The sequence below is a fragment of the Macaca nemestrina genome, chromosome 5 (assembly GCF_043159975.1).
Source record: "Macaca nemestrina isolate mMacNem1 chromosome 5, mMacNem.hap1, whole genome shotgun sequence".
Lineage (NCBI taxonomy): Eukaryota > Metazoa > Chordata > Mammalia > Primates > Cercopithecidae > Macaca > Macaca nemestrina.
The window spans coordinates 1,588,326-1,659,289 of NC_092129.1; the positions used below are offsets into that span (position 1 = coordinate 1,588,326).

At 51.7% G+C, this 70,964-nt stretch overlaps 1 protein-coding gene and 1 pseudogene across 1 annotated transcript; one reads left to right on the plus strand and one right to left on the minus strand.

Moving 5' to 3' along the window:
- The first annotated feature begins 9,234 nt into the window (after positions 1–9,234).
- On the plus strand, positions 9,235–19,843 carry LOC105487641 (uncharacterized). Its single transcript, XM_071096057.1, has 9 exons — positions 9,235–9,548; positions 9,881–10,014; positions 11,029–11,148; positions 11,644–11,769; positions 11,975–12,240; positions 12,353–12,493; positions 13,557–15,288; positions 16,232–17,963; positions 18,673–19,843. Exons 1-7 carry the CDS (start codon positions 9,235–9,237, stop codon positions 13,788–13,790), a joined length of 1,335 nt encoding a protein of 444 aa, XP_070952158.1. The 3' UTR covers positions 13,791–15,288; positions 16,232–17,963; positions 18,673–19,843.
- Positions 19,844–31,520: 11,677 nt separating this feature from the next.
- LOC105487640 (uncharacterized) lies at positions 31,521–32,660 on the minus strand (annotated as a pseudogene).
- Between the last annotated feature and the right edge of the window lie 38,304 nt (positions 32,661–70,964).

The following is a 70,964-nucleotide window of genomic DNA, read 5'->3' on the forward strand; positions in this document are numbered from 1 at the left end:
TGACAAACCCACGCTTTTTCCATTTTAAACAGCGCTGTCAGGATCGGGGTGGCCTTCAAAATGTATTTCACCGGCATGTGGCCCAGCCCAGGGCTGCAACCTGGTCAGGCTGGGCTGTGGGGCTCACAGGAAAGAGAGAAAACCAGGGGGTGCAGGGCCAGAGTGAGGGAGTGGCTGTGGGACTCAGGTTCTCGGCCTCCAGGGGTCCGTTTCTGAGACAGCCAAATCCTTGGGTGGTGAAGTCTCAGATGCCTGCTTTCATTTTACTTAAGAAGACCTTGATGGGGGAGCCGGGCACGGTGGCTCACGCCTGCAATCCCAGCACTTTGGGAGGCAGAGGTGGGCGGATCACGAGGTCAGGAGTTCGAGACCAGCCTGACCAACATGGTGAAACCCCATCTCTACTAAAAATACAAAAATTAGCCGGGCATGGTGGCGGGTGCCTGTAGTCCCAGCTACTTGGGAGGCTGAGGCAGGAGAATCGGCTTAAACCCAGGAGGTGGAGGTTGCAGTGAGCCGAGATCATACCAATGCACTCCAGCCTGGGCAACAGGGCAAGACTCTGTCTCAAAAAAAAAAAAGAACTTGAGGGAAGGTGCAGAGCTCTTGGCCCGGGATTGCGCAATCGACCTGGGTCATGCTGGGCCCACTCAGTGTTCTCAGGCACAGCAGCTCCCGCCCGTCCCCTGGTCCAAGGCTCCAGAACCTAGGAGCAACCCTGACCTCTGACCTCAGGCATGCGACAGGTTGTCTAGGACTGCGCCCTGGCAACGGGGCTGCAGACAAGCCTGGCAGGGACGGCCTGGAGGCAGCAGCCTCGAATGAGCCGCACTCTCTGCAGCTCAGAAGGAGCGGAGGCCTCTCCCACACCACCCAGCACACCCGGAACACCCGCGCCAGAGGACCCACCTGCCTGACCCACGGTCCGCGCGGGCCGGGTGCTGGAGGGAGCCGCTGTCCTTCACCTTGGCCTCTGCATCTCTTCCACGGGGAGAGGCCATCAGGACAGCAAATCACCAGAGGGAAAGTAGGTCATTTCCGCTTCCCCACCCTGGCTGCGGCCTGGCAGAGAAAACGCCCTGAGCGGTCCTGTGGAGGGGCGCCTGTCCCACAGTTCTGCCGGCCGTGCCTGCGGGGCTGCCCCCGAGATCTGGGACGGGCACCTCAGCCTGGGACAGGAAGCCGCCGGCCCACCGCAGGCTCCGCAGAAGCCTTTCCTCGTACTTCCTGTCCTGGACAGGCTGCAGGGAGCATCCTGAGGGTGTGCGCCTCGCTGAGGTGCTCAACTGTATGCCCTTCACGTCTGAGGATGCCTTCACTCTAGGGTGATAAATTATGCATTCCGCGTTCTGCGTGAATTCACAGAGCTCATTCCCCCATCCCCCCTGCATTTCCTGGATCCCTGGTGACTTGGGGCCTGATCAGTGTTCTGAGAGGTGTGCGGGGCACAGAGCAGTGCTAGGCGCGGGACGTCGGTGCTCTCCTTGCGCCCCCCGGGCACCCCCGACACTAGGCACCTCCTGATCAGCGTGTGGCTCACACAGCCTAGTGTTCGCCCGTGTGGCACCTGCAAAGCAACATCTGGAGGCAACATCATCCGGCAGCATGGACGTCACGGCGAAAAACAGAAAGCACCAAGGGATACACAAGGCCCTGGAAAATTACTTACAGCGGAGGCAAGGAGGAGTCTCCACCCTCGGAAATCGGCGTGGTCCCCGTGCGTGGGTCCTGGGCCGCGTCTCCTCGGAAATCGGCGTGTTCCCCGTGTGTCTGTGGGGCCTGGGCTGCTTCCCCACAGGGCCCTCCAGCCTCTCTGGGGGAAGCAGGACTGGCCAGGTGTGCTCGTAGAACCCGGGGCCCCGAGGTGTCCAGTCCTGATCCCGGAGCCTGCAAATGGCTCAGCTCTCACAGCAAAGGGACCCCACAGGTCAGATCCAGTGAAGGCCCTGAGATGGAGGGATTGTTCTAGATGATTCCAGTGGGCTGCAGGTACTCAGAGGGCCCTCGAAAGCAGAAGAGGGAGTCGGGAGGGAGGATGTGGGGGATGTGCATGGGAAGGACTGAGCCCTGTGGCCGCTCTGCAGGTGGAGGAGGTGGCCTTGAGCCACAGAACACAGCGGCCTCTGGAGGCAGGAAGAGACCCAGGCGGGCGAGGATTCTCTCTGGAGCCCCGAGAAGGAACCAGCCCTGAGGTCACCGTGACCTTCACGCCGTAGGGTCCTTTTGGGACGTTTAAGGTCCAAAACTGTAAAATAAAAAGTAATTTGTGTGGTTTGAGGCCACTAAGTTTGAAGGACTTGTTATAGTGGCGAGAGGAGACTCACTTGGGGAGAGCCCAGGGCTCCCTGAGTCACGGAGGCAGAGATAATCCCGCCTCTCCCACAGTGGGGACCTTGGGGGCTGCAGGCCGGGACTCTCAGGGTAAAGTCTCCCCTGCCACCCATGAACCCGGGAATCTTGGGAGGCCCCATGGACCCCACAGGTCTATCATAACAGTAAGAGCTGACATCCCCGAGAGGCACAGGCCAAAGGCCTTGCTGGGTCACCCCACGGGCGTTCAGCATGGCCCTCGACTGGGCACCGTGATGACTCCCGTTTTGTGGATGAAACCAAGGCTGGGGGATGTGGTTTGGGGCTATGTCCCTGCCCAAATCTCCTGTGGAATTGTAATCCCCAATGTTGCAGGCGGGGCCTGGCAGGTGACTGGGTTTTGGGGCAGTTTCTAATTTGCTAGTGGTTTAGCACCTCCCCCCTAGAGCTATCTCCTGAGAGATCTCTCACCAGATCTGGTTGTTTAAAGTGTGGCACAGCCCCCACCCCCTTCTGCTGGCTCCAGTCATGTGAAGGGCTGAGCAGATGCAGGCACCATGCTTTTTGACAGAACTGTGAGCCAATCAAACTTCTTCTCTTTGGAAATCACCCAGCCTCAGGGATTTCTTTACAGCAGGGCAAGAGTGGACTGATACACCGAGAAAGGCTAAACTGACTCTCCAACATTTACATCATGAATAGGAAAACAGAGACAGAGCCCAAGGAGGCAGACGGCAGACCCCAGGCATTCACAGTGGAGCCTCCTGTCTCCTTGGGGAGGGCTGGCCCAGGGCTTACTTCAGACAGAGTGCAAGGTGGAACGTGTGGGGTGGTGCCTCAGAAACCTGCAGAAACTGGAACACTGGATTAGTCTGGGTTCTCCAGAGAAACAGAATGGAGTGGGCATATACATAGACAATAAGGAGCTGGTTCACTGAGTCGTGGGGGCAAAGTCCAAGATATGCCGGGGGGCAACCCAGAGAGCTGCCGGCATCAGTTCCCATCCCAGTTCCGTCTCTCAACCCTTTTGTTGTATTCAGGTCATCAACTGCTCGGACAAGGCCCACCACACCTTACTCATGCTCAGGTTCAAACATCAGTCTCCCCCGGCAACACCCTCACAGACACACCGAGGCCCACTCCTTTCTCATGCTCAGGTTCAAACATCAGTCTCCCCCAGCAACACCCTCACAGACACACCGGAATAATGCTTGACCAGGTATCTGGGCACCTCATGGGCCGGTCAAGTTGACACAAAAATTTCACCCCCCTAAACACCACAGCAAGGAGTGTGGGCTTTCCCTGGATCCCTCTTTCCTCACACTTGGAGAATCAGCTCATTGAGCTCCATAGAAAACTCTGTTGGGACTTCGATTTGAATTGGACTGAGTCTATAGATTCAAACTGGCTAAAACTGTCATTTCCTATCCATGAACATGATTTATCTCTCCATTAATTTACACCCTTTGTACACCATACAGGTGAGTATCTTTTACTCCTTGGAATAGGAAAGCTTATCTTAAAGAAAACCAAATATAAAATGGTTGTAATTTGACCATATTTAAATTATAAACGTTTCCTCCTCAAAAAACATCTTAAACCTTTCAGACTGGGAGATTTTGCAATACACGCAACTAAAAATGATAAATACCAAAGATCTTTTTTACAAACCTCTTCTGCAATGCATTCCTTTCTTCTTGCTGCTGCAATAAATTTCCATGAACTTAGTGGCTTTGAAGAACACAAATTTATTTCCTGACAGTTCTCAAGGTCAGAAATCCCGCCCAAGTCTTTGTGAGCTGAAATGCAGATGTGGGCAGGGCTGGCTCTCACCGGAGGCTCCTGGGAGAAAACCTGTCTGTGCTGTTTCCAGCTCCACCCCAGCCTCTGTCTGGTCTGTGCCTGGCCTTCTGGCCAACCTGACCCTCCACCTCCCTCTTTTCCTTTTTATGGATTCCCGTGAGGACGTCAGGTCCCCTGGATCATGTAGCATCACCTCCCTGCTCAGTGTCCTCGATTTGGTCGCATTTGCACGGCCCCTCCTGCCACACAGGCGACGCATTTTAGGTTCTGAGGATGGGCGTGGGCACCATGTGGGCCGCTGTCCTGCCGACTGCACACCCATGAGGACCCTGGATGGCCCTGCAGGGTGATTGCAGAGGACATGAAAGGTGTTTCACAAATGAACTGGGCACCCACATGCACTGCTCAGCCTGAGGCCCCATCTGACACCCATGGGACCTGAAGGAACAGAAAGTCCTGACGTCCCAGTGTCAGGAGGGATGTGGGGCCATGTGCCTCCAAACACTGAGGTCCACGGTGGACTGGGCAGCCGCACTGGAAAGGACTTGGCACTCCTGCCTGGAGCGGGGCCACCCCTCACCCCTAACCCCGTGACCTCACCCAAAACCCCAGGGAGAGTGGGCAGGGCTACGTGGGCCTGTGGGGGAGGCTCTGAGTGGAGACAGCCGCGCAGACTCAGGCACATTCCCATGGCAGGGCCAATGCCCGGGTGGACCAGGAGTCATAGATGGGCGGACTTCAGGGACTCAGCCTCCATCCAGAGCAGCAAGTCCCAGGAGATTATGGGCAACTGCCATTTCACACAATGGCAAACGGCTATAAGGAGGGTTAAATACAATGTGAGAGCTACAGCCACATAAAAGGGAAAGTGAGGAAATAAAAGAGGCCAACATCTCGGCTGCAGCTCCTGAGCTCGCCCGGTGCTTCCCGTGCTCTTGGTGCGCCTCCCCGTGTGTGGGCTGAGACCATCAAATGTGCAGTTGTGTGATGAAAACTCTCATGAATGTGCGGCTGTGACCCAGTGGTGCCCTCTCAGTCGATGTGAGCAGAAAGCACACTGGTCCACAGACCTCTCTGGCGTTAACAAGAGGTCACTGCCACAGTCCACACGAACGGGAAGCTCCGAGGGGTAACCAGCGTGCGAGACGGGAGCCCGTCACGTGAAGGGGCCTCCTCGTTTATTTCCTGTAAAGCACCCTCAGAACCCGACAATGCAAATCGTCTTCCTGACAGGCCACACATGACATGCAGACACGTGTTTATATTTTAAGGTAAGAAATGACCATTTTTACTTTATTTATTCTAATAAGAGTTTCAGTTTTCCCTTTTAATCATGCAGATAGCAAACTATTCAGAGCAGGTGATAGGGGATTTCCACTCCATCCAATCGTCCGTTTACTTAGATCTGCTTGACTGGAGTCTCATACTTGCAAGTGTGTTATGTGTATGAGTGTGCATGTGAGTTTTATTGTGTGTGCCTGTGTGTACGTGTATGCATGTGTGTTGTGTATGCCTGTGTGTAATGTATATGAATATGTGTGTGTGCGCTTGTGTGTGTTGTGTGTATGTGTGTAATGTATATGTGTGCATGTGTGTACTTGTGTGTTGTATGTGTGTGTGTACATGGGTTTTGTTGTGTGTTTATACGTTTTTGTAAGTATACTGTGTTGTGTGTGTGCACACACACAGTATACCTGTGTGTACTATATATGCATACGTGTGTGATTTTGAGTGTGTGTTGTATGTAGGTGTGCGTATGTGCGTTTTATTGTGTGTGCCTGTGTGTACTGTATAGGCATATGTGTGTATGTGCAGCTTGTGAGTGTGTATTATTGGAGCACATGCATTTGTGTGAACATACAGGGGTGCATTTGTGGACCGTGGGGACCGCTGTGTGCAGACCATTTCTGGGTGCTGAGGCAGAGCAGCAGAGGTTGGGGCCTGAGGCTGGACACTCACAGAGGGGCCGAAGGGCTGGCTGGCCTAAGCAGGTGCCAGGGGCCTGGTTTGGGGCTGGCCTGTTGGAGGCTAGAACTCGGCAGTAGCAGCAGAGGAAAGGACGGGGAGACATCTGCTGTTTGTGTGGCACTTCGAGTGGTGAGACAGAGCGCAGCGTGCTGGCCCTCGGAGCTATGAGAAAGGAACCACTGCGCACCTGCAGGTCCTGTGGAGGCTGCAGAGGTCCACGGGGCAGGTCCTCCTCTCAATTAATGTGTAATTTAACTGTGCCACAGACACACACAAGGGTGGCCACAGGTCTGTGGGGAGCAGAGAAAGGATGGGCTGCAGCACCAGCTGAGGACACGGCCAGGCCAGGAGGGCCGAGCACAGTCCGTCGGATTCAGGAACCTCTGGGTTAGCATCTCCAGACCAGCCTGGTGCTGGTTCTTTTGCTGACATGCACATCCCAGCCCCACAGGACTCATCCTGCCCAGCCAGACGGTGGCCCGATGTGAACCCAAGAGTGTCGATGTGAACCCAAGAGTGTCGATGTGAACCCAAGAGTGTGATAGTGCCCGGCTGAGGGGGCCCTGGGAGCAGGGAGGCCACTGGGCTTGGGGGAGGCTGAGCCTTGGGGAGCAGGATGGAGGCTGGCATGGGTTCAATCCGCAGGTGGGGAAGCCCTGCCACCGGTCTGGTGCAAACCGGGGACCAGGGAGGCTGAGGCCACGAAGGAGGTGCCAAGTAAATGCTGGAATGAATGAGGGAAGATGTGCCAGCCATCAGTGCCAGTCAAACACTTGTTTTTCAGTGTAAATGTTCGCAGAGTTATGACGATGTGGCCTTGGAAGATCACATCCCTTCAGACCCACCCTGTCGCTGGACATCATGGCTACTGTCCCCTCGGACCCACCCTGTCACTGGACATCACGGCCACTGTCCCCTCGGATCCACCCTGTTGCTGGACATCACAGCCACTGTCCCCTCGGGCCCATCCTGTCGCTGGGCACCCTGTCACTGGACACTGTGGCTACTGTCCCCTTGGGCCCATCCTGTCACTGGACACTCTGTCGCTGGACACCCAGTCACTGGACACCGTGGCCACTGTCCCAGAGCTCGCTGTGCTCAGGCTGCCCCTCAGCAGCTTCTCTGAGCCTTTGTCCATGGGTCCCTGAGCCTTCCTTTCCCTCCAAGGCCCTGGGTGACCGGCTCTTCTCTCTGGCCAGCCCTGTGTTGACGTCTGTCTGTTGACCTCACCTCACAGAGGTGGCTCTCACGCCTGTTCCCCAGGGCATCCCCTGTGCAGAGCCCTGGCTCTGCATCTCCCCAGCCGGGAACCTCGCCCTGGTGGTTAAGGGGCTCCCCAGACCCTCGGCATCACTTATCCTCCCCCGACTGCCCATCCCCCAGGTGTGGGCCTTGGCAGATGTGGGCCTCAGTGATGGGGGTGGGTGGCCCTGGCCCAGGGGGTGTGGCTCAGAGACAGCATCAGAGACGGCATCTCTGTCAGACGTGCCCTGTGATGTCCTGTGCGTGTTTCCCTGTGGCTGGCGCCTTGGGTACATATCATGGGAAGCCGGTTCCTTCTTCATCTCTTGCTGACTGCGGTCACAGTCCTTGCTGGAAAACCTCTCCAGATTCTGTGGCAGGTGCAGGCCGAGAGGGTGGCAGGAGGGACAGGGCCTCGGGATGGGCAGGGGCCCTGGCTCCCTGCAGCTGAAGGAGCCCCCAGAGAGCAGCACTGGGCGGTGGCCCTGGGCCTCACCAAGGCTGGGTGTCCTTGGACATAGGCAGGTGCCTGAGCATTGTGTGGCCGCCATGGTGCAGGGGCTGTGGCAGCCTCAGGATCTGGACTCGCCACCCGTGGACGCCACCACTGCGAGGCTGAGAGGGAGCTGAAACGTTCACTCTCTTTTTTCCAGAGTGATCAGATCTGAAGTTTGAAATTCTTTCCTGCAGGTGTGGCCCTGACAGAGGCAGGTGGCGTCAGTCTGTTCTGCCTGAGACAGAGGTGGCCATTCCTGCCGGGGGCCCCGCCGCACACCTGTAGTGTCTGCCTCTTAAGGGGCACATGTCCTGTCTGAAAAGCTCGACAATGATGACCACCTGGCTCGCCCCTCCTCAGAATCTGTTGTTGTGGACTTGGGTCTTTGGTTTCCACCAAATGGCTGTGATGGTGCTGCTGGCCACGGCGTTATAGGCCATGTGTGTCCTGCCGTGTCCCAGCACATGCAGATTTGTGCTGTCCCGTAGGCCACGCTGTTTGAGGCTGAACTGAGAGCTTAGAGGCCCCCCACCCACCCTCCCTGCCTCCGTCTTCTGCTCACACCCTGACCCCAGCCTCCATCAACAACGCCAAAGTTTCTACGTGGAAAACACAGCCAGGGGCTGAGTGCTTCTCCCCACACATCACTGCCGTCTGCCCGGGGTCTCTCACCAGGCTACTGCAAGCCCCACTGCCCTGTGCACTGGCCGGCACTGCTTCCAGCACAATCAGATTTGTGGGTCTGCAGCACCAAGCTGTCCATGGCATCTCCTCTCACTCAGAGTGGAAGCACGCAGGGAAACGTGCGCGTGGGAAGGAAGAGACACGCTTGGCTGGTGGTGGGAGCCACGGTTTGAGTCAGGGTCAGGACTGCTCAGGAACAGCCAGGCACAGGTCTGGGTTTGGGGAGAGGCACAGGCTGTGGTCTCTCTGATGCGTGGCTGGGTTGCACAGTGGAGGCTGCATGGGGACCCCTGGGTGAAGAAGGACGGAAAGGCTGCCGTCTGCATCACATCCATTCGCTGCCATTGTGTCCTGGAGGGATCGTGGAGCTGTTCCTGAGCTGCTGTTCAGTCCCTTGTGTGTCAGGGATTTGCTGACGCCCACTCAGGCCAGGACCATGTCAGGTGCACATGGCCACAGCCTGACAGGATGGACCGGCTGGCATGGCTGGGATGGAGCCCCTGCCCCAGGCTGAGAAGCAAGTGGAAGCCTCCAGCAGAGCTGGCACCAAGCCCTAACCCTGGCCTCTCCACAGGTCCCGCACAGGCACAGCCAGCCAGCCAGGCACAAGCCTCGTTCTCTGAAAAAGCTCAAAGCGTATAGCCTCTTTAAATCTGAAATAACATAGACATAAGGGTGCTTATCTCTACTTGATTCAAATGGAGTAAGAGTCAGGAAATGTCCTCTCAGAAATGTGCAGCTCCTATGCCTGCCATTTAGCGGTGACCCCGGGGCCGAGAGCCTTGAATCCCGTCCTGCTGGGGAGGCCCCGCCCTAAGCTGCATGTCAGGACGGGTCAGCAGCTGTCCCAGGCCCTGCGACGAGGGGCGGCAGGTCCTGAGTCCTGGTCCGTGTACCAGAGCCGTCTCGGCCGGGCCACACACCTCTCTAAGGAGAAAGCCTCCCAGAGAGGCGGCGAGGGTCTCCCACCGCCCAGGGGCCTACAGCACACAGGACACGTAGGAGCAGACAGGCGGCTCAGTGACTCCATTCAGGGCTTAGGGGAGTGAGGCCGTGGCCACCTGCCGGGCCAAGCTGCCTTCTCCCTCAGCCTGAGAGAGCCCTGGGCAGACACTGCTCCCAGCCTCAGGGGACCCAGCAAGACAGCACCCGAAAGTCACCCCGAAAGGCAGGGAAACAGGTGCCATTTTAGGTGAGGCGGCCGAGGCTCAGAGAGGGTGCAGGAACTGCCTGAGGCCAACCAGCAACAGCAGCTGGTCCCCAGGGCTGGGACCCCGCCCCCGCCGCCCTGCCCACTGTCTGCCTGTGGCCTGCAGGAGGGAGGGGCTTCCCTCGTTCCCACGGGTGGGGGCAGTGGCCGCCCCACACTCTTTCTAGGGGCTGTAAAGGCGTGAAGCCTTTTCCTCTAGAGACAAACCTTCGCGGAGTGTCCGCTAAAAGCTCAGACGTACGGGGCCACTCGGCCACGGCCCGAGGAACCCAGGGGCCCTGGTCACCCTGCAGCTGCTCAGGTCTGGACTAGGAGGGCACCGCGGGGCACTTCCCAAAACCTGGGGATGGCTCTTCCTAAGAATGAAAATGAAAATATCACACAAGGACCTGAAGTCCCAAACTTCAGCCCAGTACATTCAAATCAAAGGTCTGACCAGGTGGGCCAAACACAGAGCTCATCTTGGGAGATGGGTCTGAATTCATCACCATGGTCCTCCCAGACAAGGGACAAAAGGAGGCAGAAGGAGCTGAGGCCAACACAGAGCGGTCCTGAAAGACGAAGTGCTCTGGCTGGCATGGGCCTCCTGCCTTGGCCATCTGGAAAGCCAGGGGAGCCTTCTAAGACTCAGCAAGTGGGTAAACTGAGGCCTGGACTCTCAGACCAGGAGCGTCTTCCCTTGTGGTCTCCCCTGGAGTGACCTTGCAGTGTCCTCTTGCGATCTCCTCTACAGTGACCTTGGGGTCTCCCCTGGAGTGACCTTGCAGCCCTTCCTCAGGTGCCCTTGTGGTTTTTCCTTGTGGTCTTCCATCATTGCACGTGCTCTGCGTGACGGGCCATTCGTGTGCCTGCATTCAGCTTCCACCAGGGCTGTCTGCAAGTCTGATTCTATGGCGTCTGCCTCTAACCCTGGGTCAGCATTGTTCTGCTTGCTGTGGTCCCATCAGCTCAGGCACTGTCTCCAGAGAGTGGCCTCCAGGGCACTGAGTTTGGAACATCCCAGGAGTTCCCCCACCCTGTCCTATTAACTGGGCCCTCAGGAGAGATTTTCAAAGATCCTGAATGACAGGATTCTTACTGCTAGGGGCCAGTCAGCTGGACTCCGCTCCCCTGAGCCCTCCATAGCAAACCACAGCTCCGGTGTCCTTCCCGGAGGAGACCCATGGCGGCAACAGCTCAACGTGCCTATCCCGGCTGACCTGACCTGACTCTGTCCTGAGTAGCATGGGCCACGCCGGCCACTCGAAAGCACTTTATGTTCCAACAGGTGACCACGTCCAGAACCCAGCCAAAGCCAAAGCCATTTCTTGCTGAGTTCCCACCTCGGGGCCACAGAGCACAGCTGTGGAGGCCATTCCTGCCTTGCTGAGGGCACCTGAGGCCCTTCCAGCAGGGCCACAGGCTGCAGGGTTCCTGAGGCTTTGGGGGGATGCAGGTCAGTAGCTGCGTCCCCCAGTTCTGCCAATGTGAGTGGGGACTTGAAGTCCACGGGGAGGGAGCCTCAAGGTCTCATCTCTGGGACCACAGGGCAGGGGTCTCTCCTGGCCTCTCCGCCTGTGGCTGTGAGTGACCCTGGCATGGCTGAGCACGTCCCCCAAGCCCAGAGTTCCCTGAGCACGAGGGCCCTGCCTGGAACCCCACCCACCTCACCTCGCCTCACTTGGCCCCCACGGGCTGCTTCCACCTCGACGTGTCACGACGTGCCCCACACACTGTCTCTGGGGCCCAGACATCGTGACCTCAACAGCCTCAGCTGCTGCCACCCTGGAACCCAGCTGGGGCCTGGTGCAGGCACAGGCCTCACATACATGGGACTTCTTGAATTTCCACACGGTCTTGCAGGCCCACTAGAGACAAGGGACTTGGAGGAATCCCTGCAGGTCCAAGGGACAGAACTGGGGAGATCCTTTCCCATTGGCTGATTTCACAGGGACTGGAGCCGAGCCTGGAGTGAGGAGACCCATCCTCCACCCTGACGCTCCCTCAGGGCTCCAGAGCCCTGCAAAGGCCTGGAAGGCTCCAGGGGTTCCTGGCTGCTCCGAAAACGCTTTTCCAGGTTTGCATGTCTCAGTCCTCCCCAAAACGAAAGCATGACCTGGCTGTGAGGAGGGCCCGGAACTCCAAACGCATTCTCAGCGTGGCTGGGGCTGCTTGGGAGACGTGGGGTCCTCTCCACCTCACAGCTCAGGGTCCCTGTATAGGGAGAGCAAGGGTTTCTGGGGAAATGTGGGTGACACAGAAACCCCATGTGCCACACACAGGATCACAGAGACAGCAAGGCTCAAGGGGACTCTGGAGGAAGGCCTTTGCGAGGGGCTTTCTGAAGGCTGTCCTCGGACTGCGTCCCCCAGCAGCCCCGAACCTCTGTCCTGCCCGCTGGCTTCTGCAGGGCTGGCCCTCCCCACTGCACCGGTGCAGCTGCGGCCTGTCACCCAAGTTCCTCCTAGGCTCGGAGGCCACTGGTCGGGCTCCATCCGGTGGAGGCGCTCCCCTGGGCCGGTCAGGCTGGCCATCTGCACCAGGGCCTGTGTGTGATGACTGTGTGGTGGGGAGGGCTCCCTTTCCAAGGGAGAGGACAGCAGAACCCTGAGCACACGTGGCTGCGACCTCGCGGATCACGGATTCACCTCCCGCCACAGCTGATGGCTGTAGCAGAGACGGACACGACTCATCAGCTGTGGCCTCCATCCAGGCACAGCTCATGCTCAGAGACCAGAGAGTCTCCCAGTCTCCAGGGGCAGAGCAGGGTCCTGAGTCCCCATATTCCAAGTGGGAACACAGTGAGTGTGCGTGTGTGTGTGTGTGTGTGATGGGGTAGCTTCTCTGTGTGTGTGATGGGCTGTCCGTGTACGGTGGGACTGTGTGTGGCGAGACTGTCTGTGTGTGGTGGAACTGTCTGTGTGGTGGGACTGTCTGTGTGTGTGTCTATCTGTGTGTGCATCTGTCTATCTGTGTGTGTGTCTATCTGTGTGTGTAATGGACTGCCTGTGTACAGTGGGACTGTCTGTGTATGGTGGGACTATCTGTGTATGGTGGGACTGGTCAGACTGTGTGGTCAGACTGTGCGTGTGTCTATCTGTGTGTGTCTGTCTATCTGTGTGTGTCTGTCTATCTGTGTGTGTGATGGACTGTCTGTGTATGGTCGGACTGTCTGTGTACAGTGGGACTGTCTGTGTATGGTAGGACTGTCTGTGTGGTCAGACTGTCTGTGTGTGTGTCTGTCTATGTGTGTGTGTCTGTCTATCTGTGTGTGTGATGGACTGTCTGTGTACGGTGGGACTGTCTGTGTACGGTGGGACTGTCTGTGTGTGTGTCTATCTGTGTGTGTGTCTGTCTATCTGTGTGAGTGATGGGCTGTCTATCTGTGTGAGTGATGGGCTGTCTGTCTATCTGTGTGTGTGATGGGCTGTCTGTGTGTGATGGGTTGTCTGTATGTGGTGGGGCTGTGTCTGTGTGTCTTGGACTTCCTGCACGTGTGGGAAGATTGTCTGTGCCACTGCCTCTGGCCCTGGGGCACTCGCTGCCCCTAGAATTCTGTGTGCCCTCATGTGCTACTCTGTGCCCTCATGTGCTACTCTGTGCACTGTCCACTCTGAGTGAATTTGGGGTAACTGAGGCTTTAAAGAGCAGCTGGGACTGTGTCAGAGGGAGGCCACTCTCACAGCCATCTGAGAAAGGTGAGTTGCCAACCCTTGGTCATCACCATCACACACAGCACATTCTAGACACACAGAAAACCCCGTGTGTGCCCGGGATGAGGGGAGAACGTCCCAATGTTTCTCTCTCTCTCTGTCTCTCCCCCCTCCCTCCTTTCCTTCCCATGTCCTTCCCTGTGTCTCACAGGAATCTCGCCAGGAGCCTCCATCTGCCCTGCCCATCACTAGTGGGGGCTCTGCCTTGGGCCTGAGCATGGACCCCATGGAGGTGGGAGGCACCACAGCCCCCGCAGACACCTGTGTGTGGGGTGTCAATGGCTGCACCCCTGAGTACATGAGGTTATTCCTATGTGGGAGTTTGGCCCCAACGTGGCCAAACTTTTCCAAGAGAAGCAAGAAATCCAGGTTTGATCTGAAATGAACCCGTGTTTCAGTGCTGGCCAGTGACTCAAATGAGAACGTCTACAGCTCAGACTAAAGCACCCCAGTGCTAGATTCCCAGGTGAGTATCTCTTCTAAGCCAGCAGGCTCTCCATGAGGAAACTCACACCTTCTTCTCATCGGACACAAGGATGGAACAGGCTTGCACATCCACCTTCAAGGGCAATATTAGAGAAGTTCACCTGTTCTGAAGCAGAGCCTGAGAAACAGGCTGGAGGCCAGCAGGGCCCGTGCCCAGAAGGAATGCAAGGCAAAGCAGGCAGTGAGGACCCTGAGCCCTCTCCAGGTTCAGTAACATGGGACCTGCAGGAAGCCTCCGCAGTGAGGACCCTGAGCCCCTCCAGCCTCAGTGAACAGTGAGGACCCTGAGCCCCTCCAGATTCAGTGAGCAGTGAGGACGCTGAGCCCCTCCAGCCTCAGTGAGCAGTGAGGACGCTGAGCCCCTCCAGCCTCAGTGAGCAGTGAGGACGCTGAGCCCCTCCAGGCTCAGTGACATGGGTCCTGCGGGAAGCCCCCGTGGCTGCTGGCTGAGGGTCCTGTGGGGACTGTCCTGCTGCCCACCGCAGCGGGGCAAGTGTGTTTGCGGGAGCTGCTTGCTTTGGGTGTGTGGGGGCTGCCTCACTTCTGCTTCCCAATCTCCTCAAATGTTAAACGTCTTGTGTGGCTCCCACTGCTCAGAACAAGGCAGGGAAGAGCATTTGGGGAAATCCAGTTCCGAGTGAGCAAAGCTGATGCAGCTCCAAACACCACAAATGGAAACCGCAGAGTACCGAGCTTGCACAATATGAAGCTGTCAGTGGGCAAGAGGCTTTTAGAGCTGATTCCTGGGAACTGAATTGTTCAGTTAGAATGAGTGCATTTCCACGTGAATCAATGTGGCTGTGTTTTCTTCTGAAAGACGTTACCAGCTTCTGCTTCACCATCAGAGTGCCAGCACCCCGTCCACCCTGCTCCCTTCCGCCAGTCTCATGGGTGAGATGCATTCTACTGCCTTTCTAACTGGGCGTTTCCCAGGACAAGTGAGGCTGGCCATTTGAGTTGTTGTATTCGTATTTCCCCTGAGTCCCAAGTCTCCTCGTCTTTCCATTTTGTGGGCTTCCATGCCGTGTGGGCGGCTATCTTGGGTTGTATGCTGTGAATATCTTCTTCCAGGCTCCCCTTCCCTTTTCTTTATGGCAGATCTTGTCATAGAGAAGTTTTGTTATTTGGGGGCTTCAGAGTTTCTTGCATTGCTAAGGAAGTTTGTCCACCTCCCAGTTACAAACATATTCTCCTTTTTTTTTCTATTGCATTTCAGAACTTTTAAATAGGAAGCATAGTATAGTGAACCCATCTGGTTCCAGCAAGCACCAATCCAGGAAAGGGGCTCAGAATGTATGTAGAATATCGCCTGCCGGACTAAAGACACAGCCTTTCTGAGGACACCCGGAAAGTAAGGCTCAGCGAAGAGAAAGTCCCCAGCTCTCCCGTTACACTAGGTAAGTCCCACACCTCACATTAGTTTTTCCATAGATAACCCCCTACATGTCTAAAAAGATACGCTCTGTTTAGCAAACCATAGCCACAATCCCATTGACATGTTTAAAAAGTTATCAATCATTTCATCCAATCAATCAAACCGTCAAATTCACAGTGAGGTTTCACAGGCCATTGTTACTTGTGAGCACCCACCATTAACTGCAGCGTGTTGGAATCACAGTCCGTGTGCGTCTGGACCCCGCGGTGGGATGCTGGGGTTCTTCCGTCTCCCCCTTTCCGTGTGATTTACCTGCCGAGGAAACAGCCGTCTGTCCTGCAGAACCTCCCACCCCGGGGACTGTGCTGGCTGGGTCTGGGCGTCATTCCGTCCAGCACTCTGCGGCCGGTTCTTCCTGTAGCTGGTAGCTGCCTCTGGACGCTGTGTCAGATCCAGGTTTGATCATTCACCCTGGCTTGCGGGTCTACCTTTTTGTGGGGTATAATCTGCCACTGATGACATTGCTTTGATTCATTGATTAGGAGCTGCAAAAGGGCAGTATTCTCATGCCATCGTTCCCTGCTAAAGAGATGCTTTCCCTCATTTGTACCTTATTACTGGTACAGTTCATCTAAAACAGACCAGATTAGTGTTAGATCCTGTTTCTTTATTTACCTGTTTTTTAAAAAAATTTGATTCACTGTCATCCTGCAAGAATAACCATATATATGTGTGTGTATGTGATTTGAAGATTTCTTTTATAGGATAAATTACTTACAGAAGTCCCTTCTAACACATTTATGTTTTACAATCACCTATTTGCATTAATTATATTTATTAATGGTGCTTTGTCAATATTGACTTGTTCAGATTATCACATAGCAGTGATCAAAAGGTATCAATTATAATTTTAGTATATTGTGAACCCACCAATCTCAACATTTCCGCATGTTTAATCCTGGTAGCTACCGTCCTTGCTGGTGTTTAAATTATCCCAGAAGCCTGCCATGGCATCTGTAAAGGTGACACTTATCCTCTGCCTGGATCCCAGGAGTCTTTGTGCACCTGCGTGCCCTCCGGCTGAGAACGCATCTAGGCTCTGCTTGTACCCAGAGATCGCCGCCTCCCCAAGGGGCTTCTTTACTAGGTTGACAGTTTGGCAGTTTGTGCGTTTGGCAGTTTAAGATGATTAAACTCTAGTTCCATGTGTAGTGTGAGCCAGAGTCTATGCAGTCACGTCTTGGAGCCCAGCGTGGTGCTGAGCGTTCCCACGGAGGCCCTGACTCGGAGGCTGATGGTGTGACACCAGTGACCTCAGAACCCTGGCAGGGCAGCCCCGGGCCCACAGGAAACAGCGGAGGAGCCAACACGCGGGACATTCCCATCCAGAGCCACTTGCTCCCACAGCCCACGCTGCAGCACAGAGCTGCCGTCCAAGCCCAGCTGCCTTCCGCATGCTGCACACATGAAGACGCGGGGAAGCACGTGCATCATTTGCGATCTGGAAAGTATGTCAGTCACTTCCTTGTGAGTAAGAGGCAGCCAGGAGGCCTTGTTTTGACATGTTTAGATCTGATGAACAACGAGAATAGTGGAAGGCTCAGGGCAGGCTGCCCAGCTGTGTGTTCTGCAATCCCGACTCGCAGGGGCCACTTTCTGGGCCAACGGGCCACACGCCACACAACCACCCTCCCTTCATTCCCACGGGGATCCCAGGGGCTAAGAGTGGGAGTGGCGGTCCCACTGCCACCCACCTGCTCAGAGATGCTCTGGGGTCGCCGCCCACCGGGAGCTCAGGGGCACAGAGTGGGAGTGGCGGGTCCCGCTGCCACACACCTGCTCAGAGGTGCTCGGGGCCGCCTGACCTGTGAGGTTTCATAGGGTTTTCTTTCACATGGTTTTTCCTAAAGACCCACCTGCCAAGGCGATCTAGCAGTAGTTCGATGGAAATACTATTTCACAAAGAAGTTTACTTATTCTTCCTAAATTTAAGTTTCCATTAATTAACCGAAACTTGATACCTCTCAAAAAAGTACTTTTAATAAGTAGGAGTGGATTAATCCTTTAATAGTAAGAGTAAGGCAAGGGAGTTCCTGGAGGGAAAGCTACTTTGTGTATTCAACTATAATTACTCTATGCCAGGTTTTTCCTCTGCCATCTCAGCTCTAATGAACGTGAAGAACAGGGTTATGTCAGACACACAGTTATTTATTGAGTGACTATTCACTGAGTTCCCACTTCTGTTAGGGCGCTCTGGGTGCAGCTGGGCCAGGGCCGGGCACTCGGGACTCTCATGGACTCTGCTGTGGAGGCCGGATCTCCACGGGGGGCGGGGGATGTGTTACAGGTTCAAAGAAGGTGCCTTCATGCTGCAGGCACCGGGAAGCCCCAAATGCCCCTGCTTATAACACCCAAGTCCCATCCACAACGAGCTCCATTTGGGGTGCCCTGTGGCAGGTATGGCTGGGGCGTAGCTGTGACAGGTAAGGCACTGCTCCCTGTGTTGGCTGCCCCTTCTGATTGGGTCCTGTTCCACATTAAGCTCGCTAAAATGCAGACTCTCATGTTTCACCTCTGCTGAAACTGCCCTGTGGTTTCCCAAGCCAGGAAGTCCAGACACTCAGGTCTCCCAACCCTGGCCGCCTCCTCTGCCAACCTCCATCAGCCGCCTGAACAGAATGACTCCTACAAGGAAAGGTGCGAGTCCACATCTCTAACTCCAGTATTTCATTCACCCCATTCCTTGCACATTGCACATCCTTCTAGTCTTCTTTCTGAAACCCTCTGGCCCTTCTTCTCTCGGCCCCAGGCTCTTCAGAGCACACCGTGGTGTCACCTCCCGCCTGGTGTGTACAGTCTGTCACTCAGTCTGGCTGGAATCACCGGGCACGTGCCTGCCTCCCTGCACCCAGGGAGCCTGAGAGGCCGGGCACACCTTCCAGTTCATCTTTCTTGCTGATCACTGAGCCCTGCAACAAAGCCTGTCACATAGTATGGATTTTTTTTTTTTTTGGACACAGAGTCTCGCTCTGTTGCCCAGAGTGCAGTGGCGCAATCTCTGCTCACTGCAAGCTCCACCTCCCAGGTTCACACCATTCTCCTGCCTCAGCCTCTCGAGTAGCTGGGTCTACAGGGGCCTGCCACCATACCTGGCTAATTTTTTGTATATTTAGAAGAGAAGGGGTTTCACCATGTTAGCCAGGATGGTCTCGATCTCCTGACCTTATGATCTACCTCGGCCTCCCAAAGTGCTGGGATTAAAGGCGTCAGCCACCGTGCCGGACCCATAGTATGAATTTTTAAAACGTTGACTGAATGAAAGAAAAGAGGAGGGAGAGAGGGAGGAGACCTGGGAGGTCCTAGTCACACTCGTGTTAATCGGATGCTTCTTATCTGCATGCTGGAGGACGTGGCAGCCGATTTACCGTAACCACCACCCGAAGGCACCTCGCTCCTGACTCCTGAGCCCTGAGTCCACGGCAGGGATGAGCTGAGATGAAGTCATTGGCCGATTCAGAAGCTGACATGTTCCCTGCCTGGCACCACCACACCCCGAACACCACAGCCGGTGTCTTCCTTTTCTGAAGGAAACATTTGCTCATGCAATCAGCACAGTGAAAGGAAAAGGATAAAGTCCCCTAGGGAAGAAGCATGACCAGGGAGAAGGAGGGAAGAGACCACTGAGACTGCCTCCCGACCCCTGTGCCCACCGGTTCTTCCTCCCGTTTCCATAGCACCTGGTTCAGGCATCGCTGTGGGCACTTTCTCACTTGGCACCATAATTCACACTTGCTTATTCACTTCCTCCGCTAGATAAAAATCACGCTGGGGCACGGCTGGCTTCCCGGCACCATGCCCTATTTTTCAGAGCATGGGGTTGTGCAGGGCAAAGTGGATATTCCCCTTGTCAGTGGAGCCAGTGGAGAAGCAGGGAGGCCCCCCTGAGTCGAGGTGCTGCTGTCTTCAGCTGGGGACCTGTCCTCCCTCTGTGGCAGCAGGGCCTCCCGGGGACAGGTTTTGGGTACTGAAGCCGCACTGAGCATGGACTCCTGGAAGGCTCCGGTCTCTGGGCCCTGCAGGAAGGTCTTTCACTGCGGAGCTTCTGATGACATCGGATGGGCTCTGAGATCCCCCTGAAGACCACACGGCCCTCTCGCTGTCGACTGAGCTGTGGAGGGTGCACGGGCACAACTCACTGTTCTCTTTTAGCTTCAAATTATTTACATGCACATCCAGGCTGGAATGAAGGGTGCCAAGCAGGAAGGAAGGGAAATGGCCCAGGGTTGATGGATAGGCTCTGCTAGTCCTAGGAAAAGGTGTTTATGAAAGTGACCCAGAAAAGGATCCCAGCATGAAGATGCTCAAAAATATGTGTTGGGTGCAGAACGTCACTGCAATCTGGAGTGTGCACCCTTCTGTGTGCATGTGTGAACCTGGGGGCAGAGTGTACACCCTCCTGTGTCCATGCGACAACCCAGGGGCAGAGTGTGTACCCTCCTGTGTGCATGTGAGAACCCGGGGTCCATGAGAGGGTATTTGCAGTAAAACCCAACTAGATAAAAGCGGCACGTGAGTGACAGCTGAGTCTACTGTGCTCTCTCTTCCCGTGGGCCTGGAAAGCAGTGCCTCTGCTCACGTACCCCGAAGGCTGGGGGCCGACCAGGCATCCACCCTGCCCTGAGGAGAAGCATGCTGTCTGGGCGGGCGCCGTGGGCACCAAAGGAGGCTGAAGAGTCTCTGAGCACATACCTCAGAAATGTCAGCTCCAGGACGACCACATGTTTAGGGCAATCCCATGGGAACTGAGACCGGCTTCTCCTAAGTGATAGGCACAGGTGCTGGGGAACTGCAGGCCCCAGGTCTGCAGAATGCTCGCAACCTCGACTGAGGGGCAGGCGTGGCCTTGGGTGCTGCCCCTCGGCTCTGGCTCCTTTCTGAGTCACCGGATGCTCCCCAGCTTGTCCTCCTTCCCCCACCCCAGGTCCAGAATCCTCGATGTGGGAGAGGAGTCAGGCAGAGACCTGGGCTCCTTCTGTCCTTCAAGAGCTACAGGGCCCTATCCACCACAGATTTTCCCAATAGCAAGCCTTTGGTTCCAGAGTCGTTTGTTTTTGTGCTTTGACAGCAGCCAAGGTTTCTGCCTGCTGGTGTTGAGCAAAGTTGCCAGATGGATGTCTTCAGATACCACCATGACTGTTCCTCTTGTCATCATCTTCTGTTTCGACTTCCTACTCCCCACCCTGGCACCCAGGGCCATAGCACTACAGGGGATGGTGACTGGTGACATCCCTCACATCCTCGAGAAGACCAAGAGAAGCCCCCTGTGCTGGCAGAGGCTTGCAGGGCAAGAGGTGGATGAAGGGAGTGGGTGGAACAGTGCGTCCTCAGAGACGGCCGAGCAGACCAGCCCAGACACCCGAGACTTGCAGGAATGCCTTGTCCACATGCAAACATGACGCCGTCACATCTGTCCCATCTGCTGTGAGATGATGTACATTCAGTTTTAATCTCACAGTACATTGTTATACACGAATAATGCACATAAAGCATTACCTTTATAGCATAACAAACAAGAAGGTTCAACAGACATTTTCACTAATAGAAAGTAAATCTATAAAAACAGTTGCAAATCATTAGTAGGATGTGATGGCCACAGTCATCCCTCTGTTAAACGCTGTGAAGCAGATAAACCACATCTCAACAGAGACAGATTTTCTCCTTGACCTGACCAATATGGAAAGGTAACTGGGAGGAGGAAGTGTTTCCTCGGCTGTGACTCAATATTTAACCATGGACAGTGAATTCGTTAAAGACAATTTAAGTAGCAGGCAAAACCATTTCAAAACAGCCAGGCGCCAGCGTTCCATGCCTTGAAAATAAGAACAAGACATACAGGTGCAATAGAACAAAGAAAAGTTGTCCAGAGAGCGCACAGATGTCGAGGAGAAACGGTGGGAGGTGTTGCACAACCACATAAGAGTCCACTTCACCCACTTGGCTGGCTAAGACCCCTTCAGTGTCCACACAGTGGGCGATCCCACACTCTGGGTAAACAGGCTGTGTAGATGTGGAGCACTCCACATAAACCTCCTGGGGTGAAAACACGGACAATAGTGATAAAAGGACAAGGGAAAATATGCATGCAAAAGAGGAGGGTGTGCACCCCACACAGTGACACTGTGCACACCCTCATGGTAGCACACCCACAACACACAGACACTGTGGACACCCTCATGGTAGCACACGACACACAGTGACACTGTGCGCATCCTCATGGTAGCACACCCACCACGCACAGTGACGTCATGCACACCCTCATGGTAGCACACCTACCACACAGCGACACTGTGCATGCCCTCATGGTAGTGCATCCACCACAGTGACACCGTGCACACCCTCATGGCAGCACACAGTGACACCACGCACACCCTCATGGTGGCACACACTGGCGCACACTGTGCGCACCCTCATGGTAGCACACCTACCACATGCAGTGGCACTGTGCACATCCTCATGGTAGTGCACCCACCAAACACAGTGACATTGTGCACACCCTCATGGCAGCACACAGCGACACCACGCGCACCATCATGGTAGCACACCCATCACAAGTGACACTGTGCACACCCTCGTGGTACCACACCCACTCCACACAGTGGTACTGTGCACACTCACACACCCACATGGGTGCACACCCATTCTATACAGGAACACTTGTTATGTGGTCATATCTACTACTCACAGTGACATGGGCACAGCCATCCTATACCTTCCTACTGGACGCAGTTACTCTGAACAGTAACATGGTCACACCCACTATACACAGGCACATGGGCACACATTCTTGGCAGTCACACCGGGTGCATCGACTCTCTGGAGTCTCATGGGCACACCCACCCTCCACAGTGACATGGGCACAGCCACCCTCCACAGTGACATGGGCACACACACCCTCCACAGTGACATGGGCACAGCCACCCTCCACAGTGACATGGGCACACACACCCTCCACAGTGACATGGGCACACACACCCTCCGCAGTGACATGGGCACACACACCCTCCACAGTGACATGGGCACACACACCCTCCACAGTGACATGGGCACACCCACCCTCCACAGTGACATGGGCACACACACCCTTCGCAGTGACATGGGCACACACACCCTCCGCAGTGACATGGGCGCAGCCACTCTCCACAATGACATGGGCGCAGCCACCCTCCACAGTGACGTGGGCGCAGCCACCCTCCGCAGTGACATGGGCACACCCACTCTCCACAATGACATGGGCGCACCCACCCTCCACAGTGACATGGGCACAGCCACTCTCCACAGTGACATGGGCACACCCACCCTCCACAGTGACATGGGCGCAGGCAGCCTGCCATGGGCCACAGCCGGAGCCCTGGTCTCTTGTGCTTGTGTCTGGCCCCCTGCTGCCTGAGATTGCTCTGATGTTTGGGAACAGTGACCTCACCTGCTGCACACACAGTTGTGTCCAGAACAGCACTGTCCCCCTGGCCCCAGCCTGGATGGGTGAGGCACCTGCTCCCGCTGTCCCAGGGTCACTGGTGAGTGCAGACCCCGAGTGTGCAGACTTGGATTGCTCACCTGTCTTCCCCACTGTGCTTCTCTAAGGCCTAAGATGCAAGTCCAGTGGTGGAGTGTTTTCCATGGGCCCAGAGGCTTGTGTGTGGTCACCAGAAGCTAATTATCCTCAGAAGGCCCCGGGCACTGTGTTCTTCTCCAAATGCACGTACTCATTGTCTCATAATTAAAAACAGCAATTTTTTTCCAGAGGGCAGGACACCCTGCATTAATCTTTCTTTCTTATTGAAATAAGCTTTGAGGACGGACGCCCACAGCCCAGGGTGGAGGCAGCCCTTTCCCGTGGTGCCCACTGACCTGCGGGCAGCACTTTCAGGTCATTCTCTCATTTCCACATAAAACAAGCTACGTGCCAAAGACAGTGGGGAGAAGGCCCAGAGCACCCCTTCTGCAGCTCAGGGTCTGGGAATGGAGTGGGGAGAGCTGGTTGTGTGTCGGTACAGTCTTCCCTGAGGATCTTAGCCTCCCCCCACTGCCTAGGTCAGACCGTGGGCCCCTGGACTAGGTGCTTATCTGTAAACCATGACAAGGGAGACCTCACTTCACAGCGGTGCTATGTGGAGTCTCTGAGATAAGCAGTTGCTTCGCAGAACGCCCCAGACCTAGGACATGGCCCAGCAATCGCTTGAAGAAAGTCTGTTTGGGGCAGGGAAGGCAGTGGGCAGGGGAGAGCACCCATTGGGTTCCTGGGTGACCCAGACCAAGGCTGAGGTACCTGGGGGCTCCAAGCAACACTAGGGCTATTACCCACCTACAAGGCCAGTGAATCCAAGGCACTTCCCTCCAGGCTGAGCTCTTCTGGGGGTAGATGAGGTGAGACGTGGTGTATGTGACATGGAGCCCTGAGTCCCGCAAACGTTGCCTTCGTCTTCATGGTTGTGTCCTTGTCTCATTCACTATCTGATCATCATTTTCCTCGGCGCTGACACATGGTTGCACTAAACCTCGAAAGAAATCATGACCTAGACAAGGGGTCTCAACCAAGGCCAGTGATAACCAGGACCCGGGTGCTGAGCTCTGCAGGAAGCCAGTGAGGTCTGTCATCCCTCAGGAGCAGGCAGGGGCTCCAGTGTCCCGGGAGACGTCAAGCTGCACCAAATCAATGATTCAAAGGTGCTGCGGGCACGATGGAAGCACAGCAGAGAGACAGTGGAAAGAGACACGGTGGAGAGACATGGCGGGGCCCAAGGAAAAGCCAAGGAGCCCTAGTCCAGGGAGGGCAAGGTCCCCGGTGCAGTGGGAATGTCGGGATCTGGGAGTGCCCTGAGCCCAGGCACAAAGGCTGGGTGGACAAGGCTGTCAGAGTGGACAGAGACCAGGATCCTGGCCTGGAGGTTGGGTCCTGAGGGGCAGGCAAGCAGTCTAGGTGACTCGTCCTGGGATGGCCCATTCTATTCAGACGCAGTCTGAAAATCAAGGAGGCTCAGCCCCTACAGCAACCCAGGGCATGTGCCGGGGTCAACGGCACCCTGCGGACACGTATGCAGGGCTCCCAGGGCTCCAGGCCCCAGGACGGATGTACCTCTGGGCAGGCAGGCACTCGCGAGATTACTTCCACGGGTGTGGGGAGCACAGGCCAGCCCTCGCCCCTCCGCTGCGCAAGCCCAGTTCGGAATTGGGGCCAAGGATGCATGCTCCTGGGGTTGCTGGGGCTCCGTGGTGAGCAGTGAGGCAAGTCCCCTGTCACCAGCCCCCAGGGTGTCTGGCGGTCCCTAAACGGCCCACTGCCACGGCCCTGTGCCCGAGGACTGCAGCCTGCAAGCTCCTGTGCCCCAGCGGCTGGCCAAGCAGGGATGACCTGGAATCAAAGTTGCTGCTACTTAGGAGCTGCTCTGAGTGCTTTCAGGCCCTACCACATGGGTTCCAGCGCCACCGCCCCAGGCCCTGCCTCAAGCCAGTGCTCGCACCCCCACGGCACAGACGTCAGGGCTGCTGGTGCCCCAGCAGCCATGCATGGGTGCCTACGCTTCAGACCTGAGCCTGCCCCCGTGCTGGCCGCTCCCTCCGCAGCCCAGCGAGCCTGCCCCTCACAGCTCCGTCCTGGCCCCAGGCCATGGCACTGCCTGGGAAACCCACTGACCACCCAGGCTCCGGATCAGAGGGACGGCCCCGGGCTGCGCCGCGCGCATCCTGGCAGCCATCTGGGTGAGGCTGCACATGGCTGGGAGCAATGAACTGGGCGCGGCTGTGGGAACTGGCCCTCCTGCCTCTGCAGGCACCAGGAGGCCCAGGACCCATGGAGCAGTATTTGCCAAAACTACCCTCTGATCCAGCAGCTAAGAACAGGCATTTTCTTCCTCGGGGGAGCCAGGGCTGTGACAGGCGTTTCTCACTGGGGGACCCAGGGGCCTGAGGTGTTTCTTCTTGGCTTTCAGGGCTCATGACAGACATTTCTTGTTCAGGGACTTAGGGCTATGTAGGTGTTTCTTGCTAGAAGACCTTGGGTTCCTTCTGGGATATCCAGGGCTAATGACGGTCTCTTGATGGATCCAGGGCTATGGGAGATGCTTCTTGTTGGAAGGTGCAGAGCTCATGACACTGTTTTCTGTTGAGTGATCCAGGGTCTAGACCAGGTGCTTCTTTTCGGAATGTATGTCTGTGACAGACAGGTTGTGTTGGGGGATCTGGGTTACCACAGAAGTGCTCACCAGGGAGATCTGGGGCTAATGACGTGTCTGTTTTTAGGTGTGCTCTTCCCTCCCCTAAATATCTTCCCATAAGGAGGGCAAGAGCCCGATGACTTGCCAAGCACTCCCCCTGGGCCCAGGAACCAACTGACCAGCACAGCCAGGCCACAGCCCAGCCTCCTTCTACCTCTCACTGATGGCATCTTCCGCCCTAGGAAAACCAGTCCCTTGAGACACAGTTCATCCTGACGAGGCTGTGTGGGACAGGGTCTGTGTGGGATGGGGACATGCTGGGGGAGCCTGCACCCAGGGGCACACACACTACCACAGCCACAGCCTTTCCGCCTCTGGAAGCCTCTCGCCTGGACTGGCCGTGGTTCCTGAGACCCATATGGTGGCCCCACACCGTTGACCTTGGGATGCTTGGAAGGGAGAAGAGGAAACGGGCAGGGAGGAGAGAGCGTGCAGCCCAGGTCCAGAGAAGGCTGTGAGAGCAGTGGGGAAGACAGAGGGGCTTCGACAGAAAGAGGTAGACAGAGGAATTGCCAGGGAGGGCAGCATTGCTGGGCCAGCTCCACCACTGACGCTGTGGCTGACGCCCTGGCCAGGTGCCCTTGGCTACTCTGCAGGTGCAGCGCCAGCTATGGTTTCTCATTTCAACTGCTCAGTAGCAGGGAAACATGATTTATGGGGAGAATTCCCCAGAGGCTAAAAAGAAAAAAAAAAAAAGAGAACAGACCAGCGGACAAGGTCTGCCTTTGACAGGCGAGCAAGGAGACTCATTTGGCACAGAAATCAGTAACTCAGAAACAGGCCTGAAACCCACCAAGGGACTGCAACACAATCTCCTCTTTCTGGCTCAACAGAAAACAGAACAAACTTGGGGCCTCTAAAACGGAGTGTGCCCCAGGATGCTCAGCCCTCTCCCTGCTGACTGTGCAGGTCCCAAGGTTACCTGTGTGAGCTGTGCTTTCTGGCTCTCAGCTGCAGGTTCCTGAGTCCCTGGGGCCACCTCAGGCTCCTCCACAGACTCCACTCTCCCTTTAGGACAGGGCCTGGCAGTCATTGATCATAAAGTCCCAGCTCTTCCTCGTCCAAACGGTTAACCTTGTGGTCCTGTATTAGGGTTCTTGGTTGTCCCCAAAGTGAGGGTTTTCCTGGTCATGCAATAGAGGGGAGGGCTGGGCAAGGGCGGACCCTGGAGCCGAGAGCCAGAGCTGATGCCCAGGGTGGGTCTCATGGTGACAGTCCCAGGGCGGTGCCCATGGGGGATGGGCATCTGCCAGGCACTCTGTCCTCATATGCTTGCTCGAAATTAAAAGAACAGGGACAGCACCTTGCTGCTGAACCTGGGCTGTGACCACCGAGACCATACAGGTGGTGACAAAAAGAATCTGCAGAATGAGCTCCTGGTGCCCGTGTTCTGTTGGAGGAGGGCAGGCACTGCAGCCACTGCCCTCCAAGCTACAGCAGGAGCAGGGCATTGCCATCCCGGACACACACTGCCATTTTAAGTTCCTCTTGACTAAAAAAACACCTAAATCTGCCCCCAAACATCAGCCTAACAGCTAATGTCAGCATAACCAGAAACATTGCAACACTAAGATAAACTCCCCTCTGACTAGAGGCATCCCAACCCCACAATAAACTTTTCCTCACACAGAAACATTCAAGCCTGTGATAAGCCCCCTGCTTCCTAAACCCTTAAGTATTCTTAGTCTGTAAGAGAGAACGCTCCTGACCGAGATCAGCCAGAAGGCCCTCTCAGGATTATTCTCCAAAATAAACTTGTCTTGGACTGTTGAGCCACTTTTTGTGATTCTTTCCTCTTTCTTTAATGCTTACACCAAGCTACAGCCAGGAGCAGGAGACCCTGGGAGGAAACTGACCAGACACAGTTCAGAAAGAAGGATGGATAGTAGGAGATTCATTTTATGACGATGGTGATTTTTTAGAGACAGGATCTTGCTCTGTGGTCCAGGCTGAAGTGCAGTGGCAGGATCATAGCTCACTGCAGCCTTGACCTCCTGGGCTCAAGCCATTCTCCCACTTCAGCCAGCCGAGTAGCTGGGACTACAGACACACGCCACCACACATGGTTAATTTTTAATTTTTTTGTAGAGATGGGGTCTTGCTATGTTGCCCAGGCTGGTCTTGAACCCCTGGCCTTAAGCAATCCTCCCACCTTGGCCTCTGAAAGTACTGGGATTGCAGACGCGAGTCACCTCACAGGCCCCAGAGATGAGTAAATGAAAAATGAATGCCCACCTATCCCCCAGCTACTTCTCTCCTGCATATGAAACCCTCTTCTGCACATTTCCCAACGCATTTGTGAGGTCGTCCCCTGTCACTGGGAGCTTTGCCAGCCGCAGGTGCTTATTCATCTTTGCACCATGACACTGACAAGGTAGTCACTCATCTTCTTTGAGGAAAAACCGATCTGTTTGTAACCAAAAAACTGCAAGAAGCCATCTGTGCCTCTTTCAAGATCCATTTTTAGTATGTCTGTCCCCAAACCCACCTGATGAAGAAACAGCTTTCGGCACAGCAGCCTAGCCCAGGGCAAAGGTGAGGCGTGAGCCTGGCCCAGGGCTAAGGTGAGGCATGGGCGTGAGCCTAGCCCAGGACGAAGGTGAGGCGTGAGCCTGGCCCAGGACTAAGGTGAGGTGTGAGCCTGGCCCGGAGCGAAGGTGAGGCGTGAGCCTGGCTGGGGCGAAGGTGAGGCGTGAGCCTGGCTGGGGCGAAGGTGAGGCGTGGTGCTTTCATTAGTCCCGCCAGAAGCTCTTGGCTCCTCTGTGACTGCATATCATTTGCACCCACCTGCGAGTTTCTCCTTCTCGCGACGCACCCTCATGCTGCATGGAGCAAACACAGTAAGCTCGGATCTTCTGGGGCTGCTTGGAAACGGGCTAAGGTAATGCACCCCAAGTCACAAGCTCGTGGAAAACGCAGGTGCCCATGACCCGGTGCCCGCATGCCCTGGTGGTGTGGGGACTTTGCATAACATAAGGTGAAGCTGTGAGCAGAAGAGGGGCCTGTTGGGTTCTCTGCATCTTTAAGGACTGGGCCCGGTCCACTGACTGCTTCACAGGAGAAGGGCAACATTTCCTGGGGACACAGTGGCTCTCACAAAGATGCTTCTCTCCCAGGGTTAAAGCAGCTGTACGGTGCTTCATACCACAGTCAAGCTCACGCTCCGTGGAGGGAGCAGGACACGCAGTGGGAATCACGCGGTCCCCTCCTGTGAGTCGATGTTCACTGTGAAGCCTCAGGGGTGAGAATAGCAGCCAGCTGTGAGTCTTCTCTGGGTGGGGAGCACACGCGGACAGACCAAAACCCAGCACCGGCCCACGGGGAGCTGCCTGCCACAGGGGAGCTGAGGGTGCATTCCACCGCAAAGAGAACATCTACTGAGGAAAGATGCTCACGATCCCACTCACACGGAAAAACGTGCCCCTTTGGCGCACGTGGGCAGTGGGTCTCGGGGGAGCAGGAACACGGTCCCATCCACATGGAGGAACCTGCCCCTTGGGAGCACACAGGCAGCAGATCACAGGGGAGGGGAACAGGAAGCAGGGGCTCCCTTTGAAGGCCCCTGGAGTCATCCAGGGCTGATGTGAGGAAGAGTCTGCAGAGCTCAGAGAAAGGTGGAGGCCACAGGGCCAGGAGTAGAAGCTTCCAGGCATTTTTTGGAAATAGGATTAACAGGACTTGGTGAGGCCTGAAATACAGGAGTGGTGGGGCCAACAGAAAGACCAACGGGAAAAGACAGGCCTCCCAGAACTCTCAGGCTGCTGCTTGAAAACTGGGGTGCAAGGCATTGCCCCTGCTGAGACGAGAACTCCACGCAGGAGTCGCCATGTGCCACTGCCACAGAGCACCACATGCACGCCCAGCTCAGTGGAGAGACTTACAGAGCGTGAGGGACTCACCCAAACATCACACGGCTCACTCACCGTGAAGATGGGACCCTGCCATGGATCTGCTGACTTCCTGTCTACCACCACTATGCACTCCAAAGGCGCTCTGCAGGGTCAGGGCTAGGAAAGGCCACTGTCCGTGATGACGGCCATTCCTCACCAGGCCCAGCCAGAGCAACTGCCGGGCTGGAAGAGGAGCATTTCCACAAACGGAGGCTCGGACAGTGCATCTCTCCACTGAGAACTGATGGGCAGGTGCACAGCAGCGCCGGCTCTCTCTTGGGTCCTCGTCCATCTTTGTGCGTGGCTGTTGCCCGCGATGCCGTTTCCATCCATGAACTCCCTGGCCTGTTTTCCTGTGCTCCTCATTCCTCTTCTCCCTGCTGACAGTGGGTGTGTCAAAGGTCATGTTCTACCCTTCAAAAAGGGCAAAACTTTCTACTCCCCAGAGTGACTCTACATTTTAACCTTTGCACTCAGCCAATTCTCAACAACACTGTCTCCAAGCCCTGCAGCCAGTGTGGCCATCCAAACACAGACGGAAGATCTTCAAACCCTGCCAGGTCTAACACATGCCAGCTTCTCCATCACCTAACAAATGCCGTCTATGGTCAGCATCTGCACGCCTGGGCTCACCTCCCCCAAACACCGTATCTTCCCACTGCCTGTTTAATCTGAGCGTTTTCTTGTCCACGAATAATGCCACCTCCCCAGTTTTTACAGCCTCATTAGCATATAACTAAACTGCAATAAACAGCATGCAATTGAAGTATAGAGTTTAATCAGCCTAACATATGTACACACCCAGGAAACCAGCATCGCAACTTAAATAGCAAACATTTTCCTCTCCCCCCAGATCTCTTTCCTGCCCCTGCAGGCTCCTGTGGGGTGGGAACACCTGCTTCTGAGCCCCTTCGCCAGGCTGCCCACAGGCCCTGGTCCTCCCCCGTGACCCTGTCCTAGGGCTGCCAAGTGTTCTCATGACGGGCAGAGGGCAAGGGACAGCATGAGCCTGGGGTGTCCCCAAAGCAAAAGCCACAGTCTTTTTAACCTAATTGCAGACTGGATGCCCCACACACTGTGCCCTGCTGTTGGTGAGAAGTGCATCATCAGCACAGACAATGCTCAAGCAAGGGGTGGGTCACGCCCCTCACTCTTTGGCTCAAGCTCTCATCTCTGCTACCCTCACTCCTGCTCATCCTCAGCCTTGCAGATGCAAGCTCAGATCATCGGCTTTTCCAAGTCCTCAGGTGGACGACTTGGAAGCTCCAGCCAGCTTAGAGTTTTTCCCTTCCTTATTAGGGCCGTTTCCTCTCTCCCTTCCATCAAACGTATCCTTCCATTGGCCACCCACAATGCTATCTCAGTGCCAGCACGCTGCAGGCACTTGCCGGACATGCAGAGCTGGCTTGGGTTCTGGAGACACCCTGATCCCTGGGGTCTCTTCCAAGTGTGGTAGGAGGCTTGGAAACCACCACCCAATTCATCTTACCGAGCCTCCTAATTTCTAGGCTTCTAAGCTGCCCTATTCAATCATATGTTGCATTAGAGCTTCATTGTTATGAATTCTTATTCATTCATTGCTTGTCTGTATTAGCGCCATCTGCCTTATATTTTTAAAATTCTTAGAAACCAAAATACCCTCCTGGTGTTGATTTAACCATGTACAGTGTCCACAGGGCACAGTTACAATTATATGCAAATAAATTCTTCTGATGATAATTATTCTTTGAACCCAGTAATGATTTATGGACCACCTGGTTTGGGATTACATCTGAAGCTTCTTTACTACTTTAAAATGACCCCAAAGGCCTAAGCTGTGGTAAACCCGAGCTGAGGACAAAAATTACAGAGCCACTGCACTCCTTCACAGGAACTGTGGGGCACTTGGTGCACGGCCCCGCACCTGTGCCCGGAGGAACCTGGATGTGCACGCACGCACACGACCCCCGCACCTGTGCCCAGAGACCAGGAAGGAAGGGTGTCCAGTGATGCAGGCTACGCGGGTCATCATGCTAGACTTCACCTTTTGTCCTGGCTAAGATCAGGGAAGATGCTGTGATGTTCCCTTTAGAAAACTTAGCTGAGGGCTGCACAGTGAGAATAGCAGGACTCACAGTTCTTCCTGATAATGAAGGAATGACAGAGCTAATCGCTGCAATTCCTAAGAAGTGAGGAATTAATTATGAAACACGCATCTTCGCCTGCTATTATTTCAAGAACAGAATTAAAGTAGGCTTCCTCTCCTGCACACTGGTGGGATTCTTCGTTCTGTCTCCCTGGCACCAGCGCGTGATGCTGGACAAGGTCGAGGGGTTGCAGCTGCTGAGGCTGCTCTGGGAGCTCCTGAGGTCCTGTGCCAGGCTCTCCTGAGTGCCCCTGTGCATGGCAGACAGAGGGAACTTCCTGCCCCAAGAGAGGGGCGCCAGGCTGGACCATGGCCCCATCTCCTAAGCCCACGCCAGCAGGCCACCCCCACCTGTCTTTGCCTGTGGTCTGGGGCAAGCTGGCCACGTTTCTTTCCCTCCCCTGTCACCAGTCACCAAGGGCCATGGGACAGAATTGGTGGTTTGGCTGTGGTTGGTGAGCTGGGTCCTTGTGTCCGGGCTCCCTCGCTGTGTCTGTCTTCCGCGAGAGCACAATGCATCTCCTTGGCCTCACACACCCAAACTTGGCCCCCAGGACAGCTGAGTTGCAGCAGAAAAGGCCACGTTGAAATGAGACCCTGGAGAGGAAGACTGCGGAGGCCGGGTGGGCTGCTGAAGCTGAAGCTTCCTGCGCCCCAGTGGATTCCGTCCACTGCCTGGAGCTTGGTGGCCCAGCCCAGACCAGCGGAGAGTGCAGCCCAGACCTGAGGAGGGACCGAAGTGTGGCGCCCCAGGCAGCTGCAGCAGGCTGGGGGCGCCTGGGGGCTCACTCTGGGCAGCACAGCCCCTTCCCGGCTGCCCTGGGGGCTGGCCCTCTGCATACCAGGTCACAGGCCCCAGCCCCACTGAGGCTGAGGACCAGGCACGCCCCAAGCTCTTCCCCCTTGGATTTAGTAATTTGTTTTCAGGGCAAACTGGAAACAGGACATGAGCCAGGTGAGGCCTGCTCCTCTCCACTGGCTTCCCCCCACTGTGGAACTTGCTTGCTCTTACATAGAAAAATGGTTTCCTGGTGAAAAATTGAAAGCACAAGGGATCTGGGCGTGGGCGTGGATTTTGCCGCTTTCTCCTGAAGGAAGCCACCGACATCTTGGCCTTTTTGAAACCTGTAAATAAAACTTTTATCCTGGGGCAGGGGCCCTCCGGAAGAGTCTTATTTCCCTCCAGCCCTTTCAGGGCTTTGGAATTGCCCCCAGCCCTGTCTTGCTGCGATCAGGGTTCTTTCTCATCCTTTCTTTCTCCTAGGGCAGCTTCCCCTCTGTTTCTGGGAGTTAATGTGAGAGGAGCCTACATGGAAAGAGAGGCTGGTTCCTGTGGGTCCAGGTGGCCACCTGGAGAAGCCTCTGAGGGCAGGTGGCGGAGAGGGGGTGGGGGGTGGTCTCGGGCAGGACAGGTGTCTGAGCCTGAGCCCATGATCTCTTTCTCAGCAACCCAGTTTTAGGTGGGCTCCACCGCCCCGGGTGCTATGGTGGGTCCTGAAGGCGAGACTAGGCCTCTTGTCCCGTGCCCTGGGCCAGGGTGGGTGCCCGGGGGCTTGGGGGGGGGGTGGCACTGTGCCACCTGCCTCCTCCAGCTTTGTTGGCCTCGGTGCCTGGGTGCTCAGGCGGGGTCCAGTGCCACCTGCCTCTTCTGGCTTTGCTGGCCTCGGTGCCCAGGGACCCGCAGACGCCGTCCCGAAGAGCGCGAAGAGACCCAGGCTTGTGTTCCGTGTCAGGGACCCCGGACTGAGGCTCTGGGCGCACCTTTGTGCTGTGGGCCGAGACCGCGGCCGGGAGGGACCCCCTAGTGCAGCCCCCCAGCAGCCCGGCCGCGCCCCGCTCACTCCCTCCTGCCGCCGCCCGGAGGCCCGGACTCCATCGTCTCTCCCGGCGGTCAGGGAGGCCCTGGGCACCTCCTAGGCCCTGGGCACCTCCTAGGCCCTGGGCACCTCCTAGGCCCGGCCCCAGCCCCGACGCTTCCGGAGCAGAAAGTCCCCGGCAGCGACCTCACTGCGTCCGCGGAGGAGGCGAAAGAGAACACCCGGGGCCAGCTCCTCCATCCTCGGGAAGTGGACGGAGAAAGGGGCGTTTCTTCGCCGCGGCCACCGAGATGGCTCCGGCGTCCGGGCACTGACGATGGGGGAGCCCTGAGGGGCGTCTCGCTGGGAAGAGGCCGCGGACCCAGCGAGAGGCGGACCCGACGTTCCCCATAAACCCAGGAGCCGCCGCCACATCACCGGGTGGAAAACGCCCCGCCGCCGGCGCAGGTTCAGACCCCGGGGAATGCCTGGCGGGAGCCGCGAACCTGTGCCAGGAGCCCCGAGACCAGCCCCGCCGCCCCAGCGCTCCTCCCGCCCAGGCCCCTGGCGGTGAGAATGGCCCGGGCGGGAACGTCCCCCGTCGGGGCGGCCGTGGGAGGCACTGGGGACCCAGCTCTGCAGCCGCCCCGCGAGGAGGCGCCCGGCCACCCCGACACCCGGGGGAGGCGATGCTGGCGGCGACACCGTCACCCACCCCGAGGCCCCGTCCCTCCTCCTGGGGCTGCGCCCGCGCCGGGAAGCTCCCCCCACTCCCCGTTCCGTGCTGCCCGGCTCGGGAGGGCGCCCTCGGGTGTCCGGGAGCCGCGTCCTCACCTCCAGGGCGATGGTGGTGGGACAAGCCCACGTCCTCGTTCGCCCGGGGGGCCTGGAGGGGAAGGCGCCCAAATGCTGAAATCCCCGGGAGCACACGCAGAACTCAGAAGAGGCGTCTGAGGGAAAATCTCAAATTCACCTCCTCGAAGAACCTTCTAGAACCGACTGTCCAGTATGGGCCTCTAGCCACATGTGGCTACTTAAATTTGAGTTAATTAAAAGTGAACGGAATTAAAACTCCGCTCCTCAGTTGCAGTGGTTTTGCCCCAAGCGCTCACGTGGCCGTGGTTGTGGCACCCACAGTGCTGAGCATGGTCTCCACACTCTGGAAAGTTCCATGGGACAGGGCAGGTCTAGGAGTCTCTGGGTGGTAATCACAGACACATGTGAGAGGCACATGCACACACAGACACACAAACACACATATAAACACATACACACATGCGCACACACACCCCCCTGGCAGTCATCATGGAGAAGGGGCTGGCTCCCTGTGGAGCTGAGCCTAGAACACAGTGTCTCCTGGAGGCAAGGCTTCAGCTCCAGAGAGGAGCCCGGTGTGTCTGCAGTGGAGGCCAGAGGAGTGGGCGGCCTCAGTACAGCGTTCCAAGGGTGGAGGGTTTGGGAGGGCCTGCTTCACTTGCACGGGGCTCAGCAGGGTCCACGGCTGGGGGTATAGGGGGCACCGAGGCAGAGAGAGTCACGGCCCAGCACCATGGAGCCCACATCCTCCAGAGGGACCCAGGATGGGGACTGAAATGACCAATCCCCATGAGGGGGCTCAGGGCCTCGTCTGCACCTCCCTTAGCCCCTGGACAGAGCTCCCGGGAAATGCATCAGTCAGAGCTGCACAGGCCTCATGAGCCGAGTGCTGGTGGAGAGGGGTGGCCTGCGGAAGGGAGACTGGGGGAGAGGGAGGTTTCTAAAAGGAATGCGGTGTCATTGCCAGAGAGAGCCCAGATGGACGTGACGCTGCCTCCCCACGGAGTCTGCTGCCTGGTCCAACAAGCCCCTGGTCTGCCCAGCGCTCCAGCCAGCCAGAAGGTTCCTCCCAGCTTAGCCGTGGGGATTCCAGCAGCCGGGAGAAGGTGCCTAGTATTTAAAACTAAAATGAATAATGGAGACATTTTTTACTCAGGCTTAAAAAAAATAAATTTCCAAAAGGTGTGGAGTTAAGCCCTGGTCCTTCTCTGAAGGGAGGTCGTCTGGCCTAGGCCCTCACCCAGTCGCCCTGGTGAGTCAGAGATCCAGCTTGGCCTCCCTGAAGGAAGGGCCCAGCAGCCGGCACAGCACCCAGGCTGGGGAACAGCACAGGGCTCCTCACGTGCTCAGGCAGGCGCCACTCTCGCGGGCACTGTGGGATTGCTAAGCCTCACAGAGAAAGCTGCTGTGGTTCTTTTTTAACTTCGCAGGAGTTAAATGTAACCGCATTTCTTGCCGTGGTTAATTATTTCTCCATGTTTCCTAATTACCAATGGACTCTGTTTGCCATCAACTCCTAAATTAATTCTGATTATTTGGATGAGTGATAACAGGATTTCTATTGCTCCTAATACTAAAACCAATCATTTGAAATTCAGAAGCACAGACAGTTTTTCAAGAGCCTTTTCAGAACCTTATTTGGAGTGGGCACTCAATAAATGTTTGCCAAATTGATTTAAACCCTAGACTGAACTCTGTTAATAGCATTTTAGGACATTCATCCCGCCATTGAGCAGATGCTCCTGCCAGCCCCTGGGAGGCCCCGAGGGCTCTGACTGGCCTGGGGCCTCCTGCAGCTTGGGCTCCCATGTGGCCTCAGGCCGCTGCGTCTGACCTTACCCCCGGGCTGTGGAAGCAGAGCTTCTTCCCTGGAGTAATGAGTCCAGGCTCTGCTGATGAGCCCAGAGCTGAGCATGTCTCAAGATTGGTGTCCAGAGGCTGCATCTTGGCTTTTTCCCTCAAGGTCAGAGGAGGGGAAAATGACTGGGCCCCAAGATTAGTGTCTGAGCACCCCCTCTCCTCCATGGGGTGGCAGGTGGACCTCCACAGTGCCCTCCAGCCGTGAAATGCCCTGGACCTCTGTGGCGAGCCTGGTCCCTGGAACTTGGCCAATCCAGGTGCAGGGCCCGTGGGTCCTGAGAGAGCCGCCCGAGGTCCCGTTGCCGGCATCTGCTGCAGGAGGCAAGAGCCCAACATTGCCACCTTCCACGGCACACCCAGCCCACTTGCTTAGCTCCCTGCTGCATTAAAACATTTTCACAGAAATTACTTCCTCCAAGCTTGGATGCAGCTCTTTCCCCCTTCCTGGAGGCTTTGCTGTTCTGTGCTCTTGAAACAGCTGCAGATCCTAGTGGCTTCGAGACATGGAGGCGGCCCGGCAGGTTTATCATTCACTGCTAGCTCGTTAGACATTGTCAGAAAGCATGATCTGGCCCAGCATGAATGTTTAACGGTGCCAGGGGGAGAGGAGAAAGGAGGGGGAGCCGAGGGCAGGGCTCGAAAATCAGGGGGAGAGGAGGGAAGAGGGGAAGCCGAGGACAGGGCTAGAAAACCCAGAAGAGCTGGGGTGGTGGGAGGGGGACCAGCCCGCAGGCAGGAGGTGTGTGCCACAGACATGATGGGGCTGCACGGCACCGTCCCGACCACACGTGCTGTTCTGGAGGGAAACGCTCCTTCCGCGTCTGACTGCCAAAGTGCCCTTGTTGCTGTTGATCTGCTTACTGAGTGGAGTTCGTAAACACCAAGTACCAGGTGCTTCTTTCAGCAGGAAACAGGCCATCTGCTAGTGACTCAGAGGACAGAGGAGAAAGTTCTTGAACGTCTTTCATGCTCAGATACCATGCAGGCACAGGGCAGGTACCCTGCTGACGTCTTCATGCTTTGACTTACACATCTGAACCATCCTTGGGGAAGAGTTTTTCTTCCAACTTGCAGAGGAGAGGACTCAGCACAGCCAAGTCTCAGTGGCTCCCAAAGCCACTGATGAATGATCAGCACACTGAGGTTTGGCTCAGGTATTTAAAATAACACTAATTTATTACAGTGAAATTCACAACTGTAACGGGGAGCATGTGGAAGTGAACAGTTCTGTATATCCCACCTCCATCTAGTCCAGAACGCTTCCCCGACTCCAGAGGAGGCTCTGAACTCCCTGCACAGTTCCTCCCCACTCCCGATCCTCCAGGCTGGCAAGCACCAACTTACTTTGTCTCCATAGATTTGCCTGTCCTGGGCATTTTGTATGAATGGAACCACACAACACATAGTCCTTTGTATCTGGCTTCTTCTACAAGCCTAATGTCTTCAAGGTTCATGCACGTCAGCGCGTTCTTCCGAGTAACATTCCATTGCATGGAGGGACCGCATTTTGCTCATCCATCTCTTGATGGACATTTGGGCTGTTGCCGCCGCCTGGTCACTGTAAAGAATGCTGGTATGGACATGTATGAACAAGTGTTTGCTGGAGTCTGTGTCTTCAGTTGTAGGAGTGGAGCTGCTGGATCATGTGCTGAGTCCATTTTCTGTAATGAACTCTTTCTGTAATGAACCCTCTATCATTTCCACAATGGTTCTCACCAGAAATGTGCAAGGGTCCCACATTTCTCTGGATCCTTTTGCCATAACGTGTTATTTTCTTTCCTTCTCTTTCTTTCTGTCTGTCTGCCATCTTAGTGGCTGTGAGTGACCCAGGGTTTTTTTGTTTTTTGTTTTTTTATGTCAGTCTGCCTGATTCTATGACTCAGAATTTCTGTTGATTTTGGTTCCTCCTTAAAATCAAAAGGGGCTATCATCGACTTCAATTTCTCTAGCGAAAGTAATAATAAAGATTACTGTGTTTATATTTCAAGTTCAAAGAACCAATTATCTGTGACATTTTTTCTTTCTGGAAAACTGTCTCAATGAATAATCTCAAGCCTCTCTCTGCCCCCAAGTTCCACCAAAAGCAAAACCACTTTCAACCACTGAGGAGCCATCCTAAGCCGGGCATTGCATCTGTGGTGACCTCCCTGGGGAGGTGCAGGGGTGCTGCGGGGATGTGCCGGCTCAGCCAGCCAAGGGCGAGGAAGCTCAGGGGGGTGAAAAGGAAGGAAGGAGGCCTCAGGCAGGGAGGCCTGTGTCTAGGTGCTCAGCCAGAACCCATTGCAGGCCCAGGCAGCAGAGGCTTGGCACCCTGAGGGCCACGGTGAGAGGAGTGGGCACTCAGACCCCACCACAAGGGACACGGGGCCCAGGAGGGCCGTGTATCATCCCCCAGCCACTGACCACAGTGCCTGGGTGCAGCCTCCAGCCCAGGCTGCCCTTCACTTTCTCCCAACAGTGCCACCTGCCCAGGCCTGCTTCTCCGGTGAGACACCAGGACCCATGACGGCTCAACGACTGCTCTGAGAAGCAGCAGAGCCCAGAGGCAAACCAGCAGCCACAAACCCAGGTCCCATGGCCCTCAGAGACAGGCCCGCAGACCCCCACCACACATCCCTCAGATACAAGGGTCCAGACTCCCACCACACCCCCCTCAGATATGGGGCCCCAGCCCCCCACCACACCCCCCTCAGATACAGAGCCCCAGTCCTCCACCACACACCCCTCAGATGCAGGACCCCAACTCCCCACCACACCCCGTCAGATGCTGGACCTCACCTCCCCACCACACCCCCTCAGATGCAGGACCCCAACTCCCCACTGCACCCCCCTCAGATATGGGGCCCCAGCTCCCCACCACACACACCTTAGATACAGGGCCCCAGTCCCCCACCACACACCCCTCAGATGCAGGACCCCAACTCCCCACCACACCCCTTCAGATGCAGGACCCCAACTCCCCACCACACCTCTCTCAGATACAGGGTCCTAGCCCCCCACCACACACCCCTTAGATATGGGGCCCCAACTCCCTGCCACACCCCTCTCAGATGCAGGGCCGCAGCCCCCTGTTTTACCCACCTCAGATGCAGGGCCCCAGACCCTTGCTGTACTCCCCTCTGATACAGGGCTGCAACCCCCATCACACCCCCCTCAAGTGCAGGACCCCAGCCCCTAACACACCTTCCTCTGTTGCAGGACCCCAGCCCCCACCATACCTCCTCAGATGCAGGGCTGCAGCCCCCCCACTATACCCCCTCAGATGCAGGGCCGCAGCCTCCCCCCTGCATCCCCCTCAGATGCAGGACTCCAGCCCCCAACACACCTTCCTCAGATGCAGGACCCCAGCCCCCACCATACCTCCTCAGATGCAGGGCTGCAGCCTCCCGACCATACCCCCTCAGTTGCAGGGCTGCAGGCCCCCACTATGCCCCCTCAGATGCAAGGTCCCATAACTCCCTCAGACATAGGCCGCAGCCCCCCATGCCCTGCTCAGACATGGGGGCCCCAGCCCCAGAAGGTGCCTGTTTAAAGGGAGCTGGGGGGTCCCGGTGGGCACCGGGGTGGGCTCCTAGACACTGCCTCTGGGCACCACAGGGAAGGCGCTGAGGGTGGAGAATGCATGGGGCCAGCGGTCCAAGAGGAAGGACTCATCCACTGGGGCCCAGGCCGGGCGCCAGGCTCAAGTGCAGGAGGCCTCTGACCCCAAGGGGCAGCACCGGCACTTTTGGAAACGGAGTGAATTTGGAATATGCTTTAGGACTTTCTGTCCAGTAGAATTTTAGAGAAGCTTTTAGTAAAATGAAAAGGAAGGCAGTGTTGTGAGGCGCTGCCTTGTAACTTCCCGGCCATCTGCCTGCTGAGTCTGTGTTCTTGTGTTCAGGATGAGGTTTTCTCAAAGGCGGCACATGCGGTTGTAGCTACTTAGCGTCCTGATTTCAGACAAAGAAAATGCAGGGACTGACCGAAAACACAAAACAGACACCACATTTGAATTCGGTGGCATGGCCTGCAAAAGCGGACCCCAGCGGCCCCTCCTGCCAGATGCACCTGAACACAGGTGAAGTGGGCGTGGCTCAGCAAGGCCTGGCTGGTGGGGTCCGTGGACACTGGAGGTGAGCAGCCCTGTTGGTTGCTGGCTGGGTATGGGTGCCTTGAGGAGGATGCCGTTAGCTCTGGGTGATGCTGGTGGGGTTTCAGAGACCCTGGTCCGCTGCCGAATGAGGTCCGGACCCTCAGGACCCTCAGGACAGCCAAATTTGTCTCCATCCTGCATCAACACGTGCCACCCAAAACTCTGTTCCTGTGTCCTCAGCCCCACCCCACCCAATCCTGAGAGCTGAGGTGGCCCTCCCCTCTGCCCCCGCTCACCTGAGCGCCTCCTTGGCGCCTTGGCAGCAGCAGCCAGCTCTGTGGGAGGGAAAAGGAGGCTTGTCCCCAGTGGAAGCCAAACACACAGCCACCCTCCTTCACCCAAGTTCCCTGTGAATTTGCATCTTTTTGCATAACTCTACCTCAATCATGTATGTGGAGCGAGATTGCTACCGGCCCCTCCCTCCCTCAGTCTGGAGGCTGCAGCTCACGTTAGCACAGTGAACACCCTTCCGTGATTGCACTAAAGAAACTGGTTTGTCATTTTTAACCCAGCGGTTCCCAAACTTACTCTCAGGGAGCTCTTTTCTTTTCTTGCAAAGCTCATATTGACATTTGGTGGAACACTTGCACTCCTGAAAGCACAGTAGTGGCAATTCTCGTCTATACAGTGGCAATTCTCGTCTATACAGTGGCAATTCTCGTCTATAAATGGTTTTGAATTTAACAAATGCCATTCAATGAGGTTTCTCTTAACAGCTTTATTGAGATATACTTTAAATGTCATACAACTCAGCCATTTAAGCATACAATTCTGTGTTTTTAGCATACTACAAGAAATCAAGCTGTCATTAGCAGTTACTTCCTGCTTCCTCTTCTCTTCTCCCCTGGCAACCCTAATTCACTTTGTATTTCTACAGGTTCTCACTTTCTGTACATTTCACAGAAGCAGAACAATGCAACGTCGGTCTTTTGTGGCTCTTATGTTTTCAGGTTAATGCATGTAGCATGTGTTCGTAATTCATTCTTTCTTTTCCTTTTTTAAATAATCCATAGATTCACACATCATTTCTTTTTAATGACTGAATATTCTTCCATTGCATGTGTTTGTGTGTGCATTTGTGTTTTTGTGTGTTTTGCGTCTTTGTATTTTTTTGTTGTTTTTTATTTTTTCTTTGTGTGTGTTTGTGTGTGTTGGTGTATGTTGGTGTGGGTGTGTTTGTGTGTTTGTGTGTGTTGGTGTGTATTGGTGTGGGTGTGTCTTTGTGTGTATGTTTGTGTGTATGTATGTGTTTTTGTATTTTTGTGTATGTTGGGTGTGTTTGTGTGTGTTTGTGTGTGTGTGTGTGTGTCTCCCAGCTTATGTCCTTTCATCAGTTGATGGGCATTTGGGTAGTTTCCATCTTAGGCTATTCTGAATAGTTCCCTAGGATATTCCTTGTTTTAATATGTGCTCTTCTTCGACGCAGAGCCAATAAGATGCATATACAGAGAGAAAGATGAGAAGGGATTTTTTAGTGGAATTAGCTCATGCAATTTTGGAGGCTGAGGAGTCCCATGACAGGTAATCTGCAAGCTGGAGAACCAGGTAAGCTGGTAGAGTGGTTCAGTCCAAGTCTGAAGTCTTCAGAATCAAGAAAGCTGATGGTGTAACTCTCAGTCTGACACCAAAGGCTCAAGAGCCCAGGGGGTCACTGGTGTTAAATCCCAGAGTCCAAAGCTAGAGATCCAGGGGTTCTGACATCCAGGGCAAAAGAAGAAGGGGCCCCAGTTCCCTGAGAAAACAAGAATCCTCTCTTCCTTTACCTTTGTTCCATCCAGGCCTTTAGCCCAGATCATTGAGGACAGATCAATGCAGGTGGACCTTCCCCACTCAGTCCAACAACTCCCACCTCAGTATCCCCCAGAAACACCCTCACAGACATAACTTGGACAGATCAATCATTCTAATCAAATGCCAGTCTTCCTAGGTTTCCCTTTCAGCAGAAGAGGGATGGGCTCAGTGCTTCCTGGAGCATTGAGGATGATCAATGGCCTCCCAGCTACCTGGGTATCTCTTGATCCAGTCAGGTTGACACTTAGAATCAACCATCACAAGTCCACCCCTTGTCAACTTGGCACCCACATGCATCTCCTTAAACCGTATTTAATCACTTAAAAAGATAATGACAAGGTTATAGTTCCACTTAGTATGATACAATTATCCTTCGTAAAATAAAAAAGGCACTAATTCCTTCCCCAGAGGAGGAGGTGAAGTCCTTGAGTGACATTTACTCCTCTCTTGTAACTTAAATACTATGTTGTAAAATTAACAGTGCTTAAATACTGATACAAACTCAATACATCTCATATGATAAAGGAATAAGATAGAAAAGAAAAATTTGCTTAATATATGTATATATACATGTAAACCTATTCACAGCAACATAGGGAGAAAACACTCAGCAGTGGCAGCCTTTGATTCTGTAACTGGTCCCGTGGGTGTAGCTGGTGCTCCTCATGACCTTCTACCACCTGCTCTGTTCTGTTTGCCTGCAGCAAGACCTCAGCTGGTTGCGATGCTGCACCTGGCGGAGTGACCCGAACCTTCAAGCCTGAAAGGCCTGGGACATTCATAGCCTGCCTGGATTGGGTTGTGGTCATTTCCCATTGACTTGAATCACAGGCATGGTAACACCAAGAAACGCCCTAAAGGGTCTCTCGTTTCTCCCTTGTGAAGGTGTAGGCCAATTTCTTCTTGGTATCAGGTCTCACATCCAACACTCTGACTCCCTTCTTAGTGTGACTCTGAGGCATGAGAAGCCCAAAGGGGCCAGATAGCATCTTAACTTCCAGTTCAGTTGAATTATTGTTGTAGCTCCTGATGGAAGCATTTCTCCCTATGGAAGGAAGACCTCTAGGCCAGCAGAGCATAAAGTTGGAAATAGGAAGCAATAACTCCTCTAGCGGGTCACTAGGGGTGATGGATGGCAAGTGGTGGTCAGAAGCAGTGCTGTGTGGAGTATCATGGTGGTGGACACTCTGAAGTCCAAAGGCCAGAGAACCTGGAGTTCTGATATCCAAGAGCAGAAGAGAGAGCAATAATTCGCCCTTCCTGGTTCAGTGCCTACCAAATCATTGACAATAACTCTTTGCCAACCATCTGGGTATTCCTAATCCATTAAAGTTGACACCCAAATCATCACATTCCTGTACATGTTTTTGTGTGGAAATATGTTTTCATTTCTCTTGGATATTCACTTAGAAGTAGAATTGCTGGGTCGTGTGATAACTATGTATTTAATATCTGAAGAACACACAGATATTTTCCAAAGTGACTGCACTGGTTGACATTTCCATCAGCAAGGAGGGCTCCAATTGCCCAGCATCCTCCCCAAGACTTGTTATTGTCTGTCTTTTTAAATGCAGCCATTCTCGTGTGTGTGAGATGGTATCTCATTGTGGCTTTGATGTACATTTCCCTAATGACTAATGATGTGGAGTATCTTTTCATGTACTTATTGTCCACTTCCATATCTTCTTTGGAGAAAGTGCCACTCGAATCCTTTGCCCATTTTGTAATTGGGGATTTTGTATTTTTTCTTATTGAATTGTAAGGGTTCTTTATATATTCTAGATACGTGTCTCTCATCAGATCTATAATTTGCAAATATTTTCTCCCATTGTGTATGTTGTCTTTTTACTTCTTTGATGCCATCTATCGAAGCAAAAAAGTTTTTCATTTTGGTGAAATCCAATTTACCTATTTTTTTTCTTTTGGTGTTTAAGAATGCATTGCCTAATCTAAGGTCTTGAATAGTTATTGCTATGTTTCCCTCAAGGGCTTTATGGTTTTAGCTCTCACATTAGAATGTTAATTAATTTTGAGTTAATGTTGGTGCATAGTGTTAGGTAAACATCCAACTTCATACTTTTGCATGCGGACATCCTGTTGTCACCAGCATCATTTATTGAAAGACTGTTCTTTTCCCTACTGAATTATATTGGTGTATCAAAGACCAATTGAACAAAGGGTTTGTATCTGGAATAACAGTTCTATTCTATTGATCTATATGTCTATCATTGTGCCAATACAAGTATTTAGAACTGCAGCTTTGCAGTTAAGTTGAAATCAGCACATGTGAGTGCCCTAATTTTGTTCTTTTTCAAGAGAGTTTTTGAGGACCCTCAGTCTCTAATTCTTTGGTCACCAAATGGCTGAGGTCTTGTTATGCCTCATGAGAGATTCAGAAACCTGTATTTTGTTTTCTTTTTTGTTATTATTCTGTCTTTCAGGGTGGTTCATAGTCTCTCTCTTCTTGCATATCTTGTGTTTCCCAAATCATGTTAGTGTTCATTGTGGAGGTTCTCACAGTACAATCTTCACTCTTACCCAGCAAGAGCTGTAGACATCAGGTGACTCCAAAGATGGTGAGTTCACCCAGATAATAAGGATTCAGACCCTTTTACCTATCAGGCACCCAAGGAGATATCTGAACATCCAATTATTTTATCTCTCCAATGTTCCTGCTTGAGGCCTGGAATGGCATCAGAAGCCTCAGATGATGATGACTAGAACACAGACAAAACTATACAGAATGAGAGTGTATTTGATCCTTTGTATCAAACATCCCAGTGTGAGATCCTCTCAACCCTGTAGTAAACTGAGGATGTGTTTTTAGACCATGGGTAAAGAGCATTAATATGCTGTTTTGTGAGACAAGGAAGGTGCTATGGCTATTTTCAACAACCGGTAGAATTAGTACCCTCCCCAACTGTTCCGGTTTTCTAATGCTATGTAACCATCACAAAACTTGGTGGCTTAAAACAATAATATATATTCTGCTCATAAATCTACAGTTTAGGCAGGGCTCATTGGGGACAGTTCATCTCTGCTCCACTTGGCCTGGTCTGGGGAAGCTCTGAAGCTGGGAGCTAAAGTCACCCACAGATTCACTCTTGCCCTATGTCTAGTGGTTGATGGGGAGAAGGTTCAGTAGCTGCAGCTACTCAGGCATTTCTCTCTCTATACAACCTTTCCATGTGGTCTCTCAGGCAAGGAAGCTTCTGGATTTGTTGCAAGTTAACTTGGAGCTTCCAAGGGGACGTGTTCTGAGATAAACTGCTGAAAAGAATTACATCTCTTTTATTACCCAGCCATAGAAGTCACACACAATTCCACTACATTCTATATGTTACCAACAGGTGACTAAGTCCAGCCCATATTCAGAGGGTGGGGAGTTAGATTCCACCTTTTGATGAGAGAGCTGTCCAGGGATGTGTGGACATGTTTTAGAACTACCCCCAGCTACCCCCATCATCACACTTTAGCTAAGACAGAGTGTCCTTGATGTGAATATGATAGCTTTCTTATGGTAATTTTACATTCGGACAGAATGACTAAAATAAAAAGAGGGTTGATTAGGATCAGGATTATGTAGACCAAGAAGTCTACATAATTAACATACATTGGTTAATAGGGTCAGGATGATGAAAAGCGTCTGTAGGTCATTCACAGCCAGAAATGTGAAAAGATGTGGAGGGGCAGATGCTGCTGTAGTTGAGCCAGCGAGGACCCTGCAGGAAGAAGATCAGCATGGATGCTCCAGCTGTCAAAATATTGAAATGTTTCCCTATCAGATGAGAAAAATCTGCTTATGGGTACAAATCACCCAATAATGCTACCTGGTAGCACCAAGGGGAGAGGTGACAAGGCCTGAGGTGGCAACACAGGAACAGGCTGGCAGCATGAGGAATGGACATCTTGCCCTTCAGCTTCAAGTGCATGCTGGCCATGGGGCCTCAAGGCTGTTCACCAGGGAAAGAGCTGGATGCTGTTCCTGATGTCAAATCAGACTTCAGACAGAACATCACTTGGCTACTGTCAATGTTGTCAAACAAAAATAAATTACACCAGCAATTTTCTAAAAATAAGAAGATTTGGAAAATTTTAAAGTGATTTGATGAACAACTTATGCCACAACTTATGTCATGTGATAAGAAGTTTTATGAAATACATATATACATACAGACATATATATATACACACATTATATAAATGTCACCCTGAAGCTCACCTGCCAGGTCTGTTTATGGGAGTGCAGAGATCCAGCTAGATCCAGTTAGGTTTATTCAGAAGAAGTTGGAAGTTCTCAAAGGAGGTGAATGGTGAAATAGTTAATGGTCAGCCTGTGGCTAAGCTAAATTCCTACAAATGATTTATTGCTTCATGCAAAATCTGCTTAATTGAGGTATAATTTATGTATAAGAGAATTTATCAATTTTCACTGTAGTGTTACAAATTGGCAAATGTAACTTTATAGTCATCAAATCACCACTACAATCAACATATGGAACTTTTCCGTCATCTCCCGAATTTCCTTCTGACCCTTTACAGCCACCGTCCTCCCCACCACAAACCTTGGTGCTGGCAACACTCCTCTGTCTGTCACTGTGATTTTGCTTTTTCTAAATTTTATATAAGTGGAACCATCCAGTATGTACTCATTTGCATATGGCTTCTTTCACTTAGGATGCTTTCAAGATGTATTCACATTATTGCATCATATATGAGCAGTCCATTCCTTTTATTATTACTTATTTGCAGAATAGAATCCATTTTTTAAAATATATACCACAATTTATTTATCTACTCACCAATTGAGAGTCACTTAAGTTATTTCCACTCCTTGGATATTATTAGTAAAACTGCAGCTATGAACATTTGAGTACAAGATATTGTGTGAACATAAGTTTTCACTTCCCTTATGTAAGTACTTAGGAATAGGATTGGTAGGTTGTATGTTTTAAGTTTATTTTAAAAATTGCTAAGTGTCTTCCAAAGTGTCTGTACCATTTTGCATTTTCATCAATAATGCATGAAAACTTCAGTTACTCCACATTTTCACCAACACTTTGTATTGTCAGATTTTTTTTTTTTTTAATTTGACCATTCCTGGTGTAGGGATACCTCCTTGTGGATTTAATTCAAATTTTCCTAATCACCAATGAAGTCAACATCTTTCTATACACTTATTCCCATTCTAGGTCCCTTAGAGAAGTGTCTGTTCAAACCTTTACTCAATTAAAAAAAAAAAAAAAAACTAGGTTGTTTATCTAATTATTTGTGAGTAGTAAGAGTTCTTCAAGTATTATGCAAATAAATCTTATGTTTAAAATATGTATTTTTCAATACTTTCTACTAGTCTATAGTCTAGTCTATGGCTTTTTAAAAATGTTATTTTCTTAACAGTGTCTTTCAAAGAGTAGTAGTTTTCAGTTTTCATGAAGCCTAATTTATCAAAAATTTCTTCATGAATCATGCTTTTAGTGTCATACCTAAGAAATATTTGCCTAAATCATGGTCACAAAGACTTTCTTCTATGTTTTCTTTTTAGAAGTTTTATAGTTTTAGCTCTTACATTTAAGTTTTTGACATATTATGAGTTGACTTTTGTGCATGGTGCGAAGTAACTGTTTAATTTTATTTTCTTGTATATGGCTAGCCAATTATCCCAGAACTATTTTTTGGAAAATTATTCTTCCCTATTGAATTACATTGGTATCATCATCTAAAATAAATTAACCATAAACCTAAGTTTATTTGTGAACTTTCTATTCTGCTTGGTTGGTTTATGTATTTATTCTTACACCAATACCACACTATCTCGATTATGGTAGCTTTTTAGCAGGTTTTGAAATCAGGTGGTGTAAATCCACCTGCTTTGTTCTTTTTCAAAATTGTTTTGGCTATTCTAGGTTATGTTTACTACCATATAAATGGTAAAATCAGCTTATCAACTTCCATAAAAAAGATTTGCTGATATTTTAATAGAGATTGCATTTAACCTGTAAATCAATTGGAAGAATTTTCAACTTAGCAATAGTGAGTCACCCAATCCATGAACATGGAATGTCCCCCATTTTACTGGGATATTTAAAAACCTATCTTGGTAATATTTTGTAGCTTTTAGGGTATATGCCTTGCAATTCTTTTGTTATATTTGTTTCTTCTACATATTTTATTCTTATTGGTGCTTTTGCAAGTGTGATTTTTTAAAATTTCATTTTTGGATTTTTACTTATTAGTATATTAATCTACAGTTTTATTTTCTCATAATGTTTTTGTCTGGTTTCAGTATTAGAGTAATGTTGGCCTCAAAGAATGAGTTAGAAAGCATTCTGTCTGCTTCTATCTTCAGAAAGAGTTTGTAGATAATTGGTGTAATTTATTTTTAAAACATTCAGTAGAATTTACAAGTAAAATCATCTGAGCCAGCTTTCTGTTTTGAAAGTTTTAAATTATTGATTCAATCTTTTAAATAGATATAGACCTATTCAGAATTTCTGTTTTTTCTTGTGTGAGTTTAGTCAGTTTGTGTCTTTCAAAGAGTTGGTTCATTTTATTTAAGCTATCAAATTTATGGGCCCAGAGTTGTTCATAATATTCCTTTATTATTCTTTTAATGTCCATGGGATTTCTAGTGATGTCCTCTCTTTCATTTCTAAGTTAGTAATTTATATATTCTCCCTTTTTTTCTTGGTTAGCCTGGCTAGAGACTTATTGATTTTATTGATCTTTTCAAAGTACCAGCTTTTGGTTTTGTTGATTTTATTTGTTGATTTCCTGTTTTTGATTTTATTGATTTCTGCTCTTATTTTATTATTTCATTTCTTTTCCTTACTTTGGATTTAATTTGGTCTTGTTTCTTCGACTTTACTAAGGTGGAAACAGGTTATTGATTTTAGAAATTTCTTTTCTAATATATGCATTCAGTGCTATAAATTTCCCCCAAGCATTGTCCCCCAACCCGATTTTTTTTTAGACAGAATCTCACTGTCATGCAGGCTAGAGTGCAGTGGCATGATCTCAGCTCACTGCATCCTCCACCTCCCAGGTTCAAGAGACTCTCCTGCCTCAGCCTCTCGAGTAGCTGGTACTACAGGCAAACACCACCACGTCTGGCTAATTTTGCATTTTTAGTAGAGACGAGGTTTTGCCATGTTGGCCAGGCTGGTCGCGAACTCCTGACCTCAAGTGATCTGCCTGCCTCAGCCTCCCAAAGTGCTGGGATTGCAGGCATGAGCCACTGCGCTTGGCCCCTAAACACTGCTTCTGAAGCATCTCACAAATTTTGATAAGTTGTGTTTTCATTTAGTCAAAATATTTTTATTTCTCTTGAGATTTTGTTTTCTACTCATGTGTTATTAAGAAATGTGTTGTCAAATCTCCAAGTAGTTAGGGATTTTCCAGCAATCTTTCTGATACAGATTTCTAGTTTAATTTGACTGTGGTCTGAAAGCAGACATTGGGTGATTTATGTACTTTGAAAATTTAAGGTATGTCTTGTTGTCCAGAATGCAGTTTGTCTTGGTGAATGTTTCCTGTGAGGTTCAGAAGAATGTGTATTTTGCTCTTCTTGGAAAAAAATAGTCTGTAGATGTCAAGTATATCCAGTTAATTGAGGATACTGTTGAGTTTGACTATATTTTTACAGATTTTCTGCCTGGTGGATCTGCCTATTTCTGATAGAGGGGTATTGAGTTCTGCACCTATAATAGTGGACTCACCAATTTCTCCTTGCAGTTATATAAGTTTTTGCCTCTTGTATTTTGATGCTATATTGTTAGGCATATACACATTAAGGATTATTATGCCTTCTTGGAGAACTTACTCATTTATTATTATTAAATTCCCCTCTTTTATCCCTGATAATTTTCCTTGTTCTGGAGTCTGCTCTGTCTGTAATTAATATAGCTACTCCTGCTCTTTTTGTGTTAGTATAGTATATATTTCTCCATCCTTTTACTTTACGTGTGTGTCCATATTTAAAGTGGGACTCTTGTAGACAACATATAGTTGGGTCTTATTTTTTGATCCACTCTGACGAACTCAGTCTTTTGATTGGTGCACTTAGACCACTGATGTTTAAAGTGATTAGTGATATACTTGGATTAATATCTATCATATTTGCTACAGTTTTCTACTTTTTTTGTCTTTGTTTGTTACTATTATTGTCTTCCACATTTTTCTGCTTTTTGTAGTTTGAATTCAGTATTTTATATGATTCCATTTTCCTTCTTTACTTCACCTATCAATATTTACCTTTTATAACTTTTTTTAATGGTTGTCCTGGAGTTTGGATCATACACTTGCAACTGATCCAAGTCCACTTTCAAGTATCACTATACCACTTCGGGAGTAGTGTAAATGTCTTATAATAACAAAACAGTCCTAATTCTTCCCTCCTATTCCTTGTATCAAGGTTGCCATTCATTTCAATTATACATAAACATATATAGAGATAGATAGATACAGGTATAAGCATACCTAATTGAGTATGTTGTTGCTATTACTATTTTGAACAAACTCTTGTCTGCTAGGCCAATTAAGAATAAGAAAAATAGCCAGGTATGGTGGCTCATATCTGTTATCCTAGTGCTTTGAGAGAGCAAAGCAGGAGGATCACTTGAGGCCAGGAGTTTGAGACCAGCATGGGCAACATAGCAAGACCCCACCTCTAAAAAAATATAGCCAGATATGGTGGCATGCACTGGTAGTTCTAGCTACTCAGAAGGCTGAGGTGGGTGGACTGTTTGAGCCTAGGAGTTTGAGGCTGCAGTGAGCTACGATTCTGCCACTGCACTTCAGCCTGGGTGACAGAAGACACTGTCTCTAATTAACAACAAAAAAAGAATAAGTACAATATTTATATGATCTTCACTTATTCATTCTCCAATGCTCTTTCTTTGTAGATCTAGTTTCTGATCTATTTTTTTTTTTTCATCTTTCTAAAGCAGTTCTTTTCACATTTCTTGCAAAGTGGGTCTACAGACAAAAAATTTCCCTTTTTTTTTTTTGTTTATCTGAAAAAGACTCTATTTCTCCTTCATTTTTGAAGGATAATTTTGCTGGGTAGAGTATTATAGATTGGTGGGAGTCTTTTTTCTCTCAGTACTAAATATTTCATTCTACTCTCTTCCTGTTTGCATGGTGATATAGTTTGGATATTTGCCCCCCTCCCAAAAGCTCACGTTAAAATGTAACTGAGGCCTGGTGGGAGGTGACTGGATCATGCCGGTGGATCCTTCATGAATGGTTTAGCACCACCCCCTTGGTGCTGTCTTCATGATAGTGAGTTCTTGTGAGATCTGGTTAAAAGTGTGTGGCTCTGGCACCTCCTTCACCCTTGCTCTTGCTCCCACCACATGACACACCTGCTCCTCCTTTGCCTTCCGCCATGAGTCAAAGCTCCTTGAAGCTTCCCCAGGAACTGAATAGATACCAGGGCCATGCTTGCACAGCCTGCAGAACTCTGAGCCAATTAAACCTCTCTTCTTTATAAATGACCCAGTCTCAAGTATTTCTTTACAGCAATGTAAGAAGAGCTTAACACACAAGGTGTCTGATATGGTTTGGCTATTTGTCCCCACCCAAATCTTATCTCGAATTGTAATCCTCATGTGTCAAGAGAGGGACCTGGTGGGAGGCGGTTGGTTCATGGAGGAGGTTTCACCCATGTTGTTCTTGTGACAGTGAGTTCTCACGGGATCTGATGTTTTACAAGTGTTTGACACTTCCTCCTTCACACGGGCTCTCTCTCCTGCCACCATGGAAAGAAGATGCTTGCTTCTCCTTCCGCAGTGATGTCAGTTTCCTGAGACCTCCCCAGCCATGTGGAACTGTGAGTCAATTAAACCTCTTTCCTTTATTAATTATGCAGTCTCACGTATTTCTTTACAGCAGTGTGAAAATGGACTAATACCGTGACTGAGAAAAAAAAATGGATGTCATTTTTATCTTTGCTCCTCTACAGGTAAAGTTTCTGTTCCCTCTGGCTTATTTATCTTGGATTTCCTGCAGTTTTAATATGATATGCCTCTGTGTAGTTTTTGGCATTTATCCTGCTTGGTATTCTCTAAACTTCCTGGATGTGACATTAATTTAGAAAAATTCTTAGTCATCATTGCTTCAAATGCTGCCTGTGTTCCTTTCTTTTCCTTCTGGTGTCCCCTTATGCAGATGTTTTTCCCATTGCCCTTTTGTAGTTGTCCCCCAGTTTGTGAATAGTATCTCCTGTTTTTCATGGTCTTTTTCACTTTGCTTTTTCAGTTTTGAACTTTCTATCATCATAGTCTCACGCTCAAGTATTCATTCCTCAGATGTGTCCAGTCTATTGATGAGCCTGCCAAAGACCTTATTCATTTCTGCTACAGTGTTGTTGATTTCTAAGACTTAAAAAAAAAATAAAAATCTTAGTATTCTCATCTCTCTGTTTACATTTTTCACATATTCTTTGCATGTTGTCTTTTTTCCATTAAAGCTCTTAGCATATTAATTATAGTTTAGAAAATTCCTGGTCTAATAATTCCAACACTCTTGCTTCATCCGACTTTGGTTTTAATGCTTGCTCTGTCTCTTCAAACTGTGTTTTTGCCTTTTAGTATGCCTTGTAATTTTTTTTGTTGAACTCTGGATATGATGCACTGGGTGAAAGGAACTGCTGTGAACAGAGGCCTCTAGGGATGTGGGTGAGGTGTGTGGGAGGGGAACTGTTCTATAGTCCTGTGATTAGGTCTCAGTCTTAGTGAGCCTATGCCCCTGGTCTGTGAAATTCACAAATATTTCCTCTCTTAGGTGGCACAGGATGACTGGATTGGGCTGGAGCTAGATATTTACCTCCCCCAGGTTGGTTTGGCTCTGATAAAACCCCTGTGGGTGGGGCTCTGGCTAGCTGGTTTCTTGTTTAGGAGAACAGAATGCTCAAGTGTCTTTCAGAATGGTTCCTTTTTGCCTCCCTCTGCCAGAACCATGAGGGGACATTTCTCCAGTATTCAGTGGGTGAACCTGGAGAAGCTCCAGGAGGCAACACTCACAAGTGTGGGGTCCTGTGGGCTGCTCCCAATGCTCAGACTTGTCCACACTAAGCCTCCACCGATTCCTCAATTACAGTTCAGGTCTCCCTGCCCCAGTGCCGGTTCCCACAGAAATTTTGGCTCAAGTGTTTCTGCTCCAGTAAGCTGTGATTCTCTGTATTTGCCTGTTTCTCCAATTTTGGGGGCAACACTTTACACTGTGACCTCACTTCTCTGACAGATCTAAGAAGAGTTGTGGATTTTCTGTTTGTTCATCTTTTCACTTGTGGTTAGGATGGAGTGGGGACTTCCAAACTCCTCACATGCTGACTGAAAACCAAATGTCAGCTTCCTAATTATTTTTAAATTTTTGTTGATACACTATTTGCTTATTAGCTCTATTTTTGTTTTAAGTGGTGGCTCCAGGATTTACAATGCTCACCTTTTGTGTATCACAGTCCACCTTTTAATAATAACATCCAAGCTCATGTTAGCAGAAAGAGCCTTGCAAGAGTGTCCTTCATTCTAATACCTCATGCCTTTGTGTTTTTGTTCTCATACATTTTACCTCCATAAATGCTGTAAGCCCTAGAATACATTATGATAATTATTCCTTTAAATAGCCAATTATCTCTTTAAATCTTATTTTAATTTTATTTTCATTGACACTATTGCAGATAGAGTGACCAGAATCATATTTACATCAATTATCTTCTTAAAAGATTAAAAGGAAGAGAAACATTTTTCTTATCTACTACATACGTACTATGTCTGGCCTTCTTTATTTCTGTAGATTAGTTCTCATCTGACATCACACTCCTTATTGCCTCAAGAGTTCCCTTCTGCGTTCTCGTATTGCAGGTCCGCTGGGTTCTCTCAGTGTTTGTTTATTCCACTTCCAGTTCTAAACGGCCTTTTCCCTAAAGAATTCCGGTCTATCTTCCTGCCTTGCTCTTTAAGGATGCATCTTCACCGACGTCTGGACGGCGCTGTCTTTATGACTCGTCTATGGTCATCCTCATCCTCATCTCTCTACCTGCTTTTTCTCTGGCTGCTTGGAGGGTTCACACTTTGTCACTGGTTTTCAGCAATTTGATTCTGGTGTCCCTTGCTGTGGTTTTCTTTCTGTTTAGTCTACTCTTGGTTTGTTGAACAACTTGGATCTGTAAGCTTTTGTTTTAATCATATTTGGAAAATTTACAGCCATCATTTCATTAAATACTCTCCATCTTTGTCTCTCTTTCTCTCTCCCCCTATCTCTATCCCTATTTATACTGCAGATGTGGATATCCACATACACATGCCTGTGTCTCCTACTGGTTTCTGTGGAGAACCCTGACTGACATAGTGTGAGAAGAGGTACTTTGCATTTTATGTCCTTTTGTACTTCTTAAATTTCTTAAAGGTTCTATTAATATTGAATCTATTTTAAATTAGTTGAAACTTTAGAAGTTTTAATTGAAATAATTTAAATTTAGGGAGTTTTTTTTGAAATTTTTACTTTCAAATAGAAAAAAAATTAAAAATCATGTAGTCAGCTTTCATTTTAAGTAACAGCACAATGCATTTGCACCAGAGTAGCTGGCCCTAAATGTTCCATGGAATATTAGTGACTAGTCCTTCCAGAAAAGTGGAGGGCGGGTGATTTCATGGTCAAAACAAAATTTAGTAAGCACAGGATTTAACCAGGAAGCAAAACATATTGATTTTCGATTCATGTCTTTAACACGTAACCATCAGCCAGCCTCGACATTCCAAGTTTCCACCCCTTCTTGAGTAAGCAGCACAGCCAAGCGCCTAGATTCTCACTTGAAGGATGTCTAGAATCAGTCACTCATTTAAAAGTCTATTTTAGTTTGGAACTTGAGATACCGTCTTTTCCTTGTGTTGTCTGATACCTGCTGGGTGGGGGAAAGAAGCAAAGTGTTGAGCCAAGAAAGCGAAAGTTAAACTGCACGTCCCCACTTTCTAATCCTGTGACGTTTGGAATTTCACTCACTCCCTCCAGCCTCGGTTTCCTTGTCTGTAAAGTGGGTGTAACAGCATCTTCTTCACAGGCGTGGGGTGCAGATTGGTCGTTTTGCGTTAAAGCATCCGCCACACAGTGGGCATTTTGTAAGTGGCGGTGGTGGAAGCAATGGGGTATCGCCAAAACAACATTGCATTTTCTTTCAAAAGACAATAAATCTACCCAGGAATGTCATTTTTCACCTCACCTGTCACTTTTCACCTGCCAGCTTCTCTGCCTCTCCTGGCACCATCTTCTCCCTATTCCTCTGAAAGCTCTTACTCTTTATACTCTTTAAGCTTTTCACTCATGTAAAAGACGGAACTCTCTGAGAACCCTTTTGTAGAGCGGTGGATTGAGACTCCTTTAACTGCTGTTACTTCTTATCTCCAGCCAGGGCCCTTCCCACGGGGCTGGTCAGACGATGGCCACACTCACCCCCATGCCTGGCCTCCACCTTCCAGGATGGTGCATCACTGGACCAGCCTCCCTCCCTCCCTGGGTCGGCCTGAGGCTGTCTCCCTCCCTGTACCTCTGGCCAGCCAAGGCCATTCCAGAGACATGCTGGGGAGAGCTTAGGCTGTAAATCACCTTCCTCCTGTCCTGCCTGTCCTGGGCTCAGCTCCATCTGCCCCTGAAAGCACACGGTGCCGATTTTCATGAGGCCCCTCTTGTCATCACAGGCTGTGATTTACAGACGTGCCCTCCCGTCTTCCCTGGAACCCCTGGGTCACCTTACAGGAGCCTGGTCTGCAGGGTCAGGCCAACAGCCCCCCTCTGCTCCCCGCATCCTCCGTGGTGTCAGCCTTGCTCCCTTGCTTTTTTTTTTTTTTTTTTTGGTTGTTGTTCTCTGGACAAACAAATCAAACAGACAGGTCTGGAAAAGACATCTGTGGCGGGTGTCTTTGCAGACTTCCCGGGAGCCCTGCTATGGCCGAGTGCTGCTCTGCGGGGGTTACCAGAGCAGTCCTGGTGAACAGACCTCCAGACAACAGCAACTGGACCCCCCAGAGTGGGGCCGCTCCTCAGGGGCGATGACAAACCAGCCTCGGCCCAGGCTCTGACCCCGGGGCCCCTCCAGCCGCATCTGGGGGGACGAGGGAGGAGGGAGGGCCGAGAGGCAGACGGCCCTGAGCAGCTGCGTGCCTTTGCCATCCCAGCCTGGCTGTCACGGGGTGCCTGGAGTCAGGTTCCCGGGCTCAGCCACTCACCAGCTCTGCGCCCTGCCATAAGGGGTTGAACTGTGCCCCCCAAATTCACGTGTTAGAGTTCAAACCCCCAGTGCTTCAGCATAGGGCCCCTTTTGGAAATAAGGTCATTTCCAAAACGACCATCTCAGCAAAGACATCCCTGGCTATGCTGGGATGCGGTAACTGATTAGTAAGCTGTGAAGCAAATTGAGAAGATTGGGACCAGTGGACATGTTTGGTTTTTATTTTATGGAATAAAATTGGAAGAAGATACCAGAATGTGTCCCACGTGGCCAGGCTAGGGTGGTTCTGTACAGCTCCTCGGATCGGCGGGTGTGCGTCTGAGCCCCTGTGTGATCCCCAAGAAGGACGCGTTTCCTGCTGTGAAGCTGCCGCTCTGAGGTCCTGTCTCCCAGGTGCCCGTCAGCAGTGGCTGCTCCATTCTCCCAGCACTCGTCCCCATCCTGGTTGCGGCCTGTCACTTTGAGTGGATCTTGACTGTCTTTTGGGTGCCATTTCCCGGGACCTGGGCCGTGTCAGCAGGACCTGGAATGTTGGAATCTCAGCTCTGCCTGTTCCAACAGCACCGTCTCCACCCAGAGCCACCAATGTGTCCACTGCACAGAGAAGTCCCACGCCGCCTTCCTGGCTGCCCATCCCACCTCACGCGGTTTCGTGGACCCCAAGTGTCCACTGTCCACCAGCTCTGGGACACTGGAGGCCGGCGATGCGTTCCCAGATGGGTTCGGCCACAGGACTGTCTCTGCAGCGGGTGCCCTCAGAAGCACCAATAATGGCCTGCCTGCTGCCCTGTCCAGTGGGTCCTCCACCCGCCAAATGCTCTCCCACCCCCAACCCACCGCTTCGGCACCCAAAGCTGAGACAGAGCAGGGACCCCTCTCAGGAGCCTTACCTCCCACCCCAAGCGTGAGAATAAACTAAAGGAAAATGTTGAGTTCTTTCAGGTGACCAGCTCGCCCTGAGAAGTAAATGAGCAACTTGGCAAACAAGAAGGTAACAGTAGCTTAAAACAATAGCCAAGGAAGCGGCAGTCACGCGACGTTTAGCTCCCTGTAGAAACTAGAGACCCTCTTCTTGATGTGCTGGGGTTGCTTTTCAGAATCCCAGACCAAATGGGTCCCCTGCTCGCAGACCTCGCAAAAGGTGTGGCTGAGGCGGAACTCTGAACCCATCCTTTGTTCTAAATTTCTGCCTGAGGGGCCTGGGGGAGGCCACGCCCATGAGCCAGACCCAGTGCTCTTTCCTGCGGATCCCAAAAGTTAGGCAAAGCTTTGCCTCCTCAATCAACTGCATATCAGAAAGTCTTTGAATCCACCTATGACCTGTGGGCTGCCTTTCAGATTGAACGCACAGACAGCCCTCATGTGCTAACGATGTATGACTTTGCGGGTCACCCCTGCCCCCGGCCTTTAAGAACTCACTTTTAGGCCACTGGGCAGGTGGGGGCTGAGGCACCAGTTGCCTGAGACTCCCGGCTCGGCGCCCTGTAAATTAGTGCCTTCCCTTCTCCCACTGCCAACCCCATGTGAGCATCTGGCCTTGTCGCGTGGGGAGAGTCGACCCCAGTCAGGTCCAGCGGCAGAGCCCTGGTGTCTGTCTCCTCTGCGGAGAGCCCCCGTCCCTGTCTTCGTGAGTCTCCGTCCCCTGCCTTCCCCCCCTCCCCCCGCTCCCAGGCTCTCAGTCCTCCAGCGTTTCCCCCTTCTCTGCTTCTAGGGTGTGTTCCCACAGATTCATTAGGTACAAATCCTACCTCAGCAAGCATCAAAACCTACCTGAGCCCCTGCAGCGCTTCTGAGAAAGGAAAAGGTACGTGTGGAACCCCAGGTATCGCCCTCCCTGTCCGGAGCCGGGTGGTCTCTCAGACCGGCCTGCTGTGTCTGCAGAGCCAGCTTCACCCCTCCCCAGGTTCTCTCTCCCCAGGCCCCAGCACAGGGCTTTGGGAAAGGAGATGCTGGGTGAGTGTTTGCGGAGAGAGCAGATGAGAGCTCCACAATGAAGACTCAACACCTTCACTGGGTGATAGTGAGGCAGGACTGGCCCTGGACAGAGGGACTGCCAGGTGGGGCTACTGACAAGGCTGGGGCAGGGGCTGCAGGTGCCAGTCTCTGCTCTGCTGCCTAACTCAGGTCACCTTGTGACTCCTAAAGACTCAGGGCTGGACGGTGGAGGTGGGAGCAGGGAAAGGGGCTTCCTTGAAAAAGCACTTGGTTCTGGAGATCCCAGCAAAAGAGTGGAAAGAGGAAGGCTGTGCCTGTCAATGGAGGAGGTGGCAGGCCGCGAGCTTCTGCAGAACAACAGGAAAACGGGCCCGGGCGGCAGAAGCCAGGCCTGTCATCTGGCAGGGGCAGGTGAGGGAGGAGGCCGCGTCCCAGGCTCAGGAGCTTCCACTTTCTGCCTTCCTTGAGGCCGTGCCTTGCTCCCGAGGGAGCCGGGAAGATGAGAACTTCCTAGGGAAGGAACGCAGAGCTGGCGAATAGGGAGGGCGTGGGGCACAGGAAGGGCAGGCAGGAGGCTTCAGGCAGCAAGCCCAGCCCAGGCCACACGGGCACCCTTGCGGATGGAGCATGCGGAGACCAGACCACGTCCACACAGAACCAACCTGGCACGGTGGTCTGGGCTCTGTAGTCCCCAGAGGCCCTGCTGCTCCAGGGCCTGCCTCAGCCGCCCCCTTGAAGTGAGCACCCTTCACCCTGCGGCCCGGCCCTGTGTGGGGCTCAGGTAGGGTCTGACGCTTGCTGAGGTAGGATTTGTACCTGATGAATATGTGGGAACACACCCTAGAAGCAAATCACCTTCAGAAGTGAGCAGGCGGGACCGGAGGCAGGTCTGGAGCCCCGGTCTCCATCCTATGCTGTCCACACCTCGCGCTTCTGCACAGGGCTCGGCAGGGTCCGAGGATTCCAGCGTGGTCTGCCAGGCACGTTGTCTAGGTGAGGACCCCCGGCACACTTTTAGTCTGATTTGTAACTTTACACGTTTGAACACATGGCACATGGGCTTCTCTTTCCCTGGCCCCCACAGTATCTGGAAGGTCAGCTCAGAGTCCAGCACCACCATTCGCTATGAGAACTTTGTGGTCAGACAATATAGTTCAAAGGCAGCCTCCCGCCGTGCGGGCGCTCACCGAGCTGCACTGACCTCAGTTTCCTAACCCAGAAAAGGAGTGAGACCCTGCAGAGACGTGGGGCAGGATCACGGCCGATGCAGAGCCCGATGGGCCGTGGCACTGGGCTGGGTTCATTTCCCTGGAATCCCGAATTCATTTCCCTGGAATCTCAGGGTGTCACTGTAGTTGGAGAGAGGGTCTTGGCAGATATGGCCAAGTTAAGATGAGGTATTTGCAGATATGGCCAAGTTAAGATGAGGGCCTGGTCCAATGGCTGGTGTCCTTAGAGGAAGAGGGGAATTTGAACACAGATGAGGGTAAACGCCCTGTGAAGATGGAGGCTGGGGCTGGGGGGCGGCGTCTGCAAGCCGAGGAAGGAGTCTCCAGGACCGCTGCAGGGCAGAGTCTCCCCGGATTCTTTGGAGAGAGTGTGTCTGGCCTGCCAGGCCTTGGCTCTCAGGCATCCCGGTTCCAGGACAGTGGGAGGCTGTTAGTAATGAAATGAGAATAGGTGCAGCTAGCGGCTGCTAGGTGCCACCCTGCCCTGACCCAATTCCCTTGGCCTCAACAGCACCCTCGAGGATGGGAAAAGGCTGGCGACATGATGGGGAGGCCCCAGCATCCCCTTCTGCACCAGGCCTGCCCCTGCCAAGTGTGCACCCACCCCCCACAACCTGGGGGCAGGTGGGCCTGGGCTGCATTAACCCTGTTACCATGGGGACCCCCTGGGCACTCTCCTGGGTGGAGCCCACGGGGCACTTGACTTTGTTTTTGCAAAAAGACCTGCGACTCCTTGCATTAGTCCCTCCCTTTCACTCTCTGGGCACATCTCCAGGCCAGGGGGTCCCGACTCAGGGGTCCCGACTCCAGAGAACATGGGGCAGTGAGAGGGCAAGCGTGGGGACAGGCGTGAGTCTGTCCACTGTGCAGGTGTCAGAGGTGGTCCAGCCTGAGGAATACTGCATGCCCTCCCCAGCCAGGACCACAGTGTGTTATGTTTACTCGACTCCAGAAAACATAAATCAAATCCAAGAGGAGGAAGACCTGAGTGGTATCTACAACTCAAACCCAGCCTTTTTTGAACTCAGCTTCCTCCTTCACTGAACAGGGATTGTGCGGTCAGCCTGGGTACAAGCCAGGGTCAGCGGACATCCCCGCCCACAGTGCTCTGCAGGTGGGTGTGAAATTCCACCTCAGCTTCCCGGGGCCTGGTTGGTCGGGAAGCCTCACATCCCGGCCTCTCTTCCTGTCATAAAGTCACTCCTGCGTGGTATTGGCAGATTTGCTGTACAGCTCAGCATCGGTGGGGCCCCTGGAGCTGCGGTGGATCAGCCACCTGCCCTTCCAGGCCTCCCAGCTCGACAGGTTGTGGGTGCCACTGGGACTCAATGCTCCCAGGACACGGGCCTCTGACGCACCCGTGTCTACTTGGACAAAGCTGCTCAGAGCCCAAGACTCCACGGCTGCTCCGGCTCAACCTGGGATCCCTCGTGTCAGCCCTGCTGATGCTGACCTGGCTTTATTTCCATCAACAGACGCAACACCCAATCACAACACCGTGAAAAAGGAGCAGGCAAGGAAAACTGTGCTTGCACTGACGCTCTGGACTTCTTTGCTGAAACCGAAGTGGACGCTGAGGAGAACGCCTGCCACGTCCTCAGGGACCGAGCCACTTCCAGGTCTGGCCAAGAAGAAGGGCTGCTTTCCACAGGTTCCTTTGGTAGAAATGCCCTGTCCAGCCTTGAGACTCACGCAGGGAGTGTCCGAGTCTGTGCCTGGGGAGTGTTCATACCCATCCGGCTTCAGAAAACAAAGAAAAATCACCTTTACCTACTGCTTTTGGTGTTCAGGCATATCTGAAATGTATTGTTATGATTATGATGGGTTGGAGAGATCATCATTTCAGGATATGACTGAGTTGAGTAACACATGAGGTTCTCTCAGCTTTGTGGGACTCAGAGGTGCCACACTGCCATGTGTCTGAAGGCCATCGCGAGGTCCCCGGAGCTCAGGAAGAACCGCGTCCCTCTGGGGAGGAAATGCGATTTGCTCTGGCTTACAGGCCTGTGTTCGTACCCACGTATCACAGGGACACGGTGGGGCTGTGAGGCACGGGCACATTTCACGAAAGAGAGATGCACCAGGACCGTGAACCAGCAGCAGACACAGGACGTGCGCCAAGACAAACACGGCCCAGGCTGCCAGGCTCTCCGCTCCAGGGCAAAGCCTGATTACCAGATGGGGCCAGAAGGAAACGGGCGGACCCGGTCGCTGTCCCGTGGGCCTGGTCATCGTCCACAATGCAGCCAGGGCTTGCCCTACGTTCCGTGCGCAGTGTCTGGAATTCACCTCTGGCTGCTACTGACGCGGAGTCGCAGTTTATCCGGACGGACGGAGGAAGCTCCTGTGAAGCCGCGCATCAATGTGGATCTAAATCCCACCTTCCCTAAAGGAAGAAGCGCGGAGGGCTCCAGGCCAGGACAGGCGCCCGCACACAGCCCGTCTGTGGGCTTCGCTTCCTCCAAGGGGGTGCCGGGCTGACCCCGTTCTCCTCCAGGCTGCTGAGACCAGCTTCTGAGCCAGCCCGGGCAGCGAACAAAGTCCCAGCCAGAGGTGCTTCAACAGCAGATGCCCATCCCCCAGCTCAGGGCTGCAAGCCTGGGGTCAAGGTGCCGGCAGTGGAGAGTTCACTGAGGCCTCTTCCTGGCTCACCGAAGCGCCTTCTCGCTGAGCCTGGCGAGGCCGAGGAGGAAGCCAGCACTCCCTTCTTGTAGGGACACCGGTCCCATCCTGAGGCCTCCACCCACAGGACCCCATCCAACCTCAGCACCTCCCAAAGACCCCACCCCAACACCGTCACAGTGGGCTTAAGACTTCAATGCACGGGTCTTGGGGGATGCATTTCAGTCCACAACAGCCATAAGACAAAGAATTCCTTCCAAATTCTTACCTGGTTAAGCCAGAGGCTCCTCTGGGCATTGCTGCTGCCCTAAAGGGACTGGTGGGCCGCAGACGGTGACAGGCCAGGTAGCAGGACCCCCAGGTCCAAGAGTCCTCACCGCGTCTGCTGTCCTGTACCTCCTCCACTCTTCCTACGACCTGCTCCTACCTATGAGGGATCTCACATGCAAAACGGAGGGAGTTGTAGGGGGTTGTGGGGGCCAGGGATGAGGGATCTTTCTGATCAGAGGAGAAGATGAGCACGTGAGGAGTTAAACATGCCCCCGGCCGGAGGCAGGTGTGAGCGGCTACCTGCTGCCAGACACCTGCCCTGAGTCTTGGGAACCCCAGACGGGGTCCCTGACTCTGTAGCTGGCACTCCCCTCCCTCCTCACGAGTCCTATAAACCAGGCTTAATTCCAGTGTTTGTTTGTTCTCAAACCTCCCCATTTGCCTCAGAAGAAGGAGGGAGTCGTGAGCCCAGAGGACAAGGAGAGCTCAGGGGTCCACATCAGAATTAATGAAGCCTTGGGGACCTCCATTCACTCCCTCAACAAACACTGAGTATTTTAGAAAAAGGCCTCATGCTTGACGTGTGGATCTGTCTGAGAGTGTTTTATATTTTTCTCAGGTTTCTAAGCATCCTTTCAAAACCTCATACAAAATGTTTTAGGCTAAAGTTTCAGGAGTTGATAAATTACAGCACAAGCAAATTCCAAATATCCCAGTGGAAAATAACCCACAGAGGTAGATATTCTCTTTAGAGCGGAGATCAGAAATTGCCATGCTGTAAAATTTCAACCACAAATAATAACATCACTATTAAAAATAAACGTCATTATCTAGGGAGCTCACCAGGTTCCTTCTGTCTCTGACCAGAGCCTGACTCAGCACAAACAGTCCCAAGCGCGAGGATGTCTGCTGTGAGGGAGGCAGCTCCAGTGGAACCGGAGAAGGAGGAAACGGATTTTTGTGCCACGCCCAGCAGAGGCCCAGGCTGCAGAGAAGCAAAGAGCTGCCCCCAGGAGGGTCCCAACCCCTGGAGTGGACACCGTGCTCGTCCCCGTCGGTCTCTGGGATGCCATGGGGTGACGGTCAGCAGACACAGAGGGCTATGAAGGGAAGGGGCCTGGCACCTAATTCTCCCTGAGAGGCCGCACAACATCCCCATCAAAACACGCGTCCCTCTCCACCGATGCCAAGTGAAGCTGGTGTTTCAAAAAGGAGGGAGGGAGGAAAACAGTTTGTATTAAAAATTTTTTATAAAAAAGTAGCACAGTTGGGGTGAAAATAAAAATATGTAAAAGAAGTAACCTATTTTCTTGCTTTCCGTTTTCACTGTAGATGCCATTTCCATGCCCGGGTCTGGCACTGGCCTCTCTAACCCTGCCATCCTCTCGGGGTCTCCGGGCTTCTGAGAGAGCCGCTGACTCCATCCCTGGGTGCAAAGAACACTCACTGTGTGCCTGAAGTAGCTTGCATTGCTCCAGAAAGCAGGTACAGTTTACAAGAAGCCCAGGATGGCTCTGAGAGGGGAACGCTGAGAGGAAGGGTGGGTCAGTGGTGCGCAGCAGGACCAGGAGGCCCTGCGAGCCCCAGATCAGCTCTACCGTATGTGTGCTCCGACCCACCCACACAGGCGTTCAGGGCCCCATCTGGCCAATCGCGTGAAAGACTGGCTCAGAAGGCGGCAAACCCTGTCAGGTCAAAATGAGTAATAACATTTCTAAAGCAACAAGGCTACAAAGGAAGCTGGACTCACCGGATCCCGGGAGGTTTGCGAGGCCCAGCGAAGCATGTGGGCTGGGGGGCTGCAGGAAAGAGCTGGGGAGCCAGCACGGTGCTCATCACCCCGCAAGCGGCATCCCAGTGCCCCTGCTGGTCCCAAATCTCTCACCTCAACCCTCAATTCTTGTCCTCTGACCTGAGACTCTGACCAGAAACCATGAGTGCGTGACCTCAGGCAGCCTGAGAGGTAATTCCACAGCTTCTAGTTGGGTGAGCATATCCCCTCAGCAGGGTCAGAAAGTCCCGGAAGGGAGACAGGGGTATAGACAGCCAAAGAAGAAAATTCTCTGGCTGATTTGATAATCGGTCAACTGGACTTGAAGCAATGAGCTTTGTAAGAGTTTTGATATTTTCATTTTTAAAGTCATCTGAAGTGTATGAGCATCTGAAGTGTACATTTGTGAGCTTATCAAAATGCTTAAGAATGTTGAAGTTTTAAAAAGATTAAACTTTTCATCAGTGTTTAAATACTTAAGGCAATGGTCCCCAACTACGGGTAACCTTGGCGCTGTGGGGAGATAATTTTTATTGTCTCAATTGGGAGGTGCTGCTGGCCTCTAGGACCCTGTGGTAGGACAGCCTTCACAACAGAGAATTACCCGCTCAAAACATCCACAGTGCTGGGGCCGAGAAACTCAGATTTGAGGAACTCACCTTTGAGTCAGCCTGTTTGTAAACATTGTTTAATTGCCTGAGAAGATTTTATTCGTTAGATTTACACTTTTCCCTTGCTAGGGGTTTGAAGTACCTAAGAAAATCAGATATGTTAAATTTATGATAATGGTGCGAAAAGCAACGTCTGAAGAAATTTTATCAAATAACTGTTCCAAAATATGTATTTAAATTTAATCTGCAAAAATGTATACACTGAGTATTAAAGAAACAGGAAATGAGTGTTTTTAGTCTTCACATCAAAATTGCTCTATTAATGAACAAATAAAAGTATAAGTTACACCTGCAAACTTAAGAGAAATGGTTTTACAATGTACACTTGATGCATGTCATTAAAATAAGAAAAAGGCTTCACAGGAGAGCAGGCGAGGCAGCCCTTTGTTGCAGAGCTGGAAAGAGGACGTCTTCAGGGCGCAGTTTGCACTGCTGACGCCGCAAGGCAAGGGCAGTGGCAGCCGCCTCCAAAAGCTTGCACGAGAGCTGCATGGGGGATGCAGAGCACAGGGAGAACTGGTGCCCAGTGAGTGCTACTCATCGCGATCCTCAGCGTCTTGATGACACCTCTGGGGAAGCTGCTGAGAGTAGGGCAGAGTTAGGGGACAACAGAACCCCTCCCTCTGTGGGCCCCCAGGATGTCCTTGGGAGGACACATAGTAGCCAGAGACAGCGGAGCTTGAATTCTCACCAGCCCTGTGACCCCAACCCTGTCCACTCACCAGACCTTGCTTTGGCCCCAAAAGGTGGTTGTCATTGTCTGGACTTCATGGTGGAGGACACTGAGCCCACTGACCTATCCATCCTCACCCCACCACTGACTATCCAGCTGACAAAGGCAGATCTGTTCTATTCTGGCCCGAATCTCTTCCCCTGTTAGGCTGCATAAGATTGGGGGTGTGAAAGATCAACAACCATTCTCATTCTCTTGGGATTTCCCCGGAGCCTTTGGCCAGACACCAGGAGGCACTAGAGGGTTTTAGAATTTGCAAGACAGTTGATCCCCTTGGTGACACTGGGATTCAGCCAGGCCTGGAATCCTCTGGGATATCTCCCCCAGGAAGGCCTTTTTACTTTCAGCACCGACACTGCTGGTTGTAGGTGATTAAATCTTGCTACTTCAGGGAGATGACTGGTGCCAGAAAATTCCCTTGCAATAAAGCAGTTCACCTGCAATGCTGAACCAAACATTTTTCGAAATTTCAATTCACATTTGCAGAATTAAAATCCTCAAAAGGAATATAAAATGTAAAGATCCATAAAGTATTATCCAAAAAGAGAGAGAGAGTCATTGCTGCTATCCAGATATCAAGGTGCAATGAGCCCTTCAGCATTTCACAAAAGATAGGAACAGATGCCATTGTAATTCTTGTTCAGGAGGGCACGAGGACCAGCGCCCACCTCTGTGTCCAGAAGTGGGTTAAATTTCCACCCACTGTACAATAAGCACACAATAAGTATCTATTCTATGTCTAATACATGTAGTATATATTAGGGATTTTTGGTAACAGAGTTAAGAAGTATTTAGAGGGGTAACGATTTCGGAGCAACAGTGGTAGAAGGGTGTTTCCCAACCATCATCTCCCTGAAGACAGGAAAACTCTTTATGCTCCTCATAATGGACACCAGGGGTGACAAAAGTGAAGAGAGAATCAGAAGAGAGAGGAGAATCCATCACAGTTAATGTTAATGAGGACCAGGAGAGAGGGGGCCACAGATCCGGAAAGGAGGTGGCTTCTGTGTGTTACTGCTTCCCTATCAGCCATGATTTCTCACCCATATTAGTCTGGACTCCACCTCCAGAACAATCCTCCAAACTCCATTTCACAAAAACATGCTGGAAAAAGTAACTCCATATTTAAAGAATTGATACGGACGTTTAAGTCCTTAGCATTTTTTGCTTTTCTGCTCTGTTAGCCACAGTTGACAACTCCATCCTCACCGTTGACCTCCACATCCTCACTGTTGGCCTCTCACCCTCACTGTTGACCATCTGTCCTCACTGTTGACCATCCATCCTCACTGTTGACCTCCGCATCCTCACCATTGACTCCCCATTCTCACTGTTGACCTCCTGTCCTCACTGTTGACTCCCCATCCTCACTGTTGACTTCCTACCCTCACTGTTGACCTCCTGTCCTCACTGTTGACTCCCCATCCTCACTGTTGAGCTCCTCATCCTCACTGTTGACCTCCTATCCTCACTGTTGACCTCCTATCCTCACTGTTGACCTCCTCATCCTCACTGTTGACCTATCCTCACTGTTGACCTCCTATTCTCACTGTCAGACCTCCCCATCCTCACTGTTGACCTCCTATCCTCACTGTTGACCTCCCCATCCTCACTGTTGACTCCCCATCCTCCTTGTTGGCCTCCTCATCCTCACTACGGAACATTTCTTTCTCACTATTGACCTCCCATCTTCACTGCTGACCACTCTGTCCTCACTGTTGACCATTCTCTTCTCACTGCTGACTGGCCCAGTCTCCTGGAACTACTCATTATCACTGATGCCCAGTGAGGATGGGTTCTGCTTCTGAGCCTTTTCATTCCTTTCATCTTCACCTCCTTCACATCCAACCCTTTGCTTTATCCATGATTGACACTTCCCACCTCAATGGCCACCACTGCAAAAATGAACTAACCACCTTTCACCCTAAATTTGCTCTAATTCTGATTTCATTGTGTCAATCAGTGGCAACAACCACCAGGTACCCAATCCCCAGGTAGGAACCTGAGAATTATCCTCAACTCATGCCTCTCGTTTGATCTCATACTCTGTTCATTTGACATAGCTGATGGGAACAGATAGAGCTGAAGCAATGAATTGTATTGAGAAGAGTAGAGTTTGAGGGATGCGATGCAGTGTCACCAGCCGTAAAGAACAAGTGGGCAGAAAGAATATAGTGATATGTTTGAGCCTTTGTAAGCTCCACCTCACCTTCCTGAAATACAGGAAATACACCATAAATAAGGCTGAACATTTTTTTCTGTTTTATAGTGTTGCTGTGGCCTCTCCATTGTCACGCATATATAAGTTATTATTCTTATCAGTGCTAAATGTAGGATGGACCCTTCAAGTTACATTTACCCCTTTGGGATCTAAGACTGACAGCTCATTAGACTGGACATAAATGAGTGTGTCCTTTCACTCTGGGAACAATACCAACACCTTAGGAGGAAAGGCAATGCATGAACTTAGATAAAATGCTATGTAAACATTTTACTTCCTCTAGGCTTGAAAACCACTTATCTCTACCTCCATATTCCTCAAGTTAAAAAACCTATGTGCAATGTCCAGTTAACCTCTGAACAGTGAATTATTTCAATTCCTATACTGCTGAAACAATATTAACTAATACACATGTATGATGATCAATATCTGTGCATGAAGTTGTCAATATGGGAAAGCTTTCTCTGAGAAAAGGGGAAAAAGTTAAGCCTGGAAATTCACCTCTGAGAGACGTTGCCTGTTGTCTCTCTCTTCCCTTCCCTTGGGCTCCTCTACCATGTTTCCATCAACCAACAGAACATGCTGAACACGGGCTTTGCAATGAACACCCACTGTGCATTTCACTTCTTCCTCTTACGTAAATTACTGTGGATCCACTCTTGACTAGGGGCCACTTGGCTGGTAAATGAGATATTGCAGCTCACTCATAAGTGATGTTATTTATTAACACTCCGGTTTTCCAGGAAAACATTTAGGATGTATGTGGAACCTTAGAAGGAAGGAGCCTGGGAGTTTCCAGTCTATGTTGTTGCTATTAACCATCATTAACAAACATTTGTTAATCATCAACAAAAGGTGAGACTAGGTTGTAATGTAACTACTTCATGAGTTTTTGAGGGAGATTTTGATAAATTGAGTCCCAAGAGAATGAGCCTAAACCATGAGTCAGAACATGGCGTTTCTGTACATTGTGGGTGCAGCCAGTGAGCCCACCTCCTGATAGCACAAAGCCTGGCAGGAGACAAGTGCTGTGCTGCCTGCAGCTTTCCCCTTCTGCCTTCCTTTGAAGTTGATCGAAATTTCTGACCTTTCTTCCAACACCCACAAGAATCATCCATTGTGGGGTGAGTGGAAAGCTCTTCATTGCCACATGTTTGGCACAGCACCCAAGCCCACACCACCTGCCTCTGTCACCCACCAGCTTCCTGAGCCACCACACTCACTCCCTGCCCCATCCTATTGCTTCCTAGGATGCCCTGGCATCTGTGATCTTTCATACACAAGAATCATCTCTGAACGTGGCATTCACCTGTGACTTGCTTCCAACTAATAGAACATGTCAAAAAGGATGGGATGTCCTTTGTGTGACTTAAGTTATGTAAAATTGCAACTTCGGTCTTGCTACGGCATTTTCTGCCTTGATGGTTTTAATGAAAACAGCCAAGAAAGAGGCCCACATGGGAAAGAACTGGAAGCAGCCTTCAGACAACCAGCCAGAAACCCAGGTCCTCAGCCCAGCCCCTGCCAGGGCCAGAACACTGCCAAGGCGATGAGCTCGGAAGCAAGTCCCTTTCCAGTCGAGCTGCCAGATGGGAGCACATTCCTGGAAGGCACCTTGATGGCAGCCCTGCAGAGAACCCAGTGAGCTGTGCCCAGATTCCTGTCCCACAGAGCCTGTGCAATAACAAATGTGCATTTGAAGGCCCTAGATTTGTGACAACATTGCTACATAGCGATGGATAACCAGCACAGTGTGTAATAATCACGCCCAGCACAGAGCTTGCCTTGGAGTCTGCACACCGATTTCAGACATATCGCCAGCTCCTCCTCTGACATCGGCTCCAGGTGCACAGCATGCCTCCCTCACATCATCCTCTGTCCTTTTGGCACATGCTTTGTTTTCCTAAACATCCTTTCGTCGCTGAGAACCAAATATCATGCACAAGAGTCATGGGCTCTGTGAAGGGACAAGACCCCGTGGGCCGCACTGAGCTCCTCGTCTCAGAAAGTGATGGAGCAGAGCCATGCTGCCCCGTGAGTGAGACAGAATTCCTGTCTCCGACATGACCTCCAAGCATCCTAGCAACTTGGAGACCTGGGATTCCAAAGACAATTTTGACCTAGGCAAGATGTGAAAATAAAATGAAGAAGCTGGTTTTGTCTTTAACTTCATACTTTGGTCCTAAAGAACATGAGGTCCCGGGACAGGCAGAGTCATACTGACCATCTCTGAACACCTGGCTCTTAATTCAATTCCTTGAGCATAGCAGATGCCCAAAATTGCCATCTTATTGAATAACTGAACTTCAAAAGTGTGTTGGCCATCATTCAACCAAACATGAGACTTTCCAAAAAGAGCATTTTGAAAGACAATGCTCATTTGAACACTTGCCTTTATCTTTATTTGAAATAAATAACCTCATTACTTAGTAACTTCAGCTAAACAATGATGTATTGGGCACCTTTCATATGCCTGGAACTGGGCCTGTCACTGGGGGCAGAAGAGGAACAAGTTATGTTGTTCTCTTCAGGAGGGCATGGGCTACAAGGAAGGTGTGAGTGTGTGAGTGTGTGAATGTGTGTGCATGTATTGTATGGTGTGATTGTGTGTACATGTGGAAATGAGTGTGTGTGGTTGTGAAAGAATGTGTGACTATCCTGTGAGAATGTGTACATGTGTGTTAATGTATGTGAGTATATGAGTGTAATGTATGTGAGTAGATACATGTGAGCAATTGTGTGTGACTGTGTGTGTGCATGCACACATATGTGTGTGTGAAAGCACAAAGAAGCCAGTACCGGGTCGGGTAGGGTGCCAGGGAGTGTGAGTGGAGTGCCCCATGTGGCTGGGTCAGGTATGGTCCCAGCAGGCTGCTGGGGAAGTTCTGTGTAGCTGATGGGTAGGCAGTCAGAGAAGTGATTAGTGGCGAGTGCTTGGTGTCTGAGGCAGTGGCACAAAGCCTATTGCTCTGTTTTCTCTTTACCAAATGCCAGACAGCAGCAGCTGAAGGGTAAGAGAAGCAGGACCCAGCTTCGTGGGGAATGGGTAGGGTGTCAGGTTCCAGCAAGCATCTTAGAGCCCAGGGTGGGCTCAGGCGTCACACTCAGATCTCAGATTCTGGGTTGGACAAATGGGATCCAAAATATTCTGTGCCAACTGAGGTAACATGGTGGGTATGAGAAGCACCCTGATGCCCAGGGAAGAAGTGACGCCTTCACACTGGGAGATCAGCGTCTCGATTCAAACCCTCTCCTTCCCTTCCATGAGGGTCTTCCCATGCAGGAGGCCTGGACCTCTTGGAGGAACCAATGGTGGCCCCTGCTCTGGAGTTAGAAAGGAA

Excerpts from the sequence above, each read along its gene's own strand:
- LOC105487641 (XM_071096057.1), top strand. The coding sequence starts at position 9,235 with ATGTGCAGCTCCTATGCCTGCCATTTAGCGGTGACCCCGGGGCCGAGA. Across the intron at positions 10,015-11,028 it reads GTCACCCTGCAGCTGCTCAG|TTCCCACCTCGGGGCCACAG; the intron begins GTCTGGACTAGG and ends TTTCTTGCTGAG. Across the intron at positions 12,241-12,352 it reads GGCCATCTGCACCAGGGCCT|CTGATGGCTGTAGCAGAGAC; the intron begins GTGTGTGATGAC and ends CTCCCGCCACAG.